Source organism: Tetrao urogallus (assembly GCF_951394365.1).
Source record: "Tetrao urogallus genome assembly, chromosome: 13".
Classification (NCBI taxonomy): Eukaryota; Metazoa; Chordata; class Aves; order Galliformes; family Phasianidae; genus Tetrao; species Tetrao urogallus.
This window is the reverse complement of record NC_136826.1, coordinates 19,062,508-19,134,596: the sequence shown is the minus strand read 5'-3', so window position 1 is coordinate 19,134,596 and position 72,089 is coordinate 19,062,508. Positions and strand designations below refer to the sequence as shown.

General features: G+C 40.8%; 3 protein-coding genes across 3 annotated transcripts; 1 reads left to right on the top strand and 2 right to left on the bottom strand.

Annotated features, from left to right (window-relative positions):
• Positions 1 to 13,534: 13,534 nt before the first annotated feature.
• On the bottom strand, positions 13,535 to 21,577 carry ZC4H2 (zinc finger C4H2-type containing; the record flags this gene model as incomplete). The annotated part of the gene is made up of 5 exons (XM_079541906.1): positions 21,462 to 21,577; positions 16,563 to 16,734; positions 15,365 to 15,537; positions 14,648 to 14,810; positions 13,535 to 13,648 (listed from the first exon to the last, which is right to left on the bottom strand). The coding sequence occupies exons 1-5, from the start codon at positions 21,512 to 21,514 to the stop codon at positions 13,535 to 13,537; spliced, it is 675 nt and encodes a 224-aa protein (XP_079398032.1). The 5' UTR covers positions 21,515 to 21,577.
• A 12,847-nt stretch (positions 21,578 to 34,424) lies between these two features.
• On the top strand, positions 34,425 to 43,073 carry ZC3H12B (zinc finger CCCH-type containing 12B; the record flags this gene model as incomplete). Its single annotated transcript, XM_079542000.1, has 5 exons — positions 34,425 to 35,029; positions 39,547 to 39,686; positions 40,745 to 40,979; positions 41,070 to 41,176; positions 41,653 to 43,073. 5 exons carry the CDS (start codon positions 34,425 to 34,427, stop codon positions 43,071 to 43,073), a joined length of 2,508 nt encoding a protein of 835 aa, XP_079398126.1.
• A 7,049-nt stretch (positions 43,074 to 50,122) lies between these two features.
• On the bottom strand, positions 50,123 to 70,712 carry LAS1L (LAS1 like ribosome biogenesis factor; the record flags this gene model as incomplete). The annotated part of the gene is made up of 13 exons (XM_079542104.1): positions 50,123 to 50,213; positions 57,160 to 57,301; positions 57,847 to 58,223; positions 58,799 to 58,934; positions 59,954 to 60,169; positions 61,279 to 61,364; positions 63,822 to 63,931; positions 65,305 to 65,351; positions 66,375 to 66,572; positions 67,772 to 67,853; positions 69,513 to 69,582; positions 69,769 to 69,894; positions 70,516 to 70,712. 13 exons carry the CDS (start codon positions 70,710 to 70,712, stop codon positions 50,123 to 50,125), a joined length of 1,878 nt encoding a protein of 625 aa, XP_079398230.1.
• Between the last annotated feature and the right edge of the window lie 1,377 nt (positions 70,713 to 72,089).

Sequence of the window (72,089 nt, the reverse complement as noted above, 5' to 3'; positions counted from 1 at the left end):
CTATCTTCCACACACTCTAGAAACCTCTTGGACTGTTTTCTTTGTGCCATGTTATATTTCCAACATATATCAGGGAAGTTGAAATCCCCCACAAGTGATTGCACGACTTCCGCAAGCTGCTTGTAAAATGCTTCATCCATCTCCTCATCCTGATTTGGTGCTCTATAACAGACTCCAATTACGACGTCTCCCCCACAGGCCTTCCCCCTGATCCTCACTCATAGACACTCCACAAATTTCTAATAGATAGGAGAGCACGGATTTCAATACTGATACAGCAAGATGCTGAGAAGCTGCATGTGCAGCAAAAGGGCTGAGATTACTGGTGTGAATGGAACAAGTGCTGTCTGCCAAACTGCTGGGGCCAGCTTGCGCCTCCCCAGGGAGAAACGTGTGTCATCTATTCACACAGCAATTAAAGACCATTGTGAAATTATTTTAGTATTCGGTGTCCTCAGTGGGTGAACCCAGCACCTGCCTGTACGGCAGCATGTGGCCTTTTGGCTCAAACATCAATCCCAAATCCCAAAGAAACAGGGAGGCTGCAATATGCGTGCTTTGTGCAGCCCCTGCGCTCCTCAAATCAGAGATTGCTGATGTACTGCAGTGCCCCATTTCTGTTGCAGCACGATGCAGGATTGCTGAAGTCACTGCAGATTTGGAGAAAAGACAAACCATCTCCAGAATGCACTCCCCATACAACTTGCCCACGTGCGTGGGGCACAAGCCTCATTTTGGGGACAGTGAACCCCACTTGTGGGGTGCACCCCAATTAGGTGACCCCACTGTCATAGCCATGCCAGAGAACACCATCACCTTAATGCACACGGCCATCAACTTCTCCCTGGACTGCAGGCATCTCTGTCCCCGTCCTCAACCCCATGGTAAGTGACATTGGCATTAAAGCACGATTGAGACTGTGTGAACATCAACATAGCCCTGTGCTTTCTGCCTCCATGCTTTAATTTCGTTATCATTAAACGTGCTGAGCAGTTACATTTCAGTATGTGAATATTTAAAAACAATGCAACAGATACTGGCAAAAATTTAAAAAGTAAAAAAAAAAAAAGAAAAAAAAAAAAAACACCCAACTTTTTTTTTTATACCTATTCATAAGCATTTAGCACAACTTTTCCGGCTTAGGAGTAGTTTCCCTCTGTTTTCTTCGTCTTCCCCCCACTCCACTTCTACCTTCGTGTTACTCCCCCGTCATCACAAGGCAGACACAACAAACCTCCACGGACTCCGCCGCGGGCCCCCCCGTTCTTTCCGTGGTCTCTGCTACCCCCTCGTGGTCAATGCGCAGAACTGCCACTGTCTCTTGCTTAGTCCTGCAGGCAGTAAAACGCATGCGCGCAGAAATGCGGTTGTGGCGTTTTAACCGCTCTGCGCAGCTAATCCGCCGTATTCGATGGTGATCAGTCCTCCAAGTAATAGCGGACACGCACCCAACTTAAATACAGCAACTGTTTCGACAAACGACTGCTGGTACGGGCAAGCAGTCGATTCTTGGACTGCCGGCTCAGAGATAATCTCCCCTTCTAATCCACGATGCCCCTCATATATTTCCACCGTTTCATGCCCGAGCCCACCCGGGAACGGTATGGCTCACAGCTGCCTCTGAGCGCCCCTTGACATCCAATTTACTCGCTCCAGCGTTGGACTAGCAGATATCTCCCCCTAGACCTGCACCGTCCCGCACCCGTTTAGAAGCCCTCGCAGCAGCAGTAGAACGGGAGCTGCTCAGACATTCGCGAACAAGGCACTAGCGGGCAACGGCGCCCGCCCGCCTCCGCGCCGCACCACGCATGCGCCCGCCTCCGCGCCGCACCACGCATGCGCCCGCCTCCGCGCCGCACCACGCATGCGCCCGCCTCCGCGCCGCACCACGCATGCGCCCGCCTCCGCGCCGCACCACGCATGCGCCCGCCTCCGCGCCGCACCACGCATGCGCCCGCCTCCGCGCCGCACCACGCATGCGCCCGCCTCCGCGCCGCACCACGCATGCGCCCGCCTCCGCGCCGCACCACGCATGCGCCCGCCTCCGCGCCGCACCACGCATGCGCCCGCCTCCGCGCCGCACCACGCATGCGCCCGCCTCCGCGCCGCACCACGCATGCGCCCGCCTCCGCGCCGCACCACGCATGCGCCCGCCTCCGCGCCGCACCACGCATGCGCCCGCCTCCGCGCCGCACCACGCATGCGCCCGCCTCCGCGCCGCACCACGCATGCGCCCGCCTCCGCGCCGCACCACGCATGCGCCCGCCTCCGCGCCGCACCACGCATGCGCCCGCCTCCGCGCCGCACCACGCATGCGCATTTTCGGGTACACCCGCAGACATGTGGTGATCTCGACTCCTCATTACTCATGCACCCAACGTAAAACTGCCCATGAAAGAAAGTAAGGAGCGTCCAGGTTTGGAAGATAGAAAAGTATCGCTGCGCCGGTCGTCCAAGAATTAACTGCTTACTCGCATCTTAGTGCTTCTTAGAAATCGATCCTATTTATAAGCTTCCTGGCACATGCACACTATTGCCTGGAGGACTAAGCATAACAAAACTTGGCACATCTGCTGCGCAGAGCGACGAGTAAGTACGTATACCACCTCCACGTCTTGCTGTCTGCGGCCCCAAAGATACACGGCCGCAATTCCACCGATTGGCCACACGGAGGCACCAGAGACCGCGGAAACAACTTCGCCGACCGGTTTGACGCGGAGCTGCACCCCAGCCCTTGGCATTCCGTTCTCTTTCTCTTCTTCTCAGAAGAAAAACGCTAAGTTAGATAGGGGATGAGAGGGGTGAAAAAAACACCGTAAATTTAAAAAAGACAAGGGAAACCAGGCAAAACTTCTCCACACCCAGAAGAGCTGTGCTAAGTGCTCATGAATATCTGTAAATAAGTAAGTAATCATCAAATTGATGTTGTCATGCTTGGGGTTTTTTTTTGTTTTTTTTTTCCCCCCCCCCAACATCTGAGATGATGAAAAAGCTGGTATCAGTTGGACAGATGGGTGCAGTGAAGCCAAGGATGGCTTGAAACGATTAACAGAGCAATGTAAAACAGTCACGCAACTTTATGAAAAAAAGTAGTAACAGCTTCCATATCTGGCCACACCACCCTGAGATTCCATCTGCGTCACCCAAGGCTTGTAAATATCCACCAGAATGGTTTTGATATCAAGCAATTTGTTGTCAGTTCTTTCACTCACAATCACTGCACCCACTGCCACAGGGTGTTCTGACCACGGCCACCACAGCTGAACTGTTTTAATAACAGCAGGATTCCCAGGCATGGTTTTAAGGATTTGGTCTAGTTTTGACCCAAAGGAAGAATTAATATGAAATGTAAGGTATGCATAAGTCATCATGAGGCGTGTTTCTCAGCATCACCTATAGGAAACAGAGAATGGATTTGTCATTAAAAAGTCTCAGAACAGCAGTAACATACAAAGCTACATAAGAATAATATGAGAACACTTTGCAAGGAGGCGAAGAACTTTATGACCTCTGTTTGGGAAATCCAGCATGGTTTGCCTGCAGATACCTCTTTGGCAACTGTTCTAGATCCAGCTGTACATTCTGCTTGAGAACACAACTCAAAACTACAAAGAAGACAACAGGAGTTTTACATAGGCAGAAGAAAAAGAATGGTATGTCTCTTTCAGTACTGAAAATAAGCAAGTAAGCAATCAGCAACAGAAGCCATTCCTAAAATACCACTATGGGAAACATACTGGCAGAAAGAAAATATCCACATTACCCTGAATTCCTGCTCCAAGGAAAAAATTAAAAAAAGAAAAATAGATTTCTTTTAAACATTACCTGTTTGAAAGCATATAAAGCCCTCACACTTTAAAAGCATTAAAAAAAAAAAAAAAAAAAAAAAGCATAGAGTAATCTTCTCCAACAATGCGTCTATTTGGTCTAGGCAGCAAGAGGTGCAGCTCTGCATCACAAAGAATTGAAGTCATAAGCACCAAGCTCCTAAGTTCCAGCCAAACCAATCAAAAGTGCCTACGGACAGGCAGAATCCTTAAGTAGGACAGCTCTTCTACAATCATTCTCAGGATACATGCTATCTAAGTAGAACAGAGTATGAACCTACTGGTAGGAAAACCTGTAAGAGAGCGCAGAATAAACTTCTCATACAGGAGTGACATAAACCCACAGCAGAGACTCTGGAGATCTGTTCTCTCTTTCTTTTCATGACGGTGGGGGGGGTTGGAAATGAGATCAAGGTTAACAGTCTCATTAGCTCAAGCTCCTCCTGAAAAACTTGGTCACTCTGACAGGGCAAGTAGACAAATTTCCAAACCACACCCATAGATGCATTTTCAGCATTAACTAAAAATAAGTGACAAAACATAAGATGACAGGAAGCATAAAGAAATACACACCTTACCAGTGGGTAGAAAGCATATCAAGCAGCAGCCAGTCCCAGATAAAGATAACAGCTACATTGGAACAGCTTCTGACAAAATCTGCAATTTCTTGTACAGAATAAACCATGACAGAAGCTGACACTGAAGAACGAACTAATTGTCAGCCTAGGGTAGTCCACATAACTGAATCTACCTCAGAATCTGTGGTTTTTATTTCTCAGCAGCAAAAGTGCTATCAGGAATCCAGTCTTCCTTCAGCCTCAGCTACTATCTGCTCTGTGCACCCCTTTACCAGCATCATCCCAACTGATCTTCGTCTGTCTTGACGTTATACTAGCAGTATAGTTTGCAAGAGATACAGCACTCGTAGTATCTCTTGCAAACAGTGATTCAAGGCAAGTGGTAGCAGTAGTAGATTCAAAGCATTTGTTCAGCAGTAGTTACTGAGGATTTTGTAGTCTTCTGGTGCATTGCTTGACTGGATAAAAGCATGAATTTTTATAATGTCATTTATCTAAGATTGAAGAGCTTCAACATCATGAACAGCCATTTAAATTCATTTAGGAAGGAGTAAAAAGTCAGATGCTGAATCTGTTTAACAGCTGTGGGAATACCAGAAAGACTATCCAGAGCAGCAGCTGTGAAGCAAGATAAACAGCATGAGAAGCAAGGATACCTCTAGAAGAGGAGAAAAAGCAAAAGGAACGGCTGATGGCTCTGATTGGATAAATGCACAGTTACAGAGGATTTGTGGAATACTCTGTTGACATGTAAAAGTGGATGGGAAAGCTGTAAGAGCAGATGGGAAAGCTACAAAAGAAAACTTAAGAATGTATGTAAGTGATGTGAAGACTTGTAATAAATTATTTGGATCATTCACATCTGAGTCTGTGTATCAGACACTGCAAACAGCCTTTTACATGGTCTCTGAAATACCACAGGCAATCTCTGTAACCCCCTCTGACTTGATTCAGTCAATAACAAGGATGTATCAACAGGAAAGAATCCAAAAACAGGTCAGATAAAGGACTTTTTCAACAAATACTGCTACCCAAAATGTTTTTGTTTTTTAATCATTAGGGATTTAATGATTTGCTGCCTTCACTACTTGGTCCTTGTGTGCTCCTAATCCAAACAGATTTAATATGCCTTCCTCTGTTAATAGCAACACCACTGGGACTGAAAATAGAAAATGAGCATTTAATTTAGTTTTTGAATTAAAGAGAAGTAATTAGAATTCTCAGGTTCTTTCTGCTGCTCAGCTTCCAACTTCCCTTCAGCTAAATAAAACGTAATGGAGACATGCTCACCTTACAAGCTATATGCAGTAAGAGAGAAACAGTGAAACATTACCTATTTATTCCGTTAGTTGTTACTGTGAAACACTTGAAACTATCCCCATGAAGATTGTGGGCCTTCAGAAACACAGCTAGAGAACAAATTAACTAAACAATCAAATACACAGCAACTCTTATACATGAGGGTTACATGGCAGATACTGCTGCTGGAGAGAAGAGTGATGTAAAATTGTAATCCTTCAGAGTGGATTCTCTACTACTGCTTCACAGAACATAAATTAGCCAAGGAATCGGACTACATTTAATGGGAGAAAGTGCTATTTTCAGGAGTTGCAGGTTGTGATTGCGGCTTTTTTGTTTATCTGCTATGGGCAGAGCACGTGCTCCTTAGGAACAAGCAGGAGCCCACAGGCCAAGTAAAGCGGTTACAGTGCAAAGCGTATATTTCACTTGCAAACATTTCAGTTACAAGACTGGAGAAAGATTTTTTTCCTTACTCTCCTATAAATGTGCCCAGCCTTACGCTGAATAACCATACCATCCATTTAATGCTGTCAATTCTCCAAATCCCTGGACAAATGAGAAGAGAGACTTTTACCCAGGCATGATAAAAGCCATGTTGCCTCTCTTCAGTTCTTGAGGAATCACAGCAGTACCACCACATGATGATAAACTGCTAACATAAAGGACAATGTGAAGTATGTCATAAGTCTATCTCCAAAACACCTAATCAGATGATGAAACGATATGAGAAGATTTTTCAAACTTTTTTTCTCTCTGCAATTCTTCTTAAAGAGGGTTTATTGCTCATATAATGACAAAGAGAAGTAAATTATATACAGACATCCTCTGGGAAAAAGAAATATCTTTCAATAATTTGCAAAATGAAGAGAACATATCTAATTGTGTGCCAACTCCTTGTGTTGAACAAAACTAGTCAGTAAGCACGCATATAGAGAGCAACTGACAAGTATGAGTTTCAAACAGAATTCAGGGATTTCAAACCTGGATGTGAGTGATTGCTGGCACTTGTTTCCTCAAAAAACTCATTCTGGAGTTGAATTCCTGACCATTCCCATTGCTCAAGCGGGAGCCCTGTAGGTCTGAGGAGGTGAGAGCCGCAAGCATAGGGAAAACAGGGTGCTGGGACTCCCACTGCCAAATGTCTTCTCTGGCACAAAAGTACACAATTACTTTAATGTATCTATATACAAAATACTGGGGGGTGGGGGAGAGAAAACTTGTTGTATATAGATGTTCTTAGCATTGCATGTCTATCTGTACATGGTATGGTGTCTCTCTCACACACATACACACACTTTTTGTACTCTTGGTAATACTGTGTTGCTGATTTTTCAACAGCTTCTCCATACAGAACTTGATGTTTTTCAACCATCTCGGCTCTACCCTGTCAAAGAGTTTGTCCCATCACAGCGGGTAACTGACTGAATACAAAACTTTCCACCTACCCCCTGCCTTTTTCACCACCACCAGTCTGAGTGTAGCACAGCTCAGTGGCTTTTTTTGCTCAACCAATCAGAGCATAGCACTACCTCCCACCCCTTTCCAATCCAGCCAATAAGAGCACAGCACTACATTCAGCCCATTTCAACTCAGCCAATCAGATCACAGTGCCACTCCCACCCCTTTCAGATCAGCCACTCAGGATTGCAGATTCCACCCCTTCAGCCCAACCAATCATCGTGCAGAACAGCCTTCTGCCCTTTTCAGCTTTACCAACCAGACAGCATTGCCATATCCCACCCAGCCCCCCCGTCCTTCAGCTCAGAGTACAGTGCTACATCCCACCTCTTTTCATCCCTGCTAATCAGAGAGCATTATCAGATCTCACCCCCTTTCAGCCCAACCAAAGGACAGCAAGACTTTTTTCCCCTTTCCAGCCCAGTCAATGAGAGAACACAGCATTTCATTCTGGCTTTTTTAGATCGACCAATCATAGCACTTTACCACATCCCACCATTTTCAGCCCACAATGCACAGCAAAATACTGCTGTTTTCCGACCAACCAACCAGAGCACAGCACATCTTTCTGTGCATCTCAGCACAACAAATCAGAACATGACTCTAGTTCCCTCCCCTTTTCAGCCCCACCAATCAGAGGGCAGAACAGCCCAACCAATACTAGTGCAGTATAGCTTTATGCTCTTTTCAGCCCAATCAAAGCACATTGCTACATCCTGCCGCTTTCAGCCCAAATAATCAGAGCATGACATTGCTTCTGGGCCTTGTCAGACCAACCCACCAGACAACAGCACAACCTTCTACCCACTACACCCCCAAAAAGAGCATTGCAGAACTTTCAACACTTTTCAGGCAAACCAATCAGAGAACAGAACAGCTTCCCATCCTTTTTTAGGTCAACCAATCAGAAATTGCTGCATTCTATCCTTTTCAGTTCAACCAATCAGAGCACAGCAAATCATGACACCCTTTTCAGCCCAGCCAGTCAGAGCCTGGCATAGCTTCCCAGCCTTTACCACCCAACCAATCAGATTGTGGCTCTGCTTCCAAGCCTTTTCAGCCCAACTAAACAGAGGGCACAGGTGCTTCCCATCCTTGGAAGACAACCAATCAGAACATGGTGCTACTTCCTCCTTTTCAGCCCAGAGTGTGGCTCTGCTTCCCATTCATTACTACCCATCCAGTGAGAGCACCCAGGCAGAGGGAAACCAGGATGTCGGCACTCCTCTGTCCCATCGCCAAAGTCTCCTCTAGCATCCTGGGGGCAGACAGGGACCTGCAGGACAACCTCTGGAGCTTTGTGCGGGAGGGAAGGAAGCAAGGATTACAGCTTCAGGCAGTGGCTTCTGGGCCAGAGCAGTGCAGCCAGGCATGGCTGCACAGCCTGCAATCTGGGCACACAGAGAAAGCTTATCCAGCTGAGGCCTAGGGGACTGTCCTTACCAAGCACTCTCTGATCCTAAAGGACTGCATGGACTGCACCAGTTCCTTGAGGTCTTTGCTCTGCAGCAGCTCAGAAATCCTTCTGCCCTCTGTTCCCCCGGCCTTCCCCCTGCAATACCCTGGCGTTCTGCTGCTACTGCCATCTGACAGTTATTAAAAAAAAAAAACTTTCCAAACACAGACTGCATACTACCGTAGATTAGAAAAAAAAACAACTGAAGGAGGAATACAGTATTATGTATTGAACTCCTACCTGCTTGAAAACCAATACCAGTTTCTCATCCTGGAGTAACTCCTGAATACCACCTGGACTCTCGTTCATGGATTCAGCATCAGAAATTGCTCCAGCACATTGGATCCGAGTCTTCAAATCCTACTTTGAGTTGTAGTGTAATTCAGAACACCAAAAAAATATGCGACTGTTCCTTCCAAAACAAAATATATTAAAAGAAAACGTACTCAGAAAACCAAAGACAGTAAACATCAAATGACTTTTCCATGTAAAAGGTGTGTTTTTGGGGTGCTTAGCATCTTCCTATTCACTATGCAAGTTTTATGAACTACAGCAGCTTACAAAATTAAATGTAATTTAATATTATGTTAGCCATCATAAATCATATCATGACAAATTAAGTCTGCGTAACAAAAGTAGCTGCAGGTGATCTGATTCAAACTTGCCTCTGGATCACAACACCATTTGTGATGGCAGGGCACTGCCACTCAGCGCGTTGGACTCAAAGGTAACTGTGGCATTTGCTGCTTTCAGAGAACGTTGCTACCAGGGCACCAATCTCAGAGCAGTTCCTGCAGCTACACCAGACTGCTCCAGAGCTCACCAGGCCATACAAGAGCATTCTAGGCCACACTGAAAACCTTTGAGTTTTCAGCACTACCTCAATTTTTCCATGCATCAGTGCTTGGAGGCTTAAATACCATCAGAACCAGCAGACTGATGCCACACACTGGTTACTGCAGAGATGCTTTTCTCTATTCCCATGGCTGCCACTTGGCTCAGTGCCACAGCAAGCAGGGTAGGGGGAAGTGGGGGGGGAGGGGGAGGGGAGGGATGGAGGGGGAGAAAGCATGACATGAAACAGAATTTTATTAAAAAGCATTGTACAGAGAAGTTAACAGGTCAATCCCGGTCAGAGGAATGAAATATATTAACACAGAAATATCAGAAACCATTGAAACACTCCAGGTATTGTTAAAATGCCTAAAAGCTAAAATGAAAACCTACTTCAAGGGACATAGCAAACTGCAAAATAAAGGAAAGCACTTCATTTATTTAAACTGCTAGTACAGTCCTGACTTCTTAAATAGTCTGGTACTTAAAATAGCACACCAATGGCTATTCTTTCAAAAGTAGGTCATGTAACTTGAAGCCACATGCACTGTTTAGAAAGCCAAAGCTAAATTCATTCAGTGCAATTATTAAAAGTTGACTTAGATTTTCTTTACACATCATGGAGTACTCAGCAGTAAAGTTTCAGTAATTGACCAACCCCAGCTTCCTTATGTTTTGGGTTTGTTTTTTGTTTTTGTTTTGTTTTTAATAGTAAAGCCATTTTACACAGTAAAATGCTTTCATCCTTTTAGCATGAGCTTAAATTGGGTGACGGGAATAGGGAGATGCTTGTGAACTCCATGCCATTTGGCTGCAGAAGAACAGGACTATACCATACAAGGCAGATGAAAAACTGAGGAAGGACCCCAGGAACCAATCACAGGAAATCCTGTGTACATATACAAGGAAAAGGGAACGACCAGGGTCAAACCATGGGTTAGAAATATAAAAGTCTTCTAAAGGATTCAAGGCTTAAACAGCCCCTCAGCATATGTAGCAAGGGTTTCTTTGCGGCTATTAAGTTAATTTAACCTGAATAGGAATGAATCTAAGCGAAGTGAAAGAACTTTAGGTACAAATGAAGAGGCCATTTTTGCTTCAGAAAGCACAAATACCATAGTTCTGTAATAAAAACCATTCTTCAGATAGCTGCCTCCTCTGACAGATCAGGGAATCAGTTTTTCATAACCATCTCAAAGTCTCTCAAGAAAGACTCCTGCGATGAAGGCTGTCACCAGAAGAGCTCTTCAGTTTTCCTTAATCAGAACTGCCTGTCAGATGACAGATTAGTAGCTCCCTAAGAAAGATAACACATCTCTCCAACCCCCTGACCCCAGGACCCTTTAATATATAATATGGATTTTTGTCTCATTGGAAGAGTTTGACTTTCTCAACAAAAACTCACTAGTCATACGACTGAACTTCAGGAAAGATGTGCAAACAGATTTGTAAACAGTAATGTGATTAATAGAAATACAGTATGTCATACACATTTTTCTTTTTTAAAATAACAAAACCTTGTCAAACACAAGGGCACAAGAGACTAGTTTAAAACAAAAGCAATAATACAAAACTGTCATACAAAATTAGGAGATGGTGCATCCTTAAGCATGCTTCAGTCTAGAACTCTAGAGATCCCCAAGAAATAAAGAACTTGGCATAGCATAGCAACAGTGAAATAAGAACAGCTAGGACTAACCCCCATCTATTTCAGGACTGCAAATCTGTTCTAAAAGTCTATACTTCTATACACACACACTACTTCACTGCAAGCCATTCACTCATTCTCCAATTAGTTCTTAAATTTAACAATATCTATCACAAAAAGTATGCTGTTTTAATGCATGCAGATTGAAGGAATCCATATGCTAGTCTTTAACCCTGGTTATATCTTCCTTTAAACTAAGCAGGAATTGCTCTGAGCAGGGTACACAGCATACAGTCTCTCTGGCATTTAAAACCAGAACAGAATTTATGTTAGGAAATATGCATGAAGATAGAGAGTTGGGGCACTACTGCTGTGTGGTAAAGAAAACATGAGGTCATGCCATCCTCCTTTATCACTAACTCCTAGAGAACAACTCTGGGTAACAGAGGTTACAGAACTCATTCCTGACATCTTTTCAGTGGCATACAGTCCACATTCTGTCTGCCCTGCTTACAGATGTTATTTGGTTATGAAACATTAACATGTGAGAGAACTGACTGATCTTGGCATAACTTATAGGAGGTTATAGTATATAAGTTACAGTTCAGTAAAATATTTGTGTACTTTATGGCAGAGTTTGGAAATTAATGGCAATATATGAGACTTGGCCAGCAAAATCATTTTCTGTGAATTTATACAGTCCCCACCATATGGTACAGTTCTGACCATTGACTACAGGGCTTCACTGTTCTTCTTCAACAAGCAAATTTCCCAGTATCACCATACTAATATAGTAGTAGAAGAAAACTTCTGCTAAAAAAAAAAAAAAGTCTCCTGAAGTTAGTGAAAATAATATACAGTACCAACGATCAACCATGTTGGTGACAAAACTAGAATTAGGAAGGTAAGACAGAAGTCCCAGCTCCATAGTTGGGTCATTTACCATGCTCCCAGTGGGAGAAACAGTTACAGGAGATGAAAAAGATACAGGGAGGGGTCTGCAGGAACCTGCAGTCAGCATTCTTCTGGTACACATGCAGAGAAAGTAGAAAACACGGACTGAAATAAAACTAATTTCAAAATGGCTTATTGAAAGAGGTAACAATACAAAGTTTTGGTTAGGGAAAAAAAAAAAAACAAAAACAACAGTTCTCATGAACTGCATGATTTAAGTTGACACTGCTCCTGGTACGCGTTATTGAACTTCCCTGTAATCCAGCCAAGGATATGCCTGACAAAGGAGATTTTTGCTGTAGAATCCAGAAACAAGAGCTGTGCAGAATGGCTACTGTTGCAGCCTGTGGACACATTGGATTTACCTCAGATCCTAGAAGGACCACTAGTGTATCCATTTCAGTCAGTTTTCTGACTGCTAAAAGTAATATCACCTTATCCTGTGCAATGCTTTAACACCTTGTCATTTTCAGTAATTCATACACAGCCTATAACTGGATCCCTTTTCCAAACCTTAAGCCAAATTTGACTGAAAGTACAGTCAAACTCAGTAAATCAAAATTCACTTGTGTCCTTAATGCACTGATTTCTTGCATAAACATTTTTTTCCCCTGAATTAAAGGAGGAAAAGGAAAAAAAAAACTTACAACATTTGATACCCAAGGCTATGCAATTTTAGTAGCTTGGAAAACAATTTGTTCTTTAATAAAAGAAACCAACCATTTTTTCTGCATTTCAAATGGTCTCCTGTCATCAGGAGAAAAATTAATAATCTTTTGGTGACATCTAATTTAAAAGTCTTAAATTTAAAACATCTAATTTAAAACTCTTTGAGTGGGTAGATAATAGCAGGACAAGGGGAAATGGTTTTAAGTTGATGGAGGGAAGATTTAGATTGGATGTCAGGGGGAAGTTCTTTACTATGAGGGTGGTGAGGTGCTGGAACAGCTGCCCAGAGAGGCTGTGGATGCCCCATCCCTGGAGGTGCTCAAGGCCAGGTTGGATGGGGACCTGGGCAGCCTGGTCTGGTATTAAATGGGGAGGGTTGGTGGCCCTGCATGCAGTGGGGGGAGGGGGGGGGGTTAGAGCTTCATGATTCTTTAAGTGCCTTCCAATCCAAGCCATTCTATGACTATGAAAAACAAGACATGAAAGTATCTGTAGTAATTGCATTTGGCCAATAATCATAGCCTGATGTCTAGGATACTCACATAAGAATTCTATATTGCTTAGGAATCCAAAAAATTGAATGATTGAAACATTAAACTGTAGCACCATTAATACTTATTTTCCTAAAACATCCCATGGACTAGAACAAAATCAAAACAGAACGGAAACATTGTGCTTACATTGCATTGATAGAAAACAATGAGTTGGTCGTACTTGAGTCTGTACTTCAGTAAAGTCTGGCCACATTTACAGTTCTACCGGAATGGTATTGGAAAACGTCACACTTTGCTCAGCAGTTTTCTGCGTTTCATTCATCCTGTTTCCTTTTGGGCTTTTTGGGATTCCGAGATCGGCTTTTTGCCTTGCAGAGTGGACATATTGGTGCATTCCGATGAATTTGCTGGTGACAGGATAAACAGGCCTGAAATGCAACATTGCAGCCTTTTGTTACAAACATTTAGGGCAGTACTGATACATTAGTTATTGGGTATCATATTCTAAGATACAGTACATAATAACAAAGACTTCTTGCTTTCAAAGGCAAACCAATGCCAATTTTTATTTCCAGGTCTCTGAAAAACAAGGCCAACTGAAAAACAAGACCATATTGTTTCACACTGTTTCACACTGAAGTGAAACTACATCTCAGCAAACACGTGGTTTAGGCCTTTTTGTTTTGGTTTGTTTGTTTTTATAATTTCAGCATGAAAATTATTTTTGTTTAAACTTTCCACATTTTAAAGATCTCTACACGAGTAACAGCTCACTGAGCAGCAAGTTACAGTGAAAACTTATTGCAGTTTCACAGAATTCAAGGCAGAGAGGATGATTAGATGAATTCTACGTATTTAACACAAGACACAGCACACTACTGTTCTGTTTCATACTAAGCCCTTTAACTTCCATTTGAATGAAGCATATTGCTCTCAGAGAGGTTTTTGCTGACCTAACCCTAAACATGAAGTACATAACTATGAAATATACTTACCTCAGTTTAACCCCCTAGGCAGTGAATCTTTGCAACCTGAGTGGAATAGATACACCTGTAGAATTACAATTTTTTTATTTATTTATTTTTTTTTTTTTACTGACTACCGAAAGAGCTGAGTGTAACTGCTGATGGGATGGTAGTACACCTCTCTTAAGTGCTTACAGTTAGGCTGAATTAATCCACACATTAGTCTTGCACTGCTATGGAGAGTCTCAAGTCACAAATTAGTCAAATAAAGCAGAGCCTTGTCCTTAATCCTTGATGACTGGTGCTACTGGATTAAGTTCACTGGGGTTGTTACTGATACGAACCCCTACAGAAAAGATCAGAACCAGAACCAGTTGTTTTTCCTTTTTGTAAATACTGATCAAGTTTATAAGCACTGTACATTCCAATGACACAAAAGAAAAAACAGCACAATTTCCTAACCTTCATCGGAGGTGGCTGTTGTCTAAACGTTGCTGTCTGTCTGGTATCTTGCTTCCTAGCCACTTGCAGCTGTTGGGCAGCTGCTGCAGCTGCAGCCAGAGACTCTGGGATGGGAGGCTCCTGTGGTTCTGTCTGCCATTCAGCTTTCTGCTTTTCAAAGTAGCTAGACCAATAAACAAATTAATAATTAAAAAAAAAAGCACCTTCTGGACTACGCCATTATTTCATGGAATATTTTGTGTTAAAGTATAATGCTTTATATCTCCACGTTATGTTCCTCCATTAGAGTCAAGTTGCCTATGTTTAGACACATTTACATCTGTAAATATAACTGTTAGTATTTTCCTTTCCGTTTGTACACATCAGATAGAGTTCAGAAGAACAGCAATGACTTTCAGTTTCTAATACATCTTGATCTATAACTGAATAGAAATCTAATAGGCTATAAAATATATAATATACATAATCTTTAATAGTGTTACATTCCCTTATGAAAACCTATTTTTATATTTTATTCTGTTAAAGTTAATATTTTAATGCAATAGATTTATATATTCTTTGTAGTTTCAAGCTGCTTTCAATAGAAAACTGTATTTCTGAGAAAATCCAACGCCTCTTAACTCCTTTCTTCCAACTGTTAACAAAAATAAAACAGCAAAATAATCAGTAGCATCAAAAAATGGTGTAAAGCCAGACAGCGTTTACTTGGAGACTTACTCAAGGGACAGTTTCTCCTCTTCCTCACACAAGTCTGGCAGCCTCTGCAAGCCCAGTGTCATTCGCAGAGCATCTACATGCTCCTTTAGGGGTTTGTACTCCTCATGCAGGCGACGAGTAGATTCCAAGAGTTTATTGAGATCATTCTCAGACTGCTTGATAGTATTCTCCATCTGAAACAGAAGGATGAATATGGTTTTAAAAGGACTATTCTTTCAATAGCTCTCTGAGCAAAGGAACTGTATCAAAAAAGAAAAGCTTTTCCTCACCAAAGTTAGAAGATATTGGAAACAACCCAACAATAAAGCAAAGAGTTTTGGTTAGAATTATCAAGCTAAGAAAAGGTTCCTGTTTCTCTTACTGCAGTAAATGGAAAAAGAGGTGGAAAAAGACTATGTTAGAGAAAAGAGAGAGAGAACGAAACATACTGAGAAAAGTTGTACAACTGGGTAGAGGAACAGAAACTTCAAGTGGAAAATATTTGCAGACTGTTCATCCAGAGCACAGCTTGTACTTGCTTGTAACGTGAAAATGCTTTATCTCTGGTGCAAAGCACAGACACCCTCTGACTAAAAATCACTGTACAGTCATGTCAGTGTCCTATCGTAATGAACTCTCCACTTAGTCCTTCTAATTGACTAATATTCCTTCTTTATAGGCTGTTTTTCTCTTATTTGTATTTCCTTCAGGCTTGTGTTTCTTACTGTACTGAGGTAATGTCTGGTGGTTCCACTCGAAGTGGAAGATCAGTTCTTTCTAGCAGCTTCACAAATATCACACATTTTCCTGAAATACCTTTTCTTCCCAAACAAAAACTGTCAAAAATTCCAACTAACTGCCTCTAGCTGCTAAATGAGAAAAGACTAAATTACTTTCTATGGGACTGTCAGAATGAAGTTACTATGACTACTGGTGAAATTCTACAATGGACTCGGTCATCTAGCCCCTTGATCCAAATGCTTTCCATGTTAACATCATAAAATAACTTGGCCAAAGCAGACAGGGGGAAAAAAAAGATTTCCTATATTAAATTTACTTCGTAGGATCCCAGAATGGTGTTGCTTTGTGAAGTCCAAATAATTGAACCAGTAATCATACATGGACAATTCTACATGTGCATACATGTGCAATTCTACAACTCGCGGCCTTATTCATATACAACTGCCATAGGCTTGTCTGCATCAGGACTGTTGCATACCACGTTAATATCAGCATGGATCAGACGCAGCTCCTCCACATGCGCCATCTTCTCTTGCAGCAGCAGGTCCATTTCTTGTTTGTATTCTTTCAGGTGCCTCTCCTCAGACTCCAGGGCTTCAAACTCTGCTTTTAGACGTGCCTTTATTTTTTCCATCTGCAAAGTCTTATTTCTGGATCCCAATAATAATTACAAATACAAAGGGACAACAGTAAGTAATTGCAAAATACTTTTGTGAGGCATCACATTGTAGGTGAAAAAATGCATGAAGCAGGCATCAATAACAGACATGAGTGAAAAATAAGACTTCTCTAGTACCTTTCACATATTTCTGTTTCTGCACACATCCTGCATTCTGGTTCTTTTTATTTTAATTTTTTGCCAATCTGTAATAAAAATATTTAGAAACCCAGTTCATATCTCTGTCTTCAAAGCTAGAAATCAAAGGGTGTGAGTTTCAGGCATCAGACATTTTTAAGGAGCAGGTGAGCAGAGCAAACACCATGTTCTTGCTCTTGATCACATTTGTGACATGTTATTTTCTCTGTACCAGAAGTCAGAATGTGACACACCATAACCAATAAGCCAGCAACACTTAAGTGTTTATAAGAACAGCCCACATTGTCACTTTCCAAGCACATAATAAAGAGTTCTAGGATCCCGTGCTTCACCTTCTATGAAACAAACAAGAATACACAATTCCTTTTTAGTCATGTAACATCTACTACAACTATCTCCAGACTTGTTTCCAAGTTCATTACGCAGTAGGCTTCCTATAGACACAGTGTAAAAAAGGGCAGGGGAAAAGGGAGCTTGTGTTTGTACTTAAGTTTCCTCACCCTCATGCAAAGTGAAGCAAGTCTGATTCAATTTCAACATAAGCAGTAGGGCTGAGCAGAATGTACTCTGTAGATTACAGGAAGGTGACTATCAGATGAACAGTAAAATCTAAGAACATGAATTTCACACCAATCCTAGAAAAGGGTGCATGACTTCCTTTCCCACAACACCCAGACTTTGAGAAGGCCTTGTTTCAAGAACAGCATCTTTTCTCGCTCTTATTGCATCAGATTGCACAGTTAGAAGCATATTCTACTTATCTGCAGGGGCACACCAGAAGTACAAGTAGAAATCCTCCTTCTATTCTGTTTGCTTAATAGCAGGATGCCACCATTACACTAACAGCACAGTACCATCTCAGGTCTTCCTTGTTATCTTTGGCTTTAACAGAGTTCCTGTTTTCTCTAATTCCAACAAAATTTTAGAGCTAGCCTGAGGACTATTCTTTAAAGTACACAATAGATGTCTAACTGATTCTATTCCTTGACCAGAGCTCATCCTCAGTCACCCTCCTTCTTGGGGATGCTCACACTGTGACTGTGAATCCTCTCAGTCCCCTTGTTCCTGTTTTCCAAATTAGCCTCAATTAGTGCAACATATGCTTATGCCCCAAGTTTTCGTAACCCTTTTATTGACTGCCTGACACATCACTAGCAGAGGGAATTGGCACAACAGGGTTTCACCAATTGCTGAAGACCACGGCAGAAAGCTGATTCAGTCAGTCCCTAGGACAACCAACTGTGGCCATCTGTTCCAAGAATTACAGTTTCAATTGTTCCCTCTCACTTCAGGAGCTTATGAAGCTGCAATAGATAAAAATAGTATCATAAATAATTTTGCAATATTGGTGGGGTAGACAATTAGATCTTAGAGGTCTTTTCCAACCTTAGAAACTTGATTAGGAATCAAAAGTAAGGTGAAGATGACATGTCACATAGCTAGAGGAGATTACCTAAATATGTAAAGTTTCTTAAAATATACACTGTATGACTTTAAAAAAAAAAGCCTCTGAACAAAAATGAATTACACTTACCCAATTTTTATAGATGAATAAATCAATTTTGAGATGGGATTTATGGACACAGATTTATTTGGCAAGTTTCTTTTTTTTTTTTTTTTCCCCCATTTGCTATACTAGCCATATAAATATTGGAGTTATATTAGCAAAAGAGATCATTGCTATCCCCCATTTTATACGTGGAAATACCTCATGAAAAGTATAATCCAAACACGCTGGTTTTCACCAGACATCATTTATTTAAAGCATTCACTTAGTAGTGGCAGCTTTGATCAGTGAGACTAGGAGGATTTGTTCCAAGTTTCCACACAACGCACGTTTATGACACACATTCACCTAACAGGAACTAGATGACCTTTCACACTTTTACTAGGCGCTGACAGCTATCCTCCGCAAAACTGCTACACCGAATGAGTTGCAGGGGATTATTTCAGTTCAAACGATTAGCTTTTGGTATAAGGAAAGAAAAAGTGCACACAACTTTATAAAAAGGCCTTCATATTAACATCAGGTAACAGGCAATGAGGCTCTGAAACAAAAAACAATATTGTGATTTCTATACTGCCTAATGAAATCGGCCCTCGTTCTTTACCATTCTATCTAAGTTCTTAGACTGCAATGATAACAGTAGTAACTAATTGTGTCCCAGTATAACGTGAAGCAGTGAAGCTGGCATCTGCTGTGGATAAGTTCACACATACCCTCTGATCTTCTCCTGGTCAGAACACTGAGTTCCAGTATTTACACATTTGCTTAATTTTACAGCTACAATTAAGTTAATTTACATAATGCATATCAATAAGTATGTGCAGATATGTCTGGACTGGGGGCTTATACTTTACTGACAGCAGTAATTCCATACTAATTGTGTTTATTTGTACACATCTAGGAAAGCAGGTTTTCAGAATCAGATTCTAGAATCCTAAAAACCCACCTGACCTGCCTTTAATATATGACAGAGAGCACCAACAGAAATAAGCAATTTATTTCAATAGCAAGGTTTTTTTTTCTCTGCCTGTAGAATACTACCCTGAATGCAAATTAAAGCCTGCCAGATCTATCAAAAGTGTATTTTCTTTGTAAGCATAAGAAAGTCTCATAGTTATTTTGAATGAAATTCTTCACAGAATGAAAGGATGTAGGTATCTATTTTAAATAGGTAGTTTTTTGGCCACATTTTGTGAAAGGAAATTCAAAATTGACATCAGTGCCTCAAGCAGGATTTTTGCTTGTTTTAATTTATGTTCAAGCAAATTTATTAATACATCATCACGTAGTAAAGCTATTTATTCACATTCAGCATCTTATACCATAAACTAATCTAAAAAATGTCTTAATTGCAGTGTTAACGTACTACTTAAATACATTATCAGAAAACAGAATGTGCCATGTAATTAGATATTTAAATTCAGTGTAATAATTGGACCTCAAATAGGTCATATCTACACCTACATTTTAAAAGAGTATGCCTAATATCTAAGTATAAAAGCACTATTCTTACTCTGCAAAGCATGTACTATCCCATCTTTTCCTACATGTAGTCTTGGAATGCTTGACATAGGAATATTTTTGCCTGATCTTTGTTCATCCTCATGGTATAGCATGAAAAAGGCACAGGCCCATACACTGTTGCCTTCTTCACCTTTTTACATGGGTAAAGAGTGCTTATTAAAGGTGCTAATACCAGGCAGAAAGACACATCTGCAGCAACTTCTGTGCACAGCCAGGCAGCGGCTCCTTTGTCCACTGCCTGTACTGCAAACATACACATCGACAGCCTCTCTTCAGCTGTCATGCCCCAAAACACTTACCACTTCAATGGTAATCCTTCAGCAGCTCACCCTTCAACTCTCAGCTTCATTTCAGATCATTGCCCACACTTCCTTTGTAAGATGTTTTGGCTTTGGATACATTAATTTCTGCTAAGTATTGACAGTTTAGGCCTTATCTGAATATCAGTGTCCTAAGTCCAAGAATGCCAACGTCATAAAGCTTAGAAAGCTTAAAAGCTTAGAAAAACATACCCCTCAACAAATGATGCCATGCATTGGTGTCTATGATACCTTCCTCTTTCAATGCACCCTGTTAGATATGCTGTATGGAGAGCACTATATACAAATTCTTGTTGTATCACACTGCACAGAACAGCAGAGCAAGACAGCTGCTTGCCTTTGTGGCGGATCCTCCAGATGATGACAGAAATAACATAGTGCCGTTGTTTCCCTATCCATCACCACCACAATGCTGTCACCCCAGCACACAGCCCTGATCCTCCCTTCAGAGTGCTACTCAGAAACAGCAGGCTTCTGCTATCTTTCCCTGCCAGTCTTAGGCACTGATTTCTCCACAGGCTCAGACGCTTCCCTTTTCCAGCAGACACATATACTCCACGCTCCCCGCAGGCCACAATCTCGGAGCAGTTGAGGCTCCTCTGCCCTGGCAGCTGAGCAGCCGCACGACCACCCACGAGTTCCTGCCCAGCTGCACTCGGCCGTCCCAGTCCTGCTCAGACACCCACTCCATGCCGTTCTTTGGGGCACACCCATCCTCAGCTTTCCGTGACAGCCCCTTCCTTTCCCAGCCTGTTAAGGCTCCTGCCGGCGGGGGGGGGGGGGGGAAATAGTGCAACTGCGTGAGGCATAATACTAAATTTACAACAGACAAATTTAGGGATGAGAAATTATAATCCAAAGAGTTTAAGAGAAAGCACCCACAACCGAACACCTCTCCCCCAGCTGCACGGGGCTGAATCTGCCTTCCCCACCCACATGCTTTTCCTTCTCGTTATGGTATTACTGAGCTAATGCTCTGGAAACCTATGATCGTTGCCGCCGTTTGTTGCACATTCCGCTGGCATTTCCCAGCTCCAGATGTGCCTTTTCCAACTAGAAAAAAATGTATTTTTAGCTCTAACCGTAAAGCTTGGGATGGTTTTTCTTTCCCTCAGTAGCACAATAGCTACTTTCAGATCGATGCAACTACTCTACTTTCCCGAGGAGAAAGCTGCTTCACGTAACTGATGCAGCACAAAGCAAACATACCTGATCTCCTTGATGCTCTCGAGTTTGCACATGATCTCTTGCTCATCTGCCATGCTTTTCACTCCCGATTTAAATCTACAGCGAAAAGTACAAAATGCCAGGGGGGAAAAGAAAGAAAACACATACAATAGATACAACGTAGTCACCCCCTCCTAGCATAAGGTCTCTGAGCCTGTGCGGTAGGCTCTAGCGGGATCTATGGGACTTAGAGTCCAGCTTCCTCAAACTATCTAGGCAGACATGCGGCAGAAAGACTACAACACCCACAATGCAAAGCAGAGCTCCCCCTTCTTCCTGCAAGTAGATTTTAAATCAGCTTGTCACGCCTCATTTTGTCAGAGGTTGTTAGGAGTCCAAAGAGGGAACGAGGAGACCTCCTGAAGTCTATGCAATATTTAGGATGTCATTAAAATCAGGAATAAGCACTAAGGGATCATTTGATGCGATGGCAATTTTGAGGTTCTTTCTCCTTCCTCCCCCAACCAAAGCATGCTATAGCCATCATTACTATTATGCTGTTTTCTCCCAGGTGTTCTGACTTAGGAGTGCATCTGGAGCTTAGTAGAGACATATCTTATTTTTTGGGATTTTCTTCTGTATTTCTTACACTATTGGTAGCATTTTTTGTTTTGAAAACAAAAACAGTACGTGAATGCCAGGTTGAGAAGACTGACCATTTGCCTGAGGACATTCTACCCATGCATATCAGAGCACTTTACAAGGACTGCTGAATAGACTTCCAGCCATTTGTCACACAGGTAATTATCTTCCTTCAGTTTCTGTTGTGAACAAAACATCAGTTTATTTTTTTGAAGACAACAGTTTTACATCTCAGCACTCTGAAAGACTTCTTCCTGAAGGATCCACAGAGTAAATTCCTGATTCTTCACCAGTATACCCAAGCAATTACCTAGCAGTTCCCCAGTTTTTATGGTCACGCTGGGTTGAAAGATCAATGCATTAGAAGAAATGAAAGCTCAAGGCCAGACAGCAGGGAAACCAGATCATAAAGTCTTCAACTTAAGTATGTTTACATGCACAAGCATCAGTATCATAATCTAATGAATACAGTGGACCACTCATCAGTCAGTAGCATGAGGCCAATGAGCACAGGGCGATTAAGTGGGATGCGTTACCCAATTGTTATATATGGAAGGCAAGTAAAAATGGACATAACACAGAGCAGAGCAGCAAGATTGGTGAGAGTTTTGGGGTACATGAAAGGCATCTGAACGTGACAGCATGGCCAAAGTAACATGGCACTTGGTTGATTTGTTTGAGTCAAGACTTGTTCTCACAGAACTAAACGTCTTGAGTCTGTTGCATACACGGTTGCAGACTAAAGGAAAACCGGTCCCCTTAACATGTGACTGTGCCTGGAATACTAGCAGACTAGAATGGGAGGTAATAAGCAGAGCATGAGCCACAGGAGGGTCATGCTCCGACTCCAGCTCTGAGCAACTCTGGATGGAATAGATGGAGCTCGTAACAGCAAGAGTCATCCTCTCTGTAAAAGCTGTTAAAAAAAGTTTTCATAGCAAATAATCCACTAGTCAGATGAGAAAAGTCTACAAATTATTTAATAAGCCAAACAGAAAGGTTTGGACAGATTTCAGTCAAATTTCTGACTACAGAGTGTTTCAGTAGGAAAGGACATCTGGACAGTAGAGGATTCTCCATATCATTCTTAACTATTCACATAATGTTGTCCACATTAACCCAGGTACTGCAGATCCCTGCTTTGAGGCAGGGGTTTTGCAATGATTAGCGATGAGTTATGAGGCTTATAGCCTTCTATTACAACAACCTGCTTCTTGTCATCTTCTTCAGTGTCCTCTCAGACATTCCCTCCTGGGGACTGAGTGAGCTATCGTACATTAATATGAATTATTAATATTGTATATGAACATGAATTCAAATGTCCACAATAGGTTTTCATGCCAGAGAAAGCACTCAAAGGCCAGAAAATGAAATGTGTCAGAGAGGAGGAAAAATCATCACCAAAAATTACTGAGAATGAGAAAGGGTGGGCAGCCAGAAAGTTTGTCTGGAGAAGGGATGAGGTGCTAGATTCATACGGCTGCCTGGAGGGCTGGAAAACAGATCTGAAAAAACACCTAATCTGGAATTTTTGTTTGTTTGGGGCTTCAGAGGAGTAACTCCCATTTATCTGTAAATATTTATACACCCATTCATTTAACTTGAAGAAACTGAGCTGTATTAACATTCAATTTCTTATGTACTTACCTCAAATATTGTCAAGTACTTTGTCATGTACTGAGTGTAGTTGAGGAGTTATACAGTTTTCTCTTACACACTCAGCTGAGCTAAGATGAAAACTATGAAAGTATCACTTGTCTCCTTTGGAAATGACATACACAGTTCAAAACAAACACAAAGAACCTACTGAGAAACCAGGCACAAAAATTAAAGCATATGAGAAAACTGTAAAATATTCTGTGTAACAAAAGGGATTCAGGTTTGTAGAAGGGAAGGTGACAGGTTGGCATTGTGTCCTTCATGAAAACTCTTAACACCTGTGTCTGACATTAGAACCAGTACAATACAGCTCCCTGCTTTTTCCACTGAAAAAAATATATTTAGTCATCTTTAAGTGTTAGCATTTGTGCAAAACTACAAAACATTAGCTTTAGAATAACAAAAAGAAGAAGCAATCATTAGAAGGATTCAAAATGAATTAAGGTAGACTATTTCATAACAACAGAGTAGATAGCCATTGCTTTCATCAGGCTTTAAATCAGTCTCTAGATAAACAGCAATCTTTAGGAGCATGCAATTAGCTTGAGCTCTGCGTCCACATGAAATCAGGGACTGCTGTGGTAACAAACACATCCTACTGTTCTCTCAGTTGTGAAATCATCACATCTGTCTTCCTGAGCCCTCTATCCTATGCTCCCTATGAAGTACAGTGAATTTGCATATTCTTTCAACTCATACTGGTTCAGGAAATGGGGCTTTTTTCCCCCCCTCTCCTCATCAATGAATAATATGGATATTTGTATGTGATTTCTACTGCTATTGCTATTCTATTACAGTCAAATTTATGAATACTTTTTCAGTGTAACTTTTAGCAAAGTGACAGAGAAGAAAGAGAGAACCATGTACTTGCACCATTCCTATCAGTTGAGGTGAGCAGGTGTGGAAAAGCCTGGAGAGATTTACCACTATTTTGGTGTTTGTACATTCTGAGATCTCTGGTGTTCCTAGAGATGAAAAATCACTTTCCACATTGCAAAGTAAAATCTGGATGTCATGAGGCATGTTCCTCTAAGGGCAGAGCAGAGGGCCAAGGATTAGGACAAGCAGATTACTCTTTCAGCTCTGATGTCAGTACTCGCAGTTCAAGCGCATTCAAGCTGGTGGCATGCAGCATTTGTTTCATGGACTGGGACAAGTGCCTTTACATGTGCGTGTTCCACATTTCATTATACATAAAACAGATAGCTCTTTGTGTGCCCTGAAATCACAACACTGTTGTATCATGCCTATGCTGGCGCTCTACAAACTTAGGTATGGGGAAATAAATAACTGTTCTCTTTCAACATACAGTTATTATTGTGTTTTGTTTTTGTTTTTTTTCTACCCCCAACAGAAACTGAAGGGCTTACACACACAACTGCTATTGAAAAATAAACCTTTTGATTTCCTGGTCCTGAACCTTACTCCCATTTGAACCTTTAAAACCAGGCACTAGTAGACATACAATACAAGCAAAAATCAGTACCACCATGCTATTGAGCACAAGTTTGAACTTCACTGCATTTAAAAAATTAAGTACTTCTTCAGTCCGCATACTGCTATCACTAGTGACAAGTAGCACAGAACAGTTCCAAATTGCAAGAATGACTACTCTCCCCCATATTTAACACTAACACGATGGAAAGGGCAGCAGTAACAGCAAAGCAGCAAAATCCCACACTGTAGCAAGCAACAAGTTGTGCAAATACAACAGCACAAAAATAAAGGAAAGAACTTACCTTCAAAAGGCCTGTTACACAGGGACCTCCAGCAAAACACCCTCACTCCCCCCTGCCAACACTTAAATGAGGGCTGGGGAGGGGTGGATCCTGGCTCCACCCTTTCCATCACCCAGATGCATTGCATGCACCTGAGCTGCCTTGGGCTGGCCCTGCCTTCCCACCAGGTGCTCTATCACTGCTTCAGGCTGCAACTCAGCATTTCTGTCTACACCACTTTTGTAATCATCCTCACTACAGTAATTAACTCTATAATGCTGGGATGTAATGGTGACTTTTTTTTCCCCAGTATGTTCAGGATTTAACATGTTACTGCATATCTTTTTATTTATTCACTACTTTCTTTAAAAAATGCTATTACGTTCTGTGTTCTTTCCTCATTACAGAAAGCTTATACTCATCATCACATCTGCTGGACTTTTTCCACACACATAGAGGGGAAATATTGTAAGTGAAATGTTGTTTTCAGGATGATTTGGGAAGCCAGAGGCAGTCACAAGCAACGCTGACAGGCGCAAATAGCATGCCAGCTCTGAGATCTTAAGATTATTTTATCAGCTCTGGAAGCATTGGTTATTTCTTTACTTAATCCTTCAAAGTATGCTGTGAGAATATCCATCAATGGCCTAGATCTGGCAGTGGTGCCAGATCTAAGGCCCAAAGATGGGCCTAAATATATTTAAATTTCACAGAACCACAGAGTTGCAGGGATTGGAAGGGACCTCAAGAGATCATGGAGTCCAACCCCCTGCTAAAGCAGGTACTCTACAACATGTGGCACAAGTAGGCATCCAGCTGGGTCTTGAATAACTCCACTGAAGGAGACTCCACAACCTCCCTGGGCAATCTGTTCCGTACTCTGTCACCCCTCTCCTAAAGAAGTGCTTCCATGTGTTAGTACAGAACTTCCTGTGTTCAAGTTTTAGGCCATTAGTCCTTGTCCTATCGCTACACTCCATCAAGAAGAGACTGGCCTCGTCCATTTGCCTCCAACCTCCCTTCAGGTATTTCTAAACATTTATCAGATCCCCCCTCTGTCTTCTTTTCCCCAGGCTGAACAGATCCAGTTCAATCAGCCCTTCCTCACAAGGGAGATGCTCCAGGCCCTTCACCATCTTTGTGGCCCTCTGCTGGACTTTTAGGAGATCCTTGTCTTTTTTCAACCAGGGAGCCCAGAACTGGACACAACAGTCTAAATGCAGCCTCACCACAGCAGAGTAGAGGGGGAAGATCACTTCCCTCGATCTGTTGGCCACGCTCTTAGTAATGCACCTCAGAATTCAGTCACGTCTTTTATTTCATCTTCCATCCCATTAATCTGCAAAACTGGGAAAACGTCTCTAGTACTGCACATCATCCTTCCCCCAACCACACTGATTTCAATAAAGGCACTAGGTAGCCTTTTTCCCATTCTTTTGTGTAACTCGAGCACATCAGCCACTCGAGGACTTATTTCTAAGGGACTCTTGAGTTGTAAGACGTTGGTTACGAGCAAGAGAATATCTCAATGGCGGCCTTCCTTGCCGAAACGCGCCCGAGAAGCACCGCAGCACGCCTACTAGCACCGCGCGTGACTAGGGCCGCGCGCCCGCCGCTCGCCCCGCCGGTTGGGGCGGGATAGGCGCCCGCACTGCCCTTGCGCCAGGCAGGAGCGGAAGGCTGTGCGCGTTCCTGCTGGCGGGCGGCGCGTGCGCTGCCTCCGGGAGCGCGCGGGCGCCGCGAGGAGTCGGGCGTCTGCAGCAGCGGGGGCTGGGCGTGGTTGCTAAGCGACGGCGCCCGGGCAGCGGCGTTGGCCCGGCAGAGATGAGGCGGAGGCAACGGCCTCCGCGCTCCCGCCGGCGCTGAACCCTACTCCCGCACCTTCCCCCGTCTTTCTCCATCCCGTCCCGCCCGGGCTTTGCCGCCCCCTCCCTCCAACCCTCTTCCCTCTCCCCTCGCTCCAGTCTGTCCTTCCCCCTCCATGCGGCGGGAGCGGTCGGCGTGGGGCCCGTGCCGCGGCCGCGCCGAGCCCCGCCATCCCTCGCCTTTCCGCCGCCAGATTCAGCGAGGAGCCACGGGCGGCGTCTGCAGCGACAACAGCGGGTGAGGCCCCGGCTGAGGAAAGGGGTGGCGAGGGAAGCCGTGGGGCGGCCGGAGGAGCGGCGGCGCCCTGGCGGTGGCGGACGCCCTTTCCCGGCGCGGCACGGGGGCTCTGCGTGTCGCGAGAGGACGGCAGGGCGCCCCCTGCTGCCCGCCGGCGGTCTCCGGGCTGGGCCTCGTTCGAGCCGCGGCCTTCCGCCGCTCGCACGCCCGGCCCAAGCAGGGTGAGCCGCTGCCCCGGCGTGCGCCGCTGCGTTGTTGGCTCTGGGCGGCCGCTTGGCCTACTGCCGCCTCTTCCCGACGGCGCCGCCGATTCTGCGTGGTCCGAACCGCTCCGCGGGTGCTCTGCGAAGCAGACCGGCGCGGGGCCGTGTGGGGAGCTGATGTGGTTATCCCAGCGGGGGTTTGGATCCGGGGGTCTCTCGTCTAGGCCTTTTCTGCCACCGTTCGCCAGCTGGGTGCAGAATCGGGGAATTTGCCTGGTTTCATTTAATAAGGGCAAAGCAGGGATTGTGAAGGCTGCGGTAGCATGCTGTTTAAGGTGGTGTTCTGTCTCTGAACATATGAAGGGTAGCAAGAAATTTGTGTTAATAGAAGCATATGCTTAAATAAGGAAATTACTTTTGCAGAGGGTACCTGATGATCACTACTCACATCCTTCCGTTTTGCTTTATACTGTAAATGTGAATTAGAAACTGATCATTTACTACAGTGTAGAGGATGTTTACAGTCATATTTCTAATTCATTCATTTGAAAACGTTATTTTGCACAGCTCTTTTCTAATTATCACTTAAACCTTTGGAGACTGTATTTCACAAGACTTGTGTAATTCTTTCCCAAGTCGCTAAACAATAAAAAGGAATGCAAAAGCTATATTGTGTCTTCTTAAGTTGATAAGTGTAGATCTAAATGAATTGTTTGTTTAATACATGCGTTATCTTTTTTGTTTTTTCAATCTTCTAGTGTGTTTTAGTGATATGTACTGTCATGAATGGAAAGGAAGAATAGAAAGAAAATGAAAATTCTGCTTGTTCATGAATGTATATTCAGCATATTGGTAGTTCTGTGTGCCTGGGAATATGCAGCATTAGCATGCCAGATCCATCTGATTTCATATGCTTTGTGTGTTCACTAAAGTGGATGTCTGAAGTTGTTGCTTTTATACAGGAAGTACCTTTAATTATAGAAATGCATCTTTTAATTGCCACATACTGTAAATGGCACTATGGTACGTAGAATTGAAAGGTAAATTTTACAAGTGTTCAAAACAATCTTTGACTCTAGCTGGAAAACTACTTTAGTAGGGATGTGGAGGTAATTCTCGAACAGAACAATTGAACTGCTGTTGGAATGTGTTCTTTCTTTTTCCACTGTCATGTTTTCTGTATGTTCCTGTAACTGCTGATGTTTTCTGGACCTGTGTTGAGACGGTCTTCTATAATGGTGCTTACTGAGTTTTAATGGAAGCCCTCTGTAAAACTTCCTAAGTCAATTTCATTTTAAAAGCCTCTTTAAAATGTATTTTAAATGAAAAAAAAAAAAACAACCTAACATCAACTGAAGTCACCAATGAAAAAGATCAGAAACAAAAGATGTAAAGAGGATGAATGAATACCAGGGACACTTTATGTGCAGATGAACTAGTAAGAGTCAAACCTTACTGTCAACTGCAGTGAATAACTTTTGGCTTTCTGTTCTTCAGTCTTTCAGAATGCCTTTTTCCAATGCAAATTATTCCACTGTAGACATCTATTACTTCTGACTTTCCTAGCCAACTGAGCTGTCGTTTTGTTAAACATTTATAGTTGTACTATAGATCTGTGAGTAGTAGGTCACAAAACAAATTGCTTCCATCACTTAAACTCTATTACTGTTTACTTCAAGAGCAAAAGTACTGGAGCTCTTTGGAATAAGGAAGGCAGCAGGATGGAAGTCCAGTTATAGAAGCTAGGCTTGGAAAAGTGAAGAACAATAATTTATAAACTCAGGAAAAGTTTCTGGGTGTTGCAAGATTATAAACTGGTTTAATATATTGATTCATCCATTCTCATATTATAAAAAAAATAGGCTGATACCTTGAACTCACAAACAATGCTGGGACTACTCACCACTTTTGATTATGAAAGCTGCTAGACATAAAGGACTTTGAAGAACCATATATACATGACAGGACAAGAATGCATGTGTCTATATGTTGTATGTATGCTTTTTTTTTTTGTAATTTTAGTTTAAAATACTATTTTTCCAGGCGTTACAAATGAGAAGTATATTTGAATAATAATACTTCACACCTACTACTGTGTTTTGTTTGTTTGTTTTTGATAACCTGTATATGATGTTATGATAATGCAGGAGATTCATCTGGAAATAAGAAAAAACACCCTTACAAATCCGGGATTTCTGACACCATGACACTTAGTATGGTTTGATATATTTCAGATTTAGGGAAGAAACGGAGAAGTGTGGAGCTAAGCAATAGATTTAGCTTTATTGTTCTGAGATGAGCAGTTGGTTCATGAGATTGGTCATAACAAAAACTTCATTTACTATCAATCTCCACTCAAATACATATATTCTTTCTATATTTAAAGTCTTCAGCTGAGTGTATTTTTGTTTTAAGGGTAGCTGCTTGTAACATTTTAATGTGATGGAAGGTACAGCAATAATAGTGGGCTGGCAAAGTCTTTCTTGGGCTGCAGCAAATGAGGACAAGCCCAAACGCAGCAGCTGTGAATGCAGAATTGAAGGGGAAAAAAAACTGCTTCCCTTTGGAAGGTATCAAATACACAGGGATCTCTGGAGAGATTCCCTCAGCTCCACTGCCAACCCTTAAATGAGGTCTGTGCAGGGGTGGATCCTGGCTCCATCCCTTCCATCACTCTGTACATTGCTTGCACCTAAGCTCCCCTGCGCTGGCCCTGCCTTCCCACCAGGTGCTCCATCACTGCTTCAGGCCATGACTGAGCATTCCTGCTACACTACACCTGTATTTAACTTTCTTAAATGACTTAGTTTTGACTTTGTTTGCTGGCATACTAGGTTGAATCATCATGTCAAAAGAAAAACTAGTCTTTACACTGTTTGCTGTGTGACTCCTTTAGAATTTCATGAGAATATAGTGGTCAATGGCTTAACGTCCCGATGGAGATTAGTGATGAGTGGCATCCCTTAGGGGGTTGTGCTGGGGCTGATACTCTTTTATGTCTTTATCAACGACATTGACAGTGGTATTGAGTTGCACACTCGAAGTTTCTGGATGACACCATGCCTGATGCGTTGATGTGCCTGAGGGATGGGATGCTGTTCAGAGAGACCTAGACAGGCCGAGCAGTGAGCACAGGAGAATCTCGTAAGGTTCAACAAAGCCAGGTACAAAGTCTTGCACCTTGGTCACGGCAACCTCCACTATCAAAACAAGCTGGGGGTCAAAAAAATTTAGCACAGCCTTGACAAAAAGGACTTGGGGGTCATGGTGGATGGTAAGCTGGACATGAATCAGCAATGTACCCTCACAGCCCAGAAAGCCAACCGTATCCTGAGCTGCATAAAAAGAGGTATGGTTGGCAGGTCAAGACACATTATCTTGCTCCTCTACTCTGCTCTGGTGAGGCCTCACCTGGAGCACTGCATTCAGATGTGGAGTCCTCAGTACAGGAAAGACACAGACATGGAGTGCTTAATAACAGGGTCAGAATATCAACCTTACGTTACGGCATAAAGTTTAAACTTGAGTTATTTTTTTAGTAAGAGCATCCATAAGAAATTTAATGTGTTTATTCCTTTAACAAGCCCACACAGCCAAGTCATATAAAAATCAATTTCTTAGAGTTTTTAACCATGAACCACATGAAACCCTAAACCTAATTCTCCCCTCCTCCCTCCTTTTTTAAGGTTCTTTGCAAAGTCTTTTCTAATGGATGCTTTGTCCTAGCCTATATTTAGGTCATCTGTCTTTAAAGAGTGAAATATATGCTATAGCATAGGGATTTACTATTTCATTTTTGAAAGCAAAAATTTATTTTTCTTGGAGATGAACACTGCCATCACCACAGCAATGAAAGAATCTGAGATCAAAGAATAACTTAGATTGGAATGGACTTCAGGAGGTCATCTAATCCAACGTGCTACTTAAAGCAGATGCATTAGTGACTTGACATTGTTTTTACAATGGCAACAGACCAGAAAACTTCCAGTTACAAGATGCCATTAAAGCCTTCTTATTTATTTCTGTAAAGATAATGCTTGATGGTAACTCAGTGGGATGACTTTTTCTGCTTCTAACTCTTTGTTTAGCAGATTCTGAAGTGACTGGTAGTATATCTGAAAGCATAAGTCCTACATGCTGAGTTTATCCTCCCACTTAGTGGATAGCATAGCATGCACATAAGGGTGCAGTCAGTATATTGAGAACTTTAGAAACTGGATAACCTTTCAGATTTCTGAAAGATTGTTTTATTACTGGGTGAAATTTTTAGTTAAAGGACAACAACCACAGCGTTAGAGGTGCCCTCCAGCTATACTGGATGCACCTTTCCCTTCCCCTCAAGAAAGTCCAATAATTATTTCAAGATCCTGGATTTAGCAATGCCGCACAGCAAAGTAACCCCCTCAGTGCACTTTAACTAAGTATTTCTCCTATTGTTTTCTAGCTTGGCAGTAGCTCAGTAAGAGCCATTTTGGTTTCTTGGGAAGCTAGAAATAAGATTTTAAAAACGCTTTGTACAGTTAACAAACGTACAGTTAGAAGAGTGGTGTGGTTGGGATGGTATTTTGCAGGTTTATAGTTAAGTAATTTTGGTGGAAAGAGACAATCAAAAAATAAATGAAATGCTCACCCGTGTCCTAGGCTGGAGTAGAAACTCCAAAGGAAGGAATCCCCAGAAAGAGATTCTTCCCTAATGGCAGTCAGCCCTTAAGTGGGTCCAGGAGAGGTGCAGCCAGGCTCCAACCCTTGCTGTCACACCGCTGAATTGCCTGCACCTGTGCTCCTGCAGCTGACTCAGCCCTTGCCTCAGGTGATCAGTCAGTGGTTCAGGCCATGACTCAACAGTTCCCATACACACTTGAATACAGCCTATTTGATAAAGCTCCATATGTAATCAGTCCAAATACTTAGTTGATTTTTTGAGAAAAACTTTGTCAACTTTTGATTCTTGCCTGTAGCCTGAGGTCATAGAAGAGACTTGAGAGGAAATGAGAAAGGTGCTTGAAAGAGATGTGAATTTATTACTTGTTACACTAAGTGATTACACAAGTGAGGTGTGTGAGGGAGCCTATTAGGAAAGGACGTGTTTGGCCATCTTCATTCTGGTGCCAAAGTCGTGCCTATTTTGTGCCACAAAAATTCTCATAGCAGTCTTGCAAGAGAGCTTTTCATACATCCAGAGCTTACATCAATCACAGCATTCTTCAGAACACAAAGGTAACAAGCAAAAGTATATTTGAGAACTGGTGCCAGTACTGGGGCTTCTGTTGTGATTGCTGTTTAAATCCAGGATCGTGTTCCTCATACAGATGTAACTTTAAAACAGTTGGTTCTCTTTGAGAATTAGATATGTTTGCCTTTTTATCTCTTTCACTCTCTTGTTTTTGTCTGGAGCTTCATCTAAAGGAGGTGACTTTAACAAAAGCAAAATTTGTTAAAAAGAGAGAGTGGATTTGAAATAAATAGATTCATCATGACAATTACATTGTTTTTCATTATTCTCATTGAATGCTACGTTCGCAGTCTGCTGTTTTATAAAGGAAAGCAGGACTTGAAACTTTCTGAAAGTAGGCCGCTTGTTAATTACTTTGGTTAGCTTGTCAACTCTTCTGTCAAATAGTTGAACTCCTATTCTGCCTTAAATGCTGACTTACAAATTCCTTCTATCCTCCATATTTCTCAATGAATTTTATTTAGTTATCTATATTTATCTAAACGCCCAAATTGACAATTTTCTCTAAAACATGCACTGCTGTTGCTTTTAAAATCTGTTTTTCAAGGCTCCATTATGTTAGTTCATCCTTTCATAGGTCACCTTGATGCTTACTTTGACAGACCTCTCAATAGGATTCCTTGAACACTTCTGATATAAGACAGAAACTGTGTGTATCCTGACTTTCTGACAAAATGCAGTAGAATCCATCCTTGATTTTAGAATTTTCAGTGCAGTAGATATAGGAAATGAAAAGCACAAAATAATCATTGCATAGAACCCTTCTGCATGTTTGTATTGACTTTTTTTTTTTTGCATGTCTAGCTGCCAGTTTGCACTAAACTTAAGGAGGTGTCACTTATCAACTCTGGCAGTAAAACGTCTCTGAAACAGACTAAAATGGTTTGTATTAGAGTCTGTACATACAGGAACTCCACACCGTGTTGCTGAAGCAGACAGGCTGTTCATACTGTAGAAGGCTACGAAAAACAGCTTTCTAATGAAAGTTTTGGGTCACTCTTATTTTTTAAATCCCATCTAAAATATTAGTAAGATATTCAATTAATTACAGCTGCAAGTGTATAAAATGGGAAGTAAATTTTTCATGTGTGGAGATATTGTGGAAGGGAAAAATAATTTGTGACTAAAGATTCAAGAAAGTTACATGCTTTATCATTATCAATCTTAACATGGAAATTGAAATGACGAGAGAACTCTATTTACTTGTAAACAAAATTACTGTAGTCAAGTATTTTGCAGAATTTTACAAAACTTTTGTTTGTTTGTTTGCTTTAAAGGATCTTCATGTTGGTGTTGTTTATGCCAGAACATAACAAGCAAGGCAAATTTGCTCCAGTCTTGTGTCAACTTTGTGTAACTAGCAAACACAATGCAATTGAATACGAAATTCAGGTGACTTTGGAAATGAAGAAAAAGTTCTGAGCTCTCTGACTGGAAGCTGAACGTGATGACGGCCTGGTCTATGGTAGGGAAACTGAAAATGGAGAAGAGGCACTCCAGAGAAGAGAGAAATGTGGAACAAGATGCTGGGGAATGCAGCGCTGAATCTGAGGAATGGACGAGCTCAGAAAGCGAACCTGAGCAACCGTACTTCCGAAGCAGCTGTAGCAATATTCCATGGAGAGAAAAAGAGGCTTCCACTAAACCACATCGGCCACTCTGTCGCTCCCCGTGCTTGGATCGCCCAAGTTTTTCACAGAGCAGCATCACACAAGACTTGAAACTAGAGGAATGCAAAACAAATTTGGACAAGGAATACCAAGCTAAAATGGATTTTGCTTTAAAGCTTGGGTATGCAGGAGATCAGATCCAGGCTGTACTGAATAAACTGGGAGCAGATGCACTCATCAATGATGTTCTGGCAGAACTTGTGAGACTTGGTAACAAAAGTGAATCAGAGGGACAGAACAGCAGTACCACTAATACTCTGGTGCCAAGAGGTCCTTGCCCAAAGGAAATAGCAAGCCCTGAATTGTCACTTGAAGATGAAGTTGTGGATAACAGTGATAACTTGAGGCCAATTGTCATTGATGGAAGCAATGTGGCTATGAGGTGGGTCTCCCTCTTGCAACATATGAAAAGAAGAAAAATGACAAAAAATATTGATGTGAAAAATCTATATCGGTGCTGGGGAATTTAACTGTACTATGCTGTGTTTTGTTTTATTCAAGTCCTTAAGCAATACTGAAAAAATATTAATGTCCAGAGGCAATCGAACAGGGGAGTTAAAAATAGTTTAAAATGACATTAATATATGCTGATGGTACGCGCTGGACTTGAGAAAAGTTGAACTACTGCTGATCAAGCCCATTCAGAAGTCAAAGCAATTTAGCAATGTCAGTACAGGGCTATGCATGAGCTTAGCCTGCCGACTCTCACAGCTGTGGTACTTGTGAATTCAGATGCGCCTAAGCACAAGGCTACTTGAGTCTACACAACTCAAGCTGTGGTCAACATGGATCTGTACTGGGTCTTATAAGGGGTGGAGTTAATTTTCCCCACAGCAGCCCGTGCCATGTTGTGATTTGCACTTGTAACTAGAGCAGCATTGATATTACACCAGTGTTTCAACTGTTGCAGAACAGTGCTGGCACAGCATCAAGGCCATCTCTCCAACCCCACCTCCCTTGGCCGGTAGTCGGAGGGTGGGCAAAAGGTGAGGAAGGGACATCACTGTTGCAGCTGACATAAATAGACCAAGCAGATATTCCAGACTATGACATCATGCTCAGCAATAAAAGCTCTGGGGAAGAAGGAGAAAGCCAACTGTATCCTGGGCTGCATAAAAAGCAGCATGTCCAGCAGGTCAAGGGGGGTGATTCTCCCTTGTGAAAGCCCACCTAGAGTACTGCATTCAGCTCTGAGTTCCCCAGCACAAGAAAGATGTGGACTTTAAAGTGGCTCATTAGAGGAGAGCCACAAAGTGGCAGGCCTAGAACAACCGTTCTACAAAGAAGGACCGAGAGAGCTGGAGTTGTTTAATTTGGAGAAGGCTCCAAGAAGATCTTTCAATGCATAAAGTGGGTTTATAAGAAAGACAGACTTTTTTTTTTTTAAACAAGTATATGTAGTGATAGGACAAGGGTTAATGGTTTTATACTGAACTAGAGTAGATTTAGATTAGGCATTAAGAAATTCTGCACTGTGAGGTTGGTGAAAAACTGGCACAGGCTGCCCAGATGGCCCATTCCTGAAAGCGTTCAACGTTGAATGGGCCTTTATGCAACCTGATATAATGAGAGACATCCCTGCTCATGGCAACACAGTTAGACTAGATGATCTTTAAAGGTCCCTTCCAACATAGACCATTCTATGATTCTGATTCTCATTATGTACACATTTCTCTTCCCAAGCAACCACTATATATATTTAGGTCCTGCTTCCCAATAAGTGGAAGAACACTGGATGCTGATGAGAAGCGTTTGCTTCTGTGCAGCCTTTGCTTTTATTTCATTGAACTCCTGTCTCAGACCCACTAGGATTTATTTTTTCCTCACCTAATTTTCTCGCACCTCTTACTAGGGTGAGTGGGAGAACAACTGCAGTACTTGTCTGCCTATTAGCATTAAGCTACACCACAAACCAAAAAGATATTTTTGTAAAGCAACATCACCAATATTGATTTTCCTTTTTTTTTTTTTCCCTTTTTTTTTTCTTTTTTTCTTTTTTTTACTGTTTGTTATATTTTCAGTCTCTGTACTGCCTGAATAACTCCTGAGCACTGTGTGACAGAAGCTGGCAAAAATTGTACACTCTTATTACTGCATACCTGTGAATACTCTGTTTATGAAATAAATTATGTATGCACTTGAAAATATAAAAGAATATTATATTCTGTGAAATCCAAAAAGGGTGCAGAAAATCACTTTAGCAATGCTTTTGCATTAATAATTTAAGTTGCAAGGATTTGGAATATGCTGGTTTTCTGTAGGCCTTAGTTATACTTCTGGTATTAGATACCTGACTGGCTTCATCTGTTTCAGTGTTACTTTCTCCAGTGTTTCGAGCCCAAGTAAAACACGTATTCCACTGCACTCCAGTAATCTGTGATGTTTTTCTCCAATAAGTAAAATTTTGATTTATAATCCATAGAATAATGCTAGAGACCTCTTCAGTAAGATGCTACTCTCTTAATAATTCAGCATTCTTGCATAGGCTGAGAATACCAGAAAAGTGAAAGAATAATAAAGCTTTTGCCTTCAAAAAAGCTGCATTGATCATGCAAATTGTAGCCTTTAAGGTAAAAAAAAAAAAAAAAAAAAACATAATTAATGGTGCCTATGTAAGAACACTTCCACTTTCAGTGTAGATTTTTTCTTGAACATTTTTGGGGGATGCTACACAGAACCAACAGCTTGTCTCTGGATGGTTATGACAGCTCGATACTGCTACAAACAAATGCCAGTTGCTTTAATCTGTGGGAGGCATTCCTAGCGTTTTGTGTAGCTACAAGAATCTCCTTAATTACACCAATTGCTTGGACTACTCCCACATGTTGGGGCACCTGTAGGAAAGTTCTCTCCTGTATTTCTCACTGCTAGCTCGTTCTCTTGATTATTTCTGGTAAGAAGTGTCACATGGCTTTCATAGCATTCTGGAACACTCCCTAGGAGCCCTACTCAACCACTCTTTCAAAGCAAGGACACTGCTCCTCAATGCAGCATCACTGAGCTGATTGAGTTAATGCCTTCTGTGGCAAATGGAATAATCTGAATAAATTAATATAGAAATCCCAGGGAGAATATTGAACTGGACAGCTCCAATGCTGTGTCATAGTTGACGAAAAACTGCAGTTGTCTTGAGGAAGCAGACAGTTCTGAATGAAAACACTTTGAGAAAAGCACATGGAAGAGCATAACATTGGCTTACCAGTCTGCTCTTTTCAGATGCAATTTTAATTTTAGCAATTTTAGTTGCTAACTAAAGTGTGACAAAGGAGGATTATTATTTTTTCTTCAGTAAGAGAGTCAACCTTACTTTTTTCCCCTAAGTATTTTTTCTTCCTCAATATCACCATATGGAAACAATACATGCACTCTTTTTCAGGGAAAGAAAGCGTTAGCTTGAATCTAAATATGAAATCATTCATAATGCAATCTATATGTCTTACATACGTAGAATAAATACTAAGAACATAATATTTACTGTATGTCCTTTCTACAGTTAACAAATGGACAGTTGAAAAAGTAGCATGGTTAGGAGAGCACTTTACCGGTGTTATAGTTGGAAAGATAACTGTGGTGGAAAAGAGACAATCAAAGAAGAAATGCTCACCCATATCCGAGGATCTAGGCTTCCAGTGGAAAGCTCCAAACAGGAGAGATCTCTAGAAAAAGATCCTTCCCTAGGGTCAGCCAGCCCTTAAGTGGGGTCCAGGAGAGGTGCAGCCAGGCTCCACCCTTCCTGGTCACACCTGAATTGCCTGCACCTGTGCTCCCACAGCTGACTCAGCCCTTGCCTCAGGTGCCCAGACAGTGGTTCAGGCTGTGGCTCAGCAGTTCCCAGTACAGTCCTCATATATTATTCAGGCACTTCTTAACTGTTTTCTGAGAAGATTTACAATAAACTTGAAGAATTGTGTTTCATATTCAACAAATCAACCAGTAAGGTAGACTAAATAAGATTTATAATTGATTCTAATTAGTGTCTATCAAATATCTATTTTTTCTTTACAAAAACTTTTAATGCCATTTTATGAATGGAAATGGTATTATACAGCTGCTTCAAACACTCAATTCTGTACAATTGTAAAGACTTAAGTATGTTGCATAAAAGAAGTTTTTGATTAGTTAGAGAAGGGAAGAAAGAGCTTGAAGAACTTTTACAGTAATTTCTCTCTAAAAGAAATAAAGTATTTTTTAATCTAGATGTTTTGAAAGCATCTGTTCCTCATAACAGTCAGCTTCACTAGTTCATTTATTTTTATTATTGCTAACTTTTTTATAGCACTATTTTAGATGAGCTCAATTTTTTGAAGGTGAGTTTTTTCAATAGATCAGCTAATAAAATGAAAAAGTAGAAAAAAATTTTTGTAGCGTGATGGGAAGTGCAAGAATGACAGCAGAGCAGCAGAATTCCAGGCTACAGTAAGGGAGATGCTTAAACACAACAGCAGTTAGCACAGAAACGAAGGGGGGAAGAGAGAAGGAGAGAGGGGGGGGAAAAAAAAAAAAAAAAAAAAAAAAGCTGCTTTCAGATATATCCCACCTCCACTGCCAGCTCTTAAATAAAGTCTGGAAGGGGTGAATCCTGGCCCCAGCCCTTCTGGTCACCCAGGTATGTTGCATACACCTGAGCTACCCTGGGCTGACTCTTCCTTCCCACCAGGTGCTCCGTCACTGCATCAGGCCATTACTTAGCATTTCTACTGCACTTCTGCATTAGGGTTATTCTATAACTGTTTTGTATTTGTCTGGTCTCTATAAATTCTATTTCCCTTATTTACCTACATCATGACAGCTTTAAAAGGAAAAACAACAACAATAAAACCCAGAGTTGAAACTTTTATGTTTGCTGTTTCTGAGTCTTCTGGTGGTTTTTTTGTTTTTGTTTTTTGTTTTTTTCTGCAGCCATGGAAATAAAGAAGGATTTTCCTGTCGGGGAATTCAACTAGCTGTTGATTGGTTTCTGGAAAAAGGACATAAAGATATCACCGTGTTTGTACCTGCATGGAGAAAAGAACAGTCTAGACCAGATGCACCAATTACAGGTAATAGGTCAAGATTTTCTTTGACTTTTTGGTTCAAGTAAATAAGCGTGTTACATTAAGACAGAACTGTGTCATTTTTCTAATGAGAACTACATGCTAAGCTGTGGCCATAGCATTGCATGCACTCAACTGAGAACAAAACAACTTCACTGGTGAGGAGCAGTTAAGTATTTGCATCTGCAAAAAAAAAATAATTCTTTTTTTGAAATATAACTGGATTATGTCAGCACTCTTAAGAGGAGATACAATTTTAGCAAATGTTGTTAAGCAGACAGAAAATAATTCTTAGTTCCTGGGCTAGTAGAAAATAAGTAGTATCTGGCCAGGGACTCTTTTGTTAGTGCTATCTTGAATACTGAAGAAGCAGAATATATTTTGACCCCATTTGCAGTACTTAGGTTTTACTCCGAGCTAACAAGAAGGCAGTAATAACTGAGTTATCATAGAATGGCCTGGGTTGCAAAGGCCCACAGTGCTCATCAGTTCCAACCCCCTGCTGTGTGCAGGTCACCAACCAGCAGCCCAGGCTGCCCAGAGCCACATCCAGCCTGGCCTTGAATGCCTGCAGGGCTGGAGCATCCACAGCCTCCTTGGGCAACCTGTTCCAGTGCCTCACCACCCTGTGTGAAAAACTTCCTCCTCATATCCAACCTAAACCTCGCCTGTCTCATTTTAGAACCCTTCCCCCTTGTCCTATCACTATCCACCTTCATAAACAGCTGTTCCCCCTCATTTTTATACGCTCCAAGTATTGAAAGGCCACAATGAGATTTCCCAAGCTAAACAAGCTCAGTTCCTTTTCTAACTGTTCATGAAAATGGATATTTACAGGGGAGTACAGTGGTTATGAAGCTTAAATACAGGATATTTACTTAGTGCTTTGAAAGATCAGAAATGTCATTCTCCTTCTAGGTTTTTGTTCGTTTTTTTAAAATGAGGATTATATATGCACATAATAATAAAATTATTTCTCAGAAAAGAGGAAAAGTGTAATATTTCATGGGCTGTATTTCTTCACAAACGTTTAAAGAAGTTGCTTAAGTAAACTTATTTTGCAGATCAAGAAATCTTACGGAAATTGGAGAAAGAAAAAATTCTTGTTTTCACCCCATCTCGAAGAGTTCAGGGGAGAAGAGTAGTTTGCTATGATGATCGATTCATAGTAAAGCTTGCTTTTGACTCAGATGGCATAATTGTATCAAATGACAACTATCGAGATCTTCAAAATGAAAAACCAGAATGGAAGAAGTTCATAGAGGAGCGTCTGTTAATGTATTCTTTTGTGAATGATAAGTATGTTTTTTCCTTCAAAAATTAAGAGAATTTGCCAATTCTGAACCCTCAGTAAAAGCTGAAATTCAAATTTCATTTCTTTCCCATTAGATTTATGCCTCCTGATGATCCTCTAGGACGCCATGGTCCAAGCCTTGAAAATTTCTTAAGGAAAAGGCCAGTTATTCCTGAACATAAAAAACAACCGTGTCCTTATGGTAAGTGCTGAAGCCATATAGATGTGCTCTGTTCAAAGGTAGGTGAAGTGAGCAATTAATTAACATTTTGGCATTACTAGCCATCCAAGCACCATATCCTTTTTTATATCCATCACGCACATATTAATAAAAATAATATAGCAAAAAATTAAGGCTATCACAGCTTTTTGCTATTTTTTTTCTGGCTTGTATTCAATAAAAGAGATTTATAACTACACAAATTGTGTTAAGAATGTTTTATATAGCACTGAGTATGTTGTCAGTATTGAACTCATGAACGGTAGGAACAAAAGTGATGCAGTGATATACCTGGTTACAGGTAGTAGCAGTCTGTGAATGCCTGCACATATAATTATTCTTAACAATGATAATACAGAAACGTTACAATTAAGAAAAAGTGAAAGGTATGAAGAAAAAGGTAGCGGGCAGTAGTATCAATGTTTGATTTATTTAACTTGAAATCACTTTTCTTACAGGTAAAAAGTGCACCTATGGGCACAAATGTAAATATTACCACCCAGAACGGGCAAACCAGCCTCAAAGGTCAGTAGCGGATGAGCTTCGAATAAGTGCCAAATTATCTGCTGTGAAAACAATGAGTGAGGGAGCCTTGGCTAAGTGTGGCACAGGGCCCTCCAGCTCCAAAGGAGAGATCAGTTCTGAAGTGAAACGCATTGCCCCAAAGCGTCAGTCAGATCCAAGCATTAGATCAGTAGCTGTGGAGCCTGAGGAAAAGTTAACAGTAGCCCGGAAGTCCGAGGCCAACTCTGTCCCATCTCTGGTTTCTGCATTAAGTGTACCAACGCTCCCTCCACCAAAAAGCCATGCAGCTGGTGCATTAAATACTCGATCTGCAAGCAGTCCAGTGCCAGGTTCCTCACAGTTCACGCATCAGAAATCCTCACTGGAACACATGTCCAGTGTGCAATATCCTCCAATATTAGTCACCAACAGCCATGGCACCTCAGTTAGTTACACTGACCAGTATCCCAAATATGAATCGTTAGGGGACCATGGCTATTATTCCTTACTCAGTGATTTCTCCAACTTGAGCATAAGTAGTATGCATAACACAGATTATTACGGGGCTGATATGGACCAGGGGATGTATTCTAGAAACTCAAGCCCCTGTCCTGACAATTGCTTAAGCCATACAAGTAATGATTCTTATTCCTCTTACAATGACTTATATCTGGGTGTAGCAGATGCCAGTCCAGAAGATAATGTGAAGATCCACAGACTGACATCGCAAAATCGTCTTCAGCCTTTTCCCCATGGTTACCATGAAGCCTTAAATAGAGTTCAGAGTTTTGGAACTGAAGAGCCTAAACAATCCCTTCGCAAACAGTCTGTTTCCCACTTAGGCCTGCATGCCCAGCATCCAGTTGTCGGAGCACGGTCCAGTTGTCCAGGAGAATACCCTGTGCCTCAAAATATTCATCCATCAACTGCACAATCAAGCCGTGCCTTGGTCATGACAAGAATGGACAGTATTTCTGACTCACGGCTTTATGAAAGTAATCCTACAAGGCAGAGGAGACCACCTCTGTGTCGAGAGCAGCATGCTAGTTGGGATCCGTTACCATGTGCAACAGACTCTTACACTTATCATTCATATCCATTGAGTAACAACCTCATGCAGCCATGTTATGAACCTGTAATGGTAAGAAGCATGCCGGAGAAGATGGAGCAGCTGTGGAGGAATCCATGGATTGGGATATGCGGTGAGCCACGGGAGCCACATGTTATCCCAGAGCATCAGTATCAAACATACAAGAATCTCTGCAATATTTTCCCGCCAAGCATTGTCCTTTCTGTGATGGAAAAGAATCCCCACATGACAGATGCACAACAGCTGGCAGCTATGATTGTTGCCAAATTAAGAACAGGGCGTTGAAATATTATAACCTCTTTTGTATAAATGAGACTATACAGCACATAGGAACTGGTAGAAAAATTATATAAAGAAGGAAGTAGGCAAATCTATTGTAAATATTTTCTAATAAGGTAGGATAAACTTCTGTACACAGTAGTTGTTGTATATGTATTGAGGCACTATTTAAGAGTTGACTGTATTGTAAATTTTAAGATTTTAAAAATAGAGATTTTTAATAGTATTTTACAGGAAGTGCATACCTTGCTGCATGGATAGTTCATGAAGAACTACAATGTCACATTCAGTGTCTCAAAGCTTTTAATACAAAATTATTATTAGCAGTTATATTGCATGTATTAATGTACACTTTCAATTTGATTATAAATACCTAATTGGCCTTTCAAAGCATGCTGTATACAATCCCGGATGACTTCTAGGGTTTCAGCTTTGCCATTTGACGCCGCCTATTGGTACCTCAAATATTGAAGAAAAATAACTTGACAAAAATGATTCAATTTGTAAGATGCTGAATCTCTTTCAGCTTTTGGATGTTAATATTGTTGGTATTTCTTAAATTTCAAAACTGTTCCCCATGAGTTTATTACTGTTACTCCAGTCCAACAGAAGCCAAATGCTTCATTAAATTAGGACCAAAACATTAAGGAATATGAAGGCGTGATAAAACTAAAATATGTTTTAACTGTAGCTTCCCTCTTCAGAATTCAGAATCATCTGCTGCTCCAGATGATTAGAAAAGATGAAAGAAAAGTGTCAGTTGTGTATGAATTGGATTACTCAGACTCCAATAGCAGGAACTGAAAGTTAATGCAGAAACTCATCTGTATCTACAGCCCTTCTGTGGGCAAGGATGGCATTTAACATGCAAAACGGCCATAGAAGATCAACCTGTGAAAGGAGTGGGAGTGGCTGTTCCTTGAAAAGAGATGCTACAGTTCAGGTTTGTGGCAAAGCTTGCTTGGTTTTGCTCTTCAGATCCACGCAGAGGTGTGCATTTGCCTCATGACCGTTTCTAAAATTTCTGTTTAAACAAGTGAGAAGATTTTGTGTGGCATTGTTTGCTCAACTGGTATTTTGCTCAGGGTGGGAACCTTTGTAGCTAAATGTCTCCAAAAGAGGCGTTTCTTGTTTTTTAAGCTGCACTGACTGAACGCCCTTTTTTGACTCCATTGTATATTTCACCATTTTGAACCATTACTAACTCGATATGTCTCGAGCTAGAACTTAATGACTTCTACTGTAGTTTTTTTCATGAAAGCTGAGAAGGCCTAGTTTATGGCCTTTTGTTTCTTCATGAGAAGGTGTGACACTGCCTAAATGTTTCTTACTGTGAAACACACGGAATGCGAGGCTGCAGTCAGGGTTGTTTCTGGTGTTTTGATAACGGCTTGCATGCTGCTTTCTCACTCTCTGTTTGTCTAAGGAACAAAACATCATCATTTCCACATCTGCATTACTGTATAAATGATTGATTTGATTCACAATATTGTTCAGGCTATTTATCATGGGCAAAACGTATTCCTGCAGGTCAAAAGCAACAAAGAAAACCATTATAGGTGCAATGACAGTTAATGTACTGATAATAACCACATCATTTCACACATGACAAATATTCTTCTGTTGGTACAAGGAACATATATAATGACCACATCATTACATATTTGAGTTAACTTGAAGGTGATTTGAGTTTACACTCAGTGTTTAAAAATAACTATGTTTTAACTAGTTGTCACAGTTATTGTCACTGTTAATAGTAAATCTCTGGATACCTACAGTAACTGGAGAAAACAGATTGAACTCTTGACCAGTATCCAAAAACATTTCTTACTAACCACCATTTTAGATTTTTAATTTGCAATTAATTCTTATTCTCTTCTCTTGCATGGTATTAAGCAGCTGAGAGCAATGCCTCAAATAACCAGAAATGACCTTTTGTTTGTTGATACAAATTGTATCTCTTTTTCTTGATTGTATAAAAACTGTTTAAAAAAAAAAAAACAAAAAAAAAAACAAAAAAAACAAAAAACCTAACAACCCATAAACCTCTAGATTAACTTCAGTATTGCATGTTCACCACCATGTTTGTGACACCATGTGTCACACAGAAGTAGCCCATGAGTAATTATGATTTTCTGTTATTTAAAATGGGCACTTATAGTTTATAGATGAGCGAGACAACTTCTCAGAACTGGTTTATTATGTGCACAGATACTGTGTGTACACCTCAAAGCATTACATGGTTATCTTTAGTCTATTAAGCAGATTCATCCTTGCACTAAACCTTATGTAAAAATGTTGCTGTTAACTCATCTGCATGTGTTTAAAATAGTAACAATATAATTACTATAGACCTTGCTTTATTCTAAACATATTAATTTATAATTTATGTAGGCTTAAAATGAAGTTTATTTTGCACTCACATTTTCCATCTTGCATGGAATTAAATATTTGTATGTAAAAACACGTTTGTCCCCTTTTTCTCCCACTATAAAGGTAAGCTATCTTAAGAGGGCTTGGTGGGTGTTTTTGATATTTTAATGTGTAGAAGCCTGAGCAGAAGTTACTGTGTGAAGCTGTGCGTGATTTATGGACAGTCATCCTTGTAGGACTCGTCGACTTGTTTTTATGTTCACGATCTTTGTCTTACTGACAAGAAAAAGGAATTATTCCAAACAGAAAGGCTATGGTACTGCAAACACAGCATGCCATTTCTGTAAGGCACTCTGAAAGCTAATTGTCTTTTTATAAAAAGCTATTTGCATCCATCCTATGCAGAGTTACTGAATGGGCAGTGTAGCCTTGTGGAAATAATTTGCAAACGTTGTGCTTGTTTAGTCCACCTTAGAGGAAATGAAGCTTTTATTCGTGATGTAGTCTTTCCTAACCCCCCAGTTAAGTGACAATTCCAATATCTGCATCTGTTCTCAGATATGTTTACAAGCCAATTCAAAACACTGACTTAATCTTCAGCGCAAAAGCTTAGATTTCTTCTTACATGGAAGAGTTGATCTTATTAACAGATGATCATAACTGTCTATATTGTAAATATAAGACTCTGTATAAATGCTCTGAGAGCATGGTATTTAGATGTTTTTAAAACTGTAAGTAAGCAGTTCTAGAAACTATATTTTAATAAAATCCAAAAGATTCTAGCTGAGGAACTGCAGAAAGAAAAAAGCGCTAAGATGAAATCTTGCAAGGAAACAGCATACATCAGCAGAGCCAGTGCTTACTCTAGGCATTCTGAATAACTGATCTTTAGTCTTCAGCTGTATTACTTTCACATAATTTATCACTTAAGAGTGCATAATGTTAAATTCTTGATTCAAAACTCAAATGCTTTATTGGAAGTCAGCCTAATTTTGTGTGTTTTTGTAATAATTACATGTTAGTAATATATTAAGTTGTACATATAGAACATTTGACTACTGTTAGTCCTGTTGTTGTCTTATTGAGCTACAGTAGTGAGCTTTATCCGTTTGTAGAATTAAACGTTACTGTTTAATTGTTGTAAAATTTTATAAATCTCTTTGGGTTATTTTGGTTGACCCAAATATAATGTAAGTCTCAATGACAAAATGAGTGAAAAATGGATGTTAAGCCAATATGTGGTATTTAAAAAACACTGTAGTAAGTGTGCAAACGCTCTAGATGCTGCTGCATGGATATCATTCACTAGCATGAGTCTGTTTAGCTTTTTGTAAAAATCTTTTAAATTTAAACTCTTAAAAAATATTAAGTGGGCATATGGTTGCTTAGGCCAAGCAGAAGAATCCTCATTAAATACAACAAAAAACAAAGTATCTGTTTAGGAACAGATACTCTGAATTTTGGCATTTTGGAATTCTTACTGGTAAAGCCAGAACCTGCAAAGAATAAATGTGAGCTGATAAGCCTGTTTAAAACTTGGTTGGTTAGCGGTATGCATGCATACCTGTGATGTCCACCAAGCTACTATCAGGAACATTCAAGGGAACACGTTTTGAGTGCAGTCATTCTAAAAATTCCATGCCAAAAAGAAGGTATGAGCTTCATTTCTGTACCCATTTGCCCCACAGAAATACTGCTTTTTCTTGACTTGCCAAAAGTTAACGTGAAACATTGGTAGCACCAGACTCCTATTAGCCAGATCATGAGATCTGTCATTATTAGCACTACGGTTCAGCATTCAGCATCAATGCAGCTTTTATGCACCCCCCCCCCAGGAGGCTGTGTGACAGAGCCATAGGAGTGCAATGGTGTTCCTTGCAGTACTTAAACAGGAAAAAATACAGGTTTGCTGTTACTTCAATTACTCTCATGCCAGTGTTTGCTTAGCCTTTGAAGATCCATTATATAGTCTCTATGATTTTGGTCTTTGGTATTTTGAAGATTGTAAACATACTAAAATTATTGAGAGGAATCCAAAACTAATACAGTCTATTACCTGTACCCTCCCTGCTCTGTGTAGAAGGTTTGCACAGCTATTTAATACACATGAAATGTTATACTTCATATTTACCTATATAAAACCTGCTTATTTAATAAAACTGAGAGCCACTGGATAATTTGTTTCTAGCCTTTTTTTTTTTCCCCAGCCCTCTTAAGAGAGAGCCTCAGAAGAGCTTTTTGTCCCAAACAACTGTCACAACACATCCAGGCTGTATCTCAACACTCCTTGTTGATTTACAGGAAGAATACCCAAATTGTGAAGTCATATAATGCTCAGCTTCTGTGTTTAAATCTGCATAGAAAAAGGATGAGAGTAAGGATGCTCCATTTTACTTGAAAAAAAGCAGAGGAGAAACTTCTTTGTGTTAATTAGGTCCCACTTTTCATCAATCTTTCTATTAAATCAATTTTCTTCATCTATTTCAACACCTCATCATTTCACTTTTCAGGGGAAGGATACAGCATCACAGTGATTTGATTCGAAATTACTTCAACTGTTTTGGGGAAACAAAACGGGAAGGAAAATGATATAAAAGGATCACCTTTATCTGTATCTCTATTTGCTCAAACTTCTACCACTACCATGTTTGCTTTCACAATAACCAGGAGGATCCAGGTACTTCAAAAGACAAAACTATTACAAAACATTAAAATACACATATTACAAAGTTTCTTCCACATCTCCCTTTATGGTTAGTCAGAACAGCCCTCACAGACACTTCTACTGAGAAGCATTAGATTCCACAGGATGCTCTTGCTGCTCCAGTTTTCTCCCCAGAACTGTAACCCTTTCTTAGCACAGGAAGTCCATTGGAGAGTGACTGCTCTTATAATTCAGGAAGCAAAATATTTAAGACTTGAACAGGCAGGAATAAGTTACAGTAATGATTCCATTGTTGCATTATGTGAAAGTGATGGTCCCAAGGCCACAGCTTCCTCAGTGACTCTCATTTGCATCATTTATCCTTGCAATCTTATGTAAAGCTCCAAAATAAAGACCGAGAGGGGACCTGATCCAGGTCTATCAGTATCTAAGGTGTGGGGGGCAGAATGGCGAGGCTGGACTCTTTTCAGTGGTGAGTGGAGACAGGACAAAGGGAAACGGCCAGAAACTGCAGCACAGGAAGTTCTGCACCAATGTGCGAAGGAACAGCTGTACAGTGAGGTGAGGAGCACTGGAACAGGCTGCCCAGGGAGGTGGGGGAGTCTCCTGCTCTGCAGATGTTCAAGACCTGCCTGGATGCCGACCTGTGCGACCTTTGCCGACCTTGTGTTACCAACTGCTTGGGCAGGGGGTTGGACTCCGTGAGCTCTGCAGCTCCCTTCCAACCCCTACAATTCTGTGAAAATTATTATTATTATTTTTAATCTCCAGTCCCTTCTAGAGCTTCACTTGGAGGTGGTATTGCAGACAGTAGAAACCTGTCTGGAAAGAAATTTACAGAGGGGAAAAAGGCAGACTCAAGCAATTTAAAGCAAAGGAAAAAATTAAGCACTGAAGGAATACATCAACACGGCCTTTCTTAGTCCCCCCTCAGAACACATTTCTAGTAAGCAAACTAATTAGCATTCTGAAAAAGAAATTTTACTAAGTGCGTTTATCAAGGGAGGAGAAGTTGCATATAGCATTTGTTAGCATGCTTTCCTTTTTGAACTGTTGTTTGCATCTCTTTAAAAGTATAAATAGCACATATAATAACAGTGTTAGCACCTAATGAGAACGGTAACCATAAAGAATTAAAAAGATGCCACTGCACAATGCTGCACTGACATTTTCCTGTTTCTGTTTAGTTTCTTAACTACTGCAAGTTATTAGACTGATTCAGACAAAAGCTCTGTCTTAAACCCCTGGAAGATACACTCCAACAAATTATTACAGAGAAATCTTGAAATAAGTGCTTCCACTCCTAATTTTTTTACAAGTAATTGTAGAAGCTGCTAAGCAACAAGAACATTTAATACAAGTTAACACAAAGAAAACTGAATTCAGGGAAAAAAAAGCTGCAAATGCTTCTTCTCATCAATTATCTAAAATAGCAACCAAGTCCATTTCCACATGCTAGCTTATCATGCTAGCTTTACAGCAAAGAGACTTTTCAACCTCAGTAAAGTCATGAATATAAATAACACCAGACAAAACTCACCTTTGTTTGAAATCGTAGCTAGATGAAAATTATAGCATGACCTTATGCTGGCTAAATAATCCAAACTAACAAATGACAATACTGGCGTCACTGAAAGGGAAGGGCTCTCAGTATTATGACCAACAGGAACCAGCAGACCTCTTCCAGAATATCCAAAAGAAAAACAGAATCCATAAAGAACTTTGCCTTCAGTTAGTGATATTTATTAACCACGAAAAAAATTAAACAAAGGGTTTCCAAAACATAGTAACTGTATTTCACAAGCATCAGCTAGAGCTAAAAGTTCTTGACAGTGGTTAAGCAGACAATAGCTACAAGCAGAACAACATGCTTGCAAAACTGTGATTTTATATGGTAAAAAGTAATAAATCCTCATAGAAAAAAAATCCTGGAGTGCCTACTTCCCTGCCACCATCACAAGTTCCTCTCTGTCACTTATCTTGTGCAACATTGAAAGCTGCAGAGCAATTTTCTGTCTTAGAAAAGTTGAAGGCCACTTTTTATTTTATGGAAGTCATTCTGGGTCCATAATAATCCTCCTGTCACAGGAACATTCAATTCTGCAGAGCTGTGAGAGAAAAAAAGAAAACAAATAAGCAGTGAGCTCATATCAGCCAAGTAATTTTGATGCATGTTTAACTTACGAAAACGTAATTTTCCCTTTTTAGCTCTGAACATTTACCTACTGGAACATCTTAGTTTTTAAGCAGCTCATTCAGGAGAAGGCACAGTCTAAGGTAACACAAATACCAAAGCACAAACCAAAGGAAAGACTACCACTTGCTAACTAAAGTGAGGGAGCCATGATTCCAGAAACCACCACACATCAATTTTCATCTGAACTGTCATTTGCTAGGTAGGAATATCAGCTAATCAGGAGAAAACATGCTAACACAGCAAGTAGGCAACATAAAAATAGCCTGTCATGAACTACCAATGTTATAATGCTCTTATGTTTCCTCACAGAAATTAGCCATTCCTGCAGCTTAATACAGAAGTCACAGAAACCAGAGCCTTCACAGAGCCTAAGGGAAGTTATAGTTTGGTATCACTCCCAGCATGCAAAGTCATTTCCAGTTTTAGAAAGTGGTTCATCCTTAAACAGGCGTGAAATCTCTTCCTTGCAGAAGTTACCAAATAGGACTGGTCTCACGGATGCCAATGACTCACTAACACCAGCACACCAAGGAGCAATTATTTTTCCACAGCATTCCCAGACAAGGCATTCTTAAACAAAATTCAAACAGCAGGTGAAGAACAAAGGTAAGCCATTCCCTACCCAAAGCTTTTCTACGCACAGCAATTTAAACCATGACTTTGTTGTTACATGGATCAGATAAGGGTTCGTTTTATTATTTTTGTTTTACGAGAATGGAGAACATGAAAGCTCAAATTTAACAATAATGTGTTTTTAAAGGATCTACTTCAAACCTGATGTCTGACAAGGAAGAAGGAAAAAGGGAAAGTCTGCTCCTCCTCTCCATGCTTTTCATATATGCTCAAGGAGAGCTCATGCTGCCCCTGCCACAACCAATCATCCTCCAGGATATGATTATATCCCCTTTCCACCCATCTTTACCCTCCAGCACATACGACTCCTTTCATCCACCCGCTTACACATTTCATCTTTAGGACAAAAAAAAAAAAAATCCAGCCATTACCCATGAGCACTGAATGATTAATGCAATTTCTGAAACATCAGTAAAAACCTCTTGATTCAATCCCTGAAGCCACTGCATGTCACCAATTTCCACTCTCAGGAAACAAAGTCATTTCCAACAGCCACTCTGTCCCTACCATCAAGTAGAACTGACACTGGGAGTAAAAGGGCACAAGAGCTTACCACAAAAAAAAAAAAAAAAAAAAAAAAATCCACATGAGAATGACAGCAGCTATTCAAAGCTTCAGAGGTTGCTGCAGTAACCAACCCTACAGTAACCCTAAGCACAAAATCTGAACACCAGAAAAACCATGAAAGAACACAGTCTTTTGCATCCAGGAAAGAAGGACCTGCAAGTTTTTCCAAAGTATCAAAACATCACAGGAATTTGTGTTTCATATTAAACCAAAAATCAAATCACAAAATTACATCACATTTCTGCAAACAAGACTGAGCTCTTGTTTGAGAGTTTTATAAAATAATTTGAAGCTATACAGTAAAAAAACTCAACGCCTTTTCCAAATGATCAGTACTGGAATAACTGCAATACAGCAGAAGCTGCCGCTCAGAGATGCACAGACAGACAGTTTCTCCTTTGGGATCAAAACACCTCCTGGACACCACTTGCTCAAATGAAACACTGCCAAGGGCCTTGTAAAAAAAAGCGAGCACAGCAACATCATAGATGTCACACCCAGAAAGAATGACCTGATGTTGTCTGGCTGTTGGAAACTACCCAGCATTCAGCCTGCTAACAGAATAGTTTTTGCTCCCCTGTGACTCCTACTCCTCATTACTCTTAACTTCACCTATGTCATTCCTAGGACAGAGACTCGAGACAGACACTGATATCATCTCTGCCTCTAAAACGTACTGCATGAAAGACACCAAGAACAAGCTTATCACAGCAGAGCAACTGCTTTTCAGGAATGACGAAACTAGGCTATTGCCAAAGAGGGTAACAAATTTATTTCTTGGGATTCAAGGGAGAAGCGCTTTTTCCATAATCAATGCTACCTTGTCTTCCAACCACTATTTTTTTCTTTCCAAAGGATATATCTGCAAAAACAGATAATAGTGGAATACAGCATCAAAATTCATTGGGTTTGGCTGAACTGACATAGATTGAAAGTTATTTTGCTTTTTTTCAAGATTCAAGCTATTCTGTTTTGGAAACAGCAAGCTTGTCTTATTTCTGCAAAGTGGTCGATCTAGAAACTACCTAAGACTCTAGCTGGAGTGTTAGAAGTTAAGCATCCTTTAATAGCACTGAATGTGTGAGGGATACTGTCCTCCTATCACACATACCTTGCACAAAAAGGTCTTCTCGGAGGTACATACATATTTCATCCAAAGACTCCTGAAACCTTATCTATTCAGATGCAAAGCCTGGCAGAATCTCCCATATCTGCTCAGTACAAACACTCACCCTTCCATTATCTACACAAACTACACGGACACCTCGTATCAGTCTTTTGCAAGATCTGGCAAACCAGAAAAACTGCACAAGTCTACCAGAGGTCAAACTGCAACAAAGAACAAGCAAAGAGGAGCAGGGTAAGAACAAATCACAACATATTTGACAACCTTGTGAAAAAAAAACTTTGTGGATGCTGAGGCTGTTTCTTTAATCTCAAGAAAGGCACATTTTCCTATTTTCTGAACCTCCAGAACAACAGTAAAAACAGAAGTGAAATGCATGAGAAGGGCTTTTGAGTGTCTCTCAATATTGGGTTCATCTTTAAAAGGTAAGAGAGGTTTCCAGTGATATAGGTTGATTTGTTTAGCAACAGGGATTAGTGCATTAGTTTAAGAACCAATATGTTAGTTTAGCAAAATAAATCCACAACTGACAGTTCTAAAACTTTCCATGTCAGTTTCAGTGGGTGAACAGTCTTGTTTTTCCTCAATAATTTTGCACTGAGGACATAATAGAATACTTTCGTATTTTGCCTCATGAGAAGTACCGGAGTCACAATACTTTTATCTTTTGCCTCAAAACATGCAAGGCCATTTTCTTCCAGTTCCACAGACATTGTTTTTAAAAAGTGGTTCACTATGGCCTAATAAGCAATGGAAATCTTCCAAAGTGGGGAAGGAGGATGGAAGAGGGTTAAAGGTTTCAGTGATGAAGTGGATGGTGAAAAAAAGGGAAGAAGTAGGTGGGCACATGGCCACCCTAGACACCACTGAGCACCCAAAGGGACACTGGCACATCTACCAGCCCTTGAAAAAGAATGAAGATGTACACCAATGAACTGCATAGCTGTGCCTGAGCTGCTCAAACATAGAACCTGAACTCGGAGGGGGTGCACTTGCCTGTCAAGTTGCCCAGTAGGCATGGTGAGGAATAAAGGAACGCCGCTTTCTAACACCACATCGGAGTTCAGACAGTTTCTTTCCTGGATTTCTGATAACACCAGCTGAAGTCTATTTTCACAGATTCATAGGAATTATACAGTAAGAAGTACAAACCTCAAACAAGGGCAAGCAGAATTCAGCAGATGTTAAGTAACATAGGTGTTGCATTGGTTAAACACATCATAAGATTACTAAAATGCTCCATTCTCATCTGTGGACTTGGTGAGTTAGGACTGCAGAAAAAAAGTTGTGCTTCTGCTACATGATTTGTGCCTCTTTCAAACCCTTTTTTCAAATTTTCTAGGAAACTCCGAGTGCACTTCATTACCTTGATTTGCTGCAAGTCTGTGGAGCCGAAGATATAGATGGCCCTGACTTTTAGAAAGTGCACATCCTATTGATGACGTTGCAGGCGTTTTTTCCCAGCACCTTACAGATAATTTCAAAGCACTAGATCTACACAGTTGCAGAGTCTGATCAGCCAACATCAGAGACAGAATGGTACTTTGACAGAGCATTTCTGCTTTTGATCCACTTGTCTGCTGTCAGGTACAGAAAAATCTCAGCCACAGGAGGGAAAGGAGAGCATGATAGTTGATAAATATGTGAACTCTCCCACTTACTGAAAATAGTGATCCCCACAACTTACATGCTTCCATGTTTGCTCTCCAAGCAGACAGAACTAAATGACTGAGGAAACAGCACAAAACCAGTAAGAAACAACGAAACATTGGCACTAAAAAGTTTTTTTTCTTCCCTAATCCCTTTGTGGTTAACTTGAATGTCCTCAAATATACTACTGATAAGTGGAACTAATAACATTCCAAAGGACAATGTTAACTGTTCATACAGATGCCTTAAACTTTTTTGGACAAAAATAGTTAAATGCAGGGCCATCTCAGGTCATACGTTATTACTGAAACTGCATTGGCAGTTTATTCCTATTGTCACTTTCCACTGAGAAAGCAAGAAGAAAAGCAGGCACAGATCTTCTCATCGGATCACTGAGGTTGAAAGGAACCTCAAGACTTTCTAAAGGCAATCACTCTGGTTGGGTCATCAAGAACACGTTCCCTCAAGACAACATCCAAGTGGGTTCTGAATATCTCCAAAGATGGAGACCCCAGAAGTTATCTAGATAAATTATTCCAGCATTAAATAGCCTTAAAATTCAGAATGACCCAACTAAAACAATTTACTGGCAACTAAACTAGCATTCACTTCTTCTTAAAGACAGGAAATGTCATCTTCATGCACTCTCTCCTCCTCTTAGAGAACTCTTTTTTATGATTCAAATTTGTTCCAGGCTTTTCAAAGCACTTAACCCTATTACTGTGCTGAGATTCAATTTCTAGAAAAAAATAAAAAATAAAAAAATAACAGTACTCTAAACCAGGTCATTGCATATTTCTAATGCCAGTATATTTCTACTGTTTTTAAAGGAAATCTTTAAATGAACAAATTAAGGCTCTTCTTTCCTCCATTGGGGAGTTCTACCGTGAAGTTCTGTGAATAACTACCATTAATGATCTTCAGTGGTTTCCGCTGAGAGTCAGCTCATGCCTATGAGCAGCTTAAATTATGCTCAACACTGCAGCAAAGTACATTTATTCACACTGATTACTGTCAGCCAATTGTTTGGTCTTAAGGGGAAAAAAAAAAAAAAAAAAAAAAAATAAAAAAAAATCACATGCAGTAACATCTAAGACATTGCTTAGAACATAACTTGCTAAATGCCCCTTCTTATATTTCAGCAATGAAGTTCTTTTCCTCTGTAGCCATTTCATCATCCATTTTGTTTCATATTTAAGTACAAAGAAACAGCATCTAGTGTGGGGAAGTCTCTGGACTCGCAGGACACACTGGAGACACAACAGCACACCAATGTGGTTAAAAGCTGTTAGCCTGCTTTATTGTTAAGCACTACTCTATTTATACACGTTAACAGAGCATTCTACAAAACACTCTTCAACCCTTCACACAGGCACTTATCCAATAGGAGCCATCAGATGTTCTTTCTTCTTCTAAAGGTGCCCTTGGTTCTCATGCTGCTTATCTTGCTCCACAGCTGCTGCACTGAACAGTTTTTCTTGTATTCCCACAATCTAGTAATCTATGCATACGACTACTTTCAAGATAATATAAAAGGAGCCCACAGCAAGAAGAAATTGGTATGACTTCTACTACTTTAAGTGTCCAGGTTTACACCTTCACAGCATACTTTTGATTTGCTTGTCTTGCTGCTACCAGTAGAACTCTCAGATTAGCAAGACAATTATAAATTGCTTTATGTTTCTCTGCAGTAAGAATTCAAAAAAAAAAAAAAAAAGTTATGTTATATGGGCCAGGCAACACACTTTGTGCAAGTCTGCAATGCAGCAATTAGTAGAGGCTCATTCTGCTTCTGTAACAATCAAAGCACTGCACTGCAGCACAAATCAGCTCTTACGTCATTTCTTCTTGAAGTCTGCCGTGTTCTGCATGTAGCTTTCCCTCTTCCTGCTTTACTTATTATGGAATGCATGGAGAACAGAATACCATACATGAAAAAAAAAAAATGAATGACACCCTCACTTTTTATCGCAAGATGCTTAGTGCTGGCTCAGGCTTTTTTTTTTTTTTTCCTCCCCTAGAGCAAGGTTTATAAAACAGCTTGTGTAATCAGTTTCACCAGTGGCTAGTTCCATGGCAACATCAGCAAAAGCCTCTTAGCAAAGCATCACCATACTAATTGCACCCTCCTTAGCTGGACAGAAAGGTCTCATGTCCTCCAGGGCAATCTACTACTTTGCACTATAAAATAAAAAGGCATGATCTCCTAATCATAAAAATATAAACAAACTACACCAACCACTCTGTCACAAATTTTGTAATGTCACCAACCTGTTTCTCCATATATGCACCAAATTATTAAGCAATGCCTATAAGACAAGGACTAAGAAACTGGAAAAAAAAACCCAAAAAACGACAGAACCGGACATGTCCTTCCAACTATCCATTTGTAGATCCCAAAAGAAGTGTTTCAACACATGTGAACAAAAATTTGCCTCTCCCATGAACAGAGGAGCTGTGTGCCTTAGAAGCATTTCTGATCTGATTACTGGAAGAGTATTTTCCAAGCATCTCCAAGGTAAAGGCCAAGGTCAGGCTGAAATTCATATTTCACCTAAGCACAAGAACCTTTCAGAAATCATCAAAAGCTGACAGTTCTCCTTATAGCAACATTCTTTGCTCTTATGTATACATACCTACAGTAAGTAGACTACTAGACCATTACATCAGCACTACAAAGGTCCTTCCTTACACATTACTTGAAAGATGCACACAAGAGCAGTCAGTAGATACTAGAAATACTGGTGAGTATTTTTGTCAAACCACTACAGAAGTAACAGTCTGAAAACCAGTCCTGATTTTACACATGGTAGTAAAAGGCATAGATAAATAAATACATTTCATAGTTAAGGGACAGAGTTCTGCCCACACCACTACTCACTTTGTAGTGGAAAACTTCCACTCATCTTTCGCTGGCTGATCAAGCAGAGACATCATGGAGTAATTATCCAACATGAGACCATCAGGGTCATCGGTCTGACCTGGGAGTTTCCCAAGAGGAAAGTCCTTCCACTGCACTTCATCTGAGTAAAGATACAGTACATAAAATAGAAGTCAAAGCTAATCAAAGACTTTAAAAAGCAAGGCTCACTTCAAATCCAAAAATATTGCTTCATACAACTCAGCAAAAATGAATACTCTTAGGTACTAAAAAATAATAAAACTGAACTACAGTTCTAATTAGTTTCCTTTATAAACTTATCTCTTTCAAAGAAAGTCACTGTAGCATATGACACAGTACGAACACATCTGGAGTCAGCTAATATCACACATTCTTTGCAGCACTTCTTATCCGAAGAACTGTGAGGCAATGTCCATTAAAAGAATCCTCAGATTATTCCAGAGCAAACCATACTATCTACCTCTCTCCTTTAAAGATACTTTTGTTTGAAACTGACATACTGATTTCCACATACCAACTTAGAAGCAGTAACAACGTGCCTTTGGAAAAAAAAGAACAGTAGTTTAAGAGCTTTTAGGGAGAGATGGTACTTGCACATAAAAGACAGACTGGATAAAGCAGTTACAAGGGATTTGGAATATTAAGTCTCATGAAATCACTTTTTACCTGCAACAATCTGCCAGGCAGACCCTTGCAGCTCTGCTTTTTTCTCAGCAATAGCCACCATGATATTAGAATGAGCAAGTCCTTCCAAACAATTTGTTTCAGTTATCTCCTCTTCCTCCTCCTCTACCTCCTCTACACCATCATTTCTCTCTTGTACATCATCTTGTTTCTCAATAGTCTGCCCTTCATTTTTGACCTGATTTTCTAGCCTAGCCCTCCACTGTAGGCTCTCTATAGTATAAACTGGCTGTTTGCTGCAGTCCGAAGAGAGGCCTGGAGTGGACAAAGGGCCACCTTCTTCCGTGTAAATGGATGTGAGATAGAGAAGATTCTTTCGTGAAGAACGTGGCAAACGAGGTCTCATGCTTGTGAGGATCCTAGAAAGGAAAGGAGCAATATAAAGGTCTTAAAATCAAAACAAGATTCCAGATAGAAGTCTACAAACAGAGCAGCCTTTTAAGTTTAAGTTTCCTCTAAGACAGCTCAATCTTATCTCCACTAAGAGGCAAATCTGATTACTCCTACAGAGTGAATGCTGGAATACACTCTGTGATTAAAATTAAGGACTTAGGATACTTTTAACTGAATTTTTGCTTTGCTGTTCTCATGTGAAAAAGCTGCCACACACTAAAACCCATACCATGCACATAAGCAATCACCTCTCTGCTGCTACCACTTTTCATCTAGCTAAGCTATTTATCATCTTTCAAGGCAATTTTCACTTTCATTTTGAAGGCAAAATTCTTTTAACTTGTTCTCCATCTCTTTGTAGAATCTCCAGGGGAGATGAGCAGCAAGAGGAGGGGTTTCACATACATCTGCCATGATTCTGCTAGATGCAAAGGAAGGGAAAGGAACACAGCCATAACTCATCATAACACAGGAGATCTGTCCAAAGCTGTTACAAAGCACTGTTTGCTGTCCCTTTTCTAGATCACAGAATCAAGCTTACAGCTGAAGGAGGTGTGGGGTTGCCCAGCAGGGAGCTTCCAAGCAGTTATCCGTCAGTCTTATCCACTGCAAAGGAACTTTTTGAAGGAACAATTCCTTCATATGTGCTCGTTTGTTACAGCGACGTCTTTTCTTCCCTTCAAAGAGAAATACAATGCTGTCAAACTTCATAAAAACACACACATCATCCCTGTGGCTTTTTACTGGAGCTCTTATCCTCAAACAAGCTGGCATTCTAATTAAAGACCAAGACCAGATATGCTGACAAAGGATGTCAAGACCATTATAAGGGAGTTGCCAATACACTAACAGCTAAATCAGCTTCACAATGTGGCAACAATGGAGGGGAAGAGTTGTTCTGCATATTCCATCCCACATAATCACAGAAACACCAAAGTTGGAAAAGACCTACAAGATCATCCAGTCCAACCATCCACCCATCACCAATAGTTCCCACTAAACCATGTCCCTCAACACAAAATCCAATCATTCCTTGAACACCTCCAGGGTTGGTGACTCCACCACCTCCCTGGGCAGCCTACTCCAGTGCCTGACCACTCTTTCAGATAAGCAGTATTTATTTCCTAACATCCAGCTTAAGTCTCCCCGGCGCAGTTTGAAGCCATTCCCTCCGGTCCTATCACCAATTACAAAAGAGAAGAAGCCAACCCCCAGCTCACTACAATCACCCTTCAGGTAGTTACAGAGAACAATAAATCTCCGAGCCTCCTCTTCTCCAGACTGAACAATCCCAGCTCCTTCAGCAGCTTCTCATAAGGCCTGCGCTCCAGACCCCGCACCAGCTTTGTTGCCCTATATCCCACACAGGCAAGCTACAGAGCTGTGTTAGTACAGTACTGCTTTCTCTTACTGTGCAATGGACTGATCTTTCATAGGAGAGACTGGATTTTCACATCTTGAGGAAGCCACAGCTATATTGCAAGAAAAATAATAACTTCAAACTATTGCTAAACATGACAGAACTACGCTGCAAGTTAAAAAAGTATAAGAAATGCAGTGATGACAGCGGTCAATATGAAAAGTGTAATAATTATGTTATTACACTTCCAGTCTAAAGGACTCATATCACTCTCTTTATTCCTACAACGGCACAGAAGAGCTGCCTACTTTGTTTTGAAATTCCAGACATACTCACCACTGTTAACTCTAGCAATGCTAGTCAGCATCTCAGAAATCCAGTTGATCAGGAATTGAGACTGGAGTTCTGAAGAGTCAGAACATTCCTTCAACTTCATGAACATTTTGTCTATTAGGGTCTGTGTAAAACTTCGGGAAAGGATGCTTGTCAGCAATGGCTGCCAGAAGCAGTAAAGTGTCTGAGGAATTTTGAACTGCCATACCTCTTTATTTGCTGCAATAATATGTGAAAAAAGAGAAGCCAAAAATCACTGTTTTGTTTTTTTTTGTGAGCTGTTGGTGTGACTTTGTCTCAAAATAAAGTAGTTTACACTGATATTACTATTTTGTTTCTTTTTTTCTGGGATCATCACTGAATGCACAGCTATTATTTTCTTTCATTAGTAAATTAAGGTAAGTTAAGGTAAGCAAACCAACAACAAACAAGGATAGTCCAACAACAGCAAAAAATACCATGGTAAAGCACAGGAACATCTACCTCTGCTTTACTGATTTCTTGCCAGCTTAAGTCCATTTCACACAATGAAGAACTATTGTGTCTCAGAACAACTTGCTAAGGGAAAGCAGATAGAGAAAACCAACACAGAATCAAGGAACTCCTAGAAGTTCACTAGTGTAATATAGCCACAGAAGTTTGGGATCATTCTTGGGAAGTATTCTGGCTGGTGTCGAGGTGTGTTTTCAGGAAGATAAACAATTGGTTAATTTTCATTGCTCCTTAATTCTTTTGCAGGAAACCCATGCAACTCCATCCAAGTGGACAGCAGCATGAAACTATGATGCACTTAATAAGTGAGACTCAAAAAAAACATATATATGTATATATATATATATATGTGTGTGTGTGTGTGTGTATATATATATATATATGTGTGTGTGTGTGTGTGTGTATATATATATATATGTGTGTGTGTGTGTATATATATATATATATATATATGTGTGTGTGTGTGTGTATATATATATATATATATATATATGTGTGTGTGTGTGTGTATATATATATATCTCAGGTTCATAGCTTCAGTGTAGAAAAGCAACTAGAGAGAGCTGATTAAATAAGTAACTATTTTGGATATGGGCAGAGAAGCAAGCAGCATTCAGTGCTGAAGAGCTGTGCTTCCATAACAAAGATTTATGTAAAAGAAATGGCTAGATACGTCCATAAAGGGGTCTATAGAAAAGCTCAAAGATGTTTAAGGTCACAGAAAAAAATTATGCAGAGAATTACAGATCTCAATATAATGATGAAAAAGAATAGAACTGATTGTAATGTTGGCTATGTGCTTTTTACACAAGTCACATGGTTCCCAAAACACTCACCTTCATACTTTATATTTAACATCTTCAGACAATCTGTTGTTGGAATGAGAAAGCCATCACTGAGAAGAACTTCAGCCACTGTCTCCCTAGAACAATCACAAAGTCTAATTGATACCATTTAGTCCTTCACATATCAAAACACCACTTGCACCAGTTCTGTAACATCTTCATAAGCCAAATATAACTGTGGTGAAGTAGCTTGTTTTAAAGCACTAAAACCTGCTGGTTTTGTGTTGGATATGTCCCAGTGAAACTTGGAAAGATGTCCTGGTTTCAGCTGGGATATTTTGGCTCCAGAGGAAAAACAATGTTGAAAACACACCAGTGTTTCTAATTACTGTTGAGCAGTGCTGTACAGAGCCAATGACATTTCAGTTACTCAGCTTCTTGTACTGTTGCACCTATGAGGAAAGCTGAAGAGGCACAAAATTTGGGAGGGTACAGAACCAGGACAGATGACCTAAAATGATCAAAGGGATACTCCATTCCATACCACAGCATGCAAATAAAACACTATACATATGAAAACAGGGGGGAAGTTGGTCAAGCAGCCTGTGCTACTCGAGGACTAGCTGAGCAACAGTTGGTGGGTGGTAAGCGATTCCTTGTGCATCAATTATTCTGTATACATATTTTACTATAACTACTATCCTTTTTCCCCCCTCTTTTTTACTATCTAGGTAAATAGTAAATAGTTTATCTCAACACTCAAGTTCTTTGTCTTTTTTTCTGATTCTCTCCCTCATACCATCAGTGTATTTATGTTGCCGTATAAGTATCAGTGGAATCTCATATGAGAGAGTCTCAATTTCAGTACAGCTGATATGCTGTTACTAACAAACAGAAGTGGTACACATAAGAATCTTTCTGGTAGCTGCTTTTAATCATTCTGAGGTCTGAAAGAAAACGTGTACGTGGTTACAAAAAACTTGAACATAGGCACAGCTTTCCACTGACTATAAACAGATCAGCTTGTGTTCTTTACAACTTTCACCTGGATGCTGGAATAAAAATAGCTTAAGTAGGCGCTCAAGGATGAAGTATGGGAGCAAGAGAAATCTTATGGTTTGCTCTAGCAGCTTGAGGCTTTCAAACAGCTTTTATATCCCCCTCCATGAGTGTACTTATTTTCCTGAATGTACATCATGCTCAGGCAGCTCAAATTGCTCATACTGGAATTTAGCATTTGTCAGTAATGACATGCACTATACTAGCTTATACGAGGCACTTAAATGCTTTGTTCAGATGCAATATGTCATTTGAACTGCTACCACTCTGAGAAGTACAGTGCAAGTCTTTCAGCAGCAGAGGACTTCAATAGGAAATTTGTAATTTACAGCTATCCCAAAATATTTTGGTAAGTAGGTCTTTCTGAAATACAGGAAAAATCAAATCCTTTGATCTGAATTACCAGCTTGGAAGGACACAGCCATACACACTGCAAAACCAACACTGAAGTACTTCAACTACTCAGCCACAGTAGCAGTTTTCCCAAATAAAAGATCTACATGCAGGTGTTTTTTGCTGATATCAATAGAAGCCATTCATCAACACATTACCACACAGAGATTTTTTCCAAGCTAGAGGTGGAGTTGAGGTTGGGATGTTACTTTTCAACTGCTCTGTGCATCTGCCAGACTAAAGCTTTTGTACAAACAGTCATGCATAAAAGCCTGCCAAATTCTAGTTACACCACCCTGAACAGAACAACATTCCACTGGAGTAGATTCAAGCAGCTTAAAGACATGTCTAAATTCAAGCTTGTTAAATCATTACAGAAGTGCAAAACTAATTGCAGGAAAGCAAACTTGCTTGCAGACTGGCCAGATAACACCACAAGCAGGCCAACACAGATTCCTCCCAGCACACCGCTCTCAGAAGTATTTGTTATTTGCTGGAGAGCATCCTTCAGAAGTGAGGAACCAGCCTTATCAGCAGAGAAGCTATTTATCACAAGCTGTGACAACTTCTAGCACAACACCTGATAGCTTCTTAAATTAACCAGCAGCTTGTATGACATACATGTTCACATTAAAAGCATTACAAGTTACAGCTCAAATTTAAACTTGACTTTCTCCCCTCTAAAGATACACTGATTGTGTTTCTCAGAGTGGGACAGAAACTCCACGCAATTTTATACAGCAATAATAAAGTGTCAACATCCTGGGTCCCAGAGGCCCTATAGTGGAGGAAGACTATAAAGTATAGAAGAGGCAAATACTGCTGTGCAATTTTGAAAAATCCTGAAGGTTACTGTGATATCAAAGTCTACATAGGGCTCTTAGGAAAGCTTTTGAACGATGAAGATGCTGACACACCTCAGGGTCAGAACAGCTAAAGACACAGAACACATCGCATGCCTTTAAGACCCGCATGCACAGGAAACATTCATTATGAGAGATTAATAACTTCGTGCTCAAAGGCTTTGAGGCAATCAACAAATTGCTTAAGGAACAGCTGAACAACACAGTGAACAGGTAGTGAGAAAGGTCTGCAGGTGCAGCTTCACACTCTTCCATCTCAGTTAATTTTCAGAGACATACCTGTTCTCCTGCATTAAGTCTTTGATCTGAGCCAGAATCCAGTCCACTTCTGAAGAAGAATTAGACCACAGTTCTCGAGACTTTGAAACAGACTGGACTGCCTGCATAACCTGAGCAAAGGAAAAATCCAGGCATTAACGGGAGCTGCACTGACCCTAATTGCAAAAGCTCTCCCATTCCTATGCCTTAACAGCTCAGTGAGGTGGATTCACCTTAGTTGTGGCCTCCAAAACAGTCCTATTTTTGGATCTTACTGTTGCCTCCATTTCCAGAAAACAATTAATATGGAACTCCTAACTATAACCTTCGCTCACTACACATTCTTCTCTTCCTTCCAGTCGGAAGGACCCACAAAAAATAAGGCAAGAAACAAGGTTGTTGAACAGCGCACACACACACACACACACACACACACACACACACAGAGTCAGAACAGTTAACTGGTAGGGCTTCAACAAATTTTTTTTTACTAGAATATAGATCCACTCTAAAAACAAGCAATATATCACATCCATGAATACAAGGACATAGCGGTACAGAAAGCAGCTTATCTGGATTGAATTAATAAATTAACATGTATTAGAGACTAAAGCAAGGGTTTGGAACTTAATACTGCTTGTTGTAACTTGTGTTGCCTTCAGGTCTTGTGTTTTCTTAACAGTTGTAAATGGGATAAAGAGAAACTGACATTATCTAAGCCCATAGATCACACTTAGAATTTGCTTCAGAAAGCTTTAGTCATTAAACACTCCTGAGAGCACTGACTTGTTAGAAGCTGAAATCAAATACCTCTAAGTACAATTTTGATTGCAACTGTTTTTTCTTGTAAATGCCCTAACCTACCTAGAGCTAGGGAAGTGTGAAGAAAAAGCTAGAAAGAAGAATGCAGAAAGTTTTATAATTTGGAGTTTCAAGAATAAAGCAAAACACGGGTTTCCTCCTTCTACACCATCTCTCTTCTACTCTGCTACCTCACATTAACCATAAAACAAAGCATCCTGAGAAAATTATCTAAAAACCTAAAAACAGAATACCTTTGAATTTGTGTAAGCAGTCATTTGTTTCCCTGCCCAGTAACAGAAAGGAAGTTTCCCCTTCTTCATCAAGAATAAGGGAGAGGCCCAATACACACTTATAATTTTGCTGCTAACTAAGCTATATTACAAATATACTTTATTAAATGTCTTTGAAGTGAGATGTATGAAGGAAAACATGAGCCTACCACAACAAAAAAGTTACATAAAGGAAAAGGAATAAGAATCCAGCAGCAGTTTGACTACAATAATACTCTCCATTCTGATCTCATAGTTGAGCACGGAATATTTGAAGATCAAACAACTGAAACAGAGGGGATAAATAATCAACAACCACTAGGATCCCATTAGAATTCTATACTGAGGTATTCAAAAAGCAGGCGAGAAAGAGCACCTCTAAAACACGTTCCCATCCAAATAAAGGGAGAAGCAGACCAGGCTATGCTTACCTGAAACTGCTCATTTTTGTAGGATATCAACACATCTCTGACTTTTTCTAGAAATAAACATATATATACACATACTTAAAACAGGGAATGGGTCAACAATACAGAGCTTTGTCAAGCATAGGTAAGCTGCTTAGCTCTGCAAATGCATGCTCAAGGAAGACATCAGTGGAATGAAATCATAAATCCTGGGACAGAAAACACTGAAGACTTCTATCCAACTCCCAACAATTTCTAGACTTTCCTAGTACTGCAAATTTTGGTCTAGGAGTTCAGTATTTTATCATTAGCAGTGGCCAAGGAGAAGTAGATAAACACAGTCAGCTTCAAAAATTCCTTGAACAAATCAGTCCAGGAAAAAAACGTGTCCGAACATGAACTGCCTGTAGGAACATAAGTCACTTCAAATCCACCATGACGTGATTGCGGCTACTCACAAACCTACCATAGCCTGATGTATTAAAATCCTGCGCCACCCCAATGAAGTCCCTCCTCCACCTCTGGGACCACTGACTATCCCTGAATTAGCACTGTCTTCCAAAACACATCAACAGTCGGGTATCACGGACACCTGCCATCAGGATGCCAACCACACGATTAAACTTCAGATGCATTTTAACTGTTAGACTGATAGATCATTGCCATTCCATTTATTTTAAACTTATAGACCAGCAGGTCTACTATAACATTGTGTTTCTCTTACTCAGCAGTTTGGGGTACAGTGTTCTTTTTCTTGCCTAGAGTAGACAGGGAGAAGAAAAAACACCACAAGCTTGCATCTCATCCAAACAAAACTGTGGCTGTTACAACACTAGAACTAACTTTCACAGCATTCAGTCTTAAACCACCATATTTTAACTGCTGCTACTGATTACAACATTGCTTATTCAGTGTCATAGAACTTAAATCACCCTAAGATCTACTAAGGCCCAAACAGTAATCCCAAAATATGAGCTGAAGGTACAACTTTAGCCACTGTACAGCCTAGAAGATGACACTTTAAAATGTTCTGCCAGCACAGGTTAAAGATTTAATTTTTTCCCAAATTTTTTCATTGTTTCATGGACACCTACCATGGAATTCCTTATGTTTCTGACAGACCTCATGCTGTGGGGTTTGAATCTCCCATGTGTCACTACCCAACTCTGTGTTTGCCTCCATCTCTTCCTGTTCCTCTTCCTCATCCTCCTCTTCACTTTCCTCACACAAATTATTGCCCAACTGACGGCTCCAATATGTCTTTCGCAGCCAGTCCAGCACAACATCACAGCCTACAGGAGAATATAAAACATTCTCTTCTCAGTGACATTTACTTTTTTTTTTTTTTTCAAAAAAAAAAAATACAGGTGGCACATTGCTAACTTGCATTGTGATTAGAAATACTGCTAACAAGTTATGAATCTGAAATCACATACAACTCCGTTAATAAAAATATGAATGAATTAAAAAAAAAACAAAACAAAAAAGCTTCAAGCCCCATAAATCCTCGTAACATCTACAACACCTTGCTTCAGTCAAGCAAGGCCAAATTTAAGTGGAAACTAAGTTCACACAGCAACATTCTGGTGAGAAGATGAGTCAATTCTTCAATATCTCAATGATCAACACAGTATCTATAGCAACACCACTTTTTTGTATAGATATTACAGTAACCATACATTAGATAGAACAAAAAACTAACAACTCTTTTATCCCACCACTATTTCACTGGTCAACTCAACCTAAAGACAATACTGAATATGATTAATCTGGCTCCTCAATGCTGAACTCCAAATTCCCAGGAATTGTTTCAAGCACTATGAGCTGGTAATTTACTCAGGCTTGCAATACTGCTTGCAATTCTGCATTTCCCCTAAATTCATTTAACAGTCTCATGTGCATCCAAACCCTTAGGAAAAGCATATACCTCCTTCACTGACATGGACTTCATGTGCTGTTAGAAACAATAGCAGCAAACTACTATTTCCAGTATTTTTTTCCAAGTGTCTCAGAATACCTGCTCTGTGATGCACCTCTGCGTGGAGCCAGCAAAGTAGAATAACATCTGCAGTAGCACAGCCCACTTCCCATTTTCATCAAATGGCATATCATTCCTTTCCATATGAGGAAGAGGACTTCCAGTCCTTTCTGAAAGCCTAACACTGACTATCTCCCAAGAACTGGGACTCTGCCTCAGCACTGCCAGCAGCAGAAGAAAATGGAGAGTGAAGAGCAACATTTCCTTCCTAGTTTTCCTGCCTGTTCTCCACCAAGCATACTTTAGCTACCCTCACAAAGTACACTCCCCTAGGTGTTTCGCATTACAATTCTCCCTTCCAGGTTGAGCCCACAGCCTGCTAGGCAGAGTCTCAGTAGAGATGGTTGTTCTCCTCAGAGCTCCCCATCTGCCTGCTGGTGAGGGTACCATGTGACAGACATCACTAGATATCACTGGAAAGGCCTATCCATAATGCCCATAGGCAGTACTCACCCTTGCGGCACAGAGCCAAGCGGGGCAGCTTCCCATGAGTCAGCTCATGACGGAGGTCCACAACCCAGATAGGGATATCCACCTGCAAGAGCAGTCACAGACATCACCACAAAGCTGCAAGGAATCACACTAAATCCAAATACAGCCCCACAAAGCCACAGATAACCTCTTACTGGGTGGGAATAGCACTTCTGAGCCACCTCAGCATGGCACTTCCCAGCTTCCCCCATCAACAGCAGGAAAAGATCCCTCCTCTGATTCTCTGCCCTCCTTTAACTTAGAAACCATACAGATGTGATTTTACAATTTAAGTTCTCCCACTTTTCCTGTAAAAACAGCTGCCTCTCCAGACAGAAGTACTGTGTAGAGCTGTATAATATACTATAATGCCATAACAGGATAATAACACATGGGTGGTAAAGTCTTCAGCTACAGCAAATAAGAATGAACCCACACAGGGCAGCCACAGAAATAAAGGAAAAGAGCTACTTAACTTCAAAAGGACTCAGGTGGTCAGGAATCTCCAGCAAGAAGTACCCTCACCTCCAGGGCCAATTCTTAAATAACATCAGAGAAGGGGTGGAGCCTGGCTCCATCCCTTCCAGTCACTCAGCTACACCACATACATGTGAGCTCCCCTGGGTTGGCCCTACCATCCCACCAGGTGCTCCATCATTGTTTAAGACTGTAACTTAGCATTTCCACTACATATACTAAGTCAGTTTTTATTTAAATTAATTAAACAAGCTAGACAGTATTTGTATATGAAACACAACCATGCTATTTAATTTTTTTCTTATAGCTATCTGACTATTAAAGACACCTATCAGTAAGTCTGATCACTGGTAGAAAGTGAGTAGAAGTATCTTCCTTAAAAGAAGAAAAAAATAATGAAAAATCCACAGTTACTTACTCCCATGCAGGAGTATCTAACAAGGTTACATCTACAGCAAGTTTCAAATACCATTTGTTTTTCATATTCAAAGCTTTCTGTTTCAACTCAGAAATGATGGTCAGTACAGCAAGCATTAAAAGGACTCAAATTGCTACTACAATTACATATTGAATCTTTTCTTCTTTGTATTGAACTAGACAAACTCACCAAACAACTGAGACTAGCAAGACAAAAATAAACCACCTAAAAATACAACTAAGCACTTTTAATATAACCTTGGTTCTTAATAACTGAATTTAGACAGAGCTCTTTTTCATTACTGTAATAATATAACCAAATAACATACCTGTAGAGTAGCATCATTTACATCTAAATCAAGACTTTCAATAAAACTTCAAAGTTCATCAACTCTCTTTAAGGCTTTTATAGCAGAAATGCTAAGCCATATCTGAAAGCAGTAATGGAGCACGTGCTGGGAAGGCAGGGCCAGCCCAGGTGTATGCAATGTACCTGAATAACAAGAAGGGGTGGAGCCAGGATCCACTCTTTCCCAGCCCTCATTTAAGGGTTGGCAGAGGAGGTAAGGGTATCTCAGTAGATATCCTTGTCTACCTGAGGTTTTTTTTTTTTTTTTAAAGGTGAGTAGTTGTGGGTTTTTCCTTCCTTTGTATTTACATTTATAGCTGTTATTTTTTTGCTGTACTTTCTCATTGTATTACTTCTTTACTGCTAGAATGAACTAGACTTTATATCTTTAAGAAAAAAATGATCTACTATTCTTAGTGCAAAATGTATACATTCTTTCTCTATGCATGGGTTACTGATTAACTTTCTTTAGATATTTACCTCTATAGCTAGTTTTCTCAGAGGAACACTGACCATTTTCTGTTTTCTTTCTGTGATCAAGTTGACAAATCTGCATGTAGGTGATAGAAAAGATAATGTTTACGAAGTGCAGTAGAGAAACTTAGAATCCATCACACAAATTCCCCACAAACTGTACAAAGCTAGAGACCCAGAGATCTGAAGTCAAACTACTCAAGTGAAAAATGTAACTTGTACTAATCTTTTTCTTACAGAATAAAGGCCTTCAGAGTCCTACCTTACAAGAGCCAGTCCATATGAGAGAATAAGCTCATGTGATCTCAATTTGCCAGATGAATCTAGGACCTTGCAACGAATCAGTTCAGCAGTGCAATCTACTGCAAGAGGCATTTTAGGGCCATACCTAGAAAAGAGAGAGAGAGGGAAAAAAAAAAAAAAGCAGTCTTGTAAGACTATACCACTGTCCCCATCCTCCCAAAAAAGGGTTTGTTTTTGTAATACATTTCATGTTTTTTAACACCAGGAAGCCTGAAGGCATATAGAAAGACAGCAAGATTCCTTCCTGAATGCTTTACTGTCAGTGGCGTTTATGTCGCTACTCCTACACGCATTAAATAACCTCTTATATACCAGGTACATATTCTCACAGCATGAAATTGCAGTAACTGGACTAGACTCCTTTATGGAGGTATAGGATGAACACAAATGGAATGAGATGATGTGGGGTCCTGGGATGCACTCAGAGCAGTACAGTCTCAACGGAAACAAGTCTACGAACCGGAGGGCATGCAGGGCTTCTGCCTTCCCTGGCACCTACAGACCGAATATCACAGCACGATCCATGCGTGCCTGGAAGCTCGAGCAAGAAGAAGGCGCCCTGCAGGACGCAGCCCCTGCGACGTGCACGCGACCGCAGCCTCCCTTACGGACACGGCACACGAGGCCGGGACCAGCCAGGCGCAGAGCCGGCACAGTGGGCTTCAGGCTCACAGAAAGCAGCTCTCCGCCGGAACGCAGCCCGTACCGGCTCTTCCAGGCCGACACCCGATCCAGCGCCTCCTGCTGCAGCCGGCTGTCTCCGCAGTACAGCCCCACCATCACCTGGTCCCATTCCGCCCTTCCCCTCCACGCCACCACAGTTCGCAGCGGCTTCAGCCGCTTACGGCTGGGGGAAAAGGACCGCCGGCCGCAGCGCCACGCCGCCCCGCCGCTGCCCGCCATGGCGCGGCTCCCGCCCGTCCTCCTCGCTGAGCTTCCGCTCCTGCGGGGGGCGCTTCCGGGCGAGGCGAGGCGGGGCTGTGGGTGCGTCCTGCTGGGGCTGACGGACCTGAGAGGGCTGGGCAGCGCTCGTGACTGTGCGCGCCAAGCTTTCGGTTGGCCCTTCTTTCCCTTCTTTCTTTCCTTTTGGAGGAAAGTGGTGAGCGCGAGAGTCGTCATTTCTGCAGCCGACTTCCATCCGGGATCGGAGGAGAAACAAGCCTTGGCACGAGGATGACTTCTAAAATTGAGGGACTACATCAGCACCTCATTCGGCGCCATCAGAAAAGGCTGGAAGCTGTGACTTGGTTGCACACTCATTACAGTGAAGAATTACTGCCTGTCCGCTACATGGACAATCCCATTGCCTGAGTGAGGCTTGCCTCAGTTCCCCTGCAGTCAGTGTAAAACTCCTAGTAACTTCCCTGAGTGCAGGATTAAGCACAACGAGTACAGGCTGCAGATGTTGCTCTGTTCTTGCAGATACGCAGTGATTCTGAGCAGTCAGAAAATCTGTGCAAGCACAAAGCAGTGCAACATACTGTAGCATCCTTTATGCGTTTTTAGGAACTAAGCTGCGTGGCCTTGCAGAATCGCATGCCTCAAACATCTACAGCTGTGATCCGACTGCCAAAGTTCTTCTTTGATAGGAGTGCTGAGATGGTTAGTTATGTAATGAACTACTGTAGGACCAAACATTTCCACTGCCCTGTAAATACCTGTAGGACAGCCTTAGAAGAAGAAAGTCTGGGATTTTGAGAAATACAAGAGGCACAGCTGGCATCTTGCTGTTGGCTGAAGCAGAATAACGAAGTGTAGCCAGAGAAATTGAACTTTTGGGGTAGAAATGAATCAACTGATAACCAGTGCCTCATAGCCCAGGCATAAGAAGACATTTCAACTGTGGAGTTAAGTGGTAGTTAAATATCTGGCTTATCTTTGAAAAACCTTTTCACTCTTTCAGGGTTAAGGTAATAATATATGGAGAGGTGGGCTTCTTTCCCCATTTTAGGAGGTGATCTGTAGTATTCATCATAGGCTATAATCCCACTTTGAGAATTTATGTCAAATCCTGTTGGGGGGGGGTTAATGGAGAGGTTTACAAGTTACTGGCTGCAAATTTAGGAAGTGCTTCAGTGTTTGTTGTCTGCAGTGCTTATCTCCGTGTTCAGCCATCCCCTCTGGTGTGCATCCATCTTTCAGTAGATGTTCCGTAGATGTTTTCTGCATTTGAGAAGATCAGCTTTCAGTGCTGCCCCCAGGAGGGGATGCTCTCTGAGCGTGTACTGCAGAGTCATTTCTGCACAGGAAGCTCACTGTGAATGTCAGAATGGGGCATTT